Here is a 72,089-nt window from a genome sequence, read left to right as displayed (position 1 = left end):
AACAAAGAAAAAAAGAAGAAGAAACCATGTGGCATCCCATCCCCCTTTTCTCAAAACCATGTGGCATCCCATCCCCCTTTCTCAAAATCTGGTGTCCATAGAAACTTTTCCTGTTTTCTTCCCCCCCCCCCCCGGAATATTCTCCTTTCCAACAGGAACACCTCCCACTGTGCGTTCTGCTCATTCTATCCCTTCCTTTCCATCCCCCTATTGTGCTCTAGTAAAGTCCCCCTCTCAGGAATTCAACCCCCCTTATGGTGGGGGCTGGTAATTGGTAATGCATCTGCAGACTGTAAAGATACTAACATGTGTTATCTATAGATCTTCCAGACAGGGCTCCAGTATTGGATTAGATTCAATGATGTCTGCAAATACCCTTTCCTAATTGTATGTTTCACTAGATAAGAAAGTACCCCCAGTCATTGTCCTATGATGCTAAGCGGAAATATCTCTGACCAATCCAGTCAATCTAAGGTTGCACCCATTCTGAGTCCTTATTCAGATATGAGTGAAAATGTGAGATTTCTAGCACCCTTTTATGATGTATGAAATCTGCTGCACCCAGTAGTAACATCCCCAGTAGTAACATCAATTTTGCCATGATGAGTAGAATTCCTAATCCAAAGGATTTACTTATCTTCCTTTGTAGAAAATTAGTTAAAATATGGAGAGTTTTATCATGTTATTGGTGAGATATGGAAAATGTTGTCCAATGTAGAGCTGGGGATTTAATGCATAGTGAAGATAATTGAGTCTGGGAGGAAGAATTTAGGCGATTATCCTGTCACATTGTCTGAATATGCATCAGGACAAAACAGAGAGTGTGGAGAAAGTTTTCACTAGACTCCAGGAAAGTTGGGTGGATTTGGGTTTTTGAGCTTACCTTAGATATGCATGAGAAAATCCTAAATGCTGCCTTTGTGGATGGTCTTAAGGATCATCCGGAAAGGTCTAGTGTTGGCTAGGCCTGAGTGAAGTTATTTTTGTCCCTCCATGTTGTTAAAGTTGAATTGAACAAAGGCCTAAGGTGGGCGTGGCTGCCTATCAGTCCTCCCCACTAGAGGGGGGAAGGTAGACTTTGTATGTACTTGCCTACTTTCTCGCCGGTGGGAGGAGGTAAAAATGTTCAGCCCTTCAAGTGCAACGCCCATAGGGAATTAACAATCCAGAATCAAATGCTGGATCCCTATTATCTATACAATCCTCATAGCAAACATGTTCCATGATCTCTCATGGCTAAGGGTAGTATCACATGTCTAAGAGTAGCTAGTAATACAATTCCTACTCCTCTCACCAATTATTCACCATCTTAAGGGTGTACAGAATTAGATCTTACTACTCTGCTGCGTCTGGAGGGGGGAGGGAATAGTAGTAGTAGTCTACTTTCTGGGAGTAGTAGTGCTTTCCCACCTCTATAAATAAAAATAAAAATTCACATGACTCCAATTAATAACCACATTTTTGAGTTTCTGGTAGATAATTTCAGGTTCTTGGAAGATGGATCATCTCGGACAGAAGATGCTGTTCCTACTTAATCAGATGTTGTCAAGAAAGAACCACTTCCTCCAGCAATGTTAGTGCAGGAGACAGAGCTGAAGACACTCGCTGAGCTTTGTAAGATGGCTGAGGGTAAGACTGCGAACATCAATATTAATACAGGTATGCCTTCGGTATCACTCATTATTATGGTCTAATCTGGTAAAGCAGAGATTTTGTTTGATCCATGGGTAAGCCCATCAGTAATGAATGCTGAGTGTATGAAAGATGTTTGATGCCCTGATGCTGCCTAAGGAGATAAAGGCCAAACTATTACCTGGAATCTACACTAAGTGGAAGTCTGTGTCATATGGGATGGCTTAGGGCCAGTGGACTTCTAAAAAGTTTGTCTTTTTCAGATACAGGCTACAGAGACTGAATAGAAACATCAAAGGATAAAGGTAGAGGTGATGATTGAGAATGGACTCTGGAGAGTTGGTAAGAAATTTTTCCTTCAGAGGGCACTCTACCTAAAGAGGATGGATTTAGAACATGGGCAAATCAAGAGAGAGAATGTGTGATTGGGTTCTGTGGTGGATGGCACCTGGGTTCAACAAAGCTGCCACTAGGTTAGTTGAAGGTGAATTCTGTAATAATGATGGGAGAACTATGGGAGTTCCAGGAAGGCATATGCCATTATGCCAAGGTCATCTTACCCATTTCAGAGACTGTGGATTGACTACATTCAGAAAAAAGGTGGAACAGTGTGAATATGTCTGTGTCTGTATTGATCTCTTTCCAGGATATTCGGAGATTTGTCCTGTAGCAAAGTCTACAGCTAAAAGATACTGACTGAGGTGAGCGTACCTACCCCTGGGGCTTTTCTCCATCTGGTACACATCTAACCAGAAGATAGGCCTAAGTCCTTATGAAGTACTCTTTGGGAATGCCCCTAGATTAGGTCTCTATTTACCCAACAGCTCCAGATGCAGCATAGTAGTTTTCCAAAATATGTTGTCTTTTGCACAAATTGATTGTCTAATGTGTATTTCCAAGTTTTAGTTGTTTTCTAGAATCCAGACTGTATAGAAGCAATTCATTCTTTACAATCAGGAGATCGGGTAGTGGTGAAACGAGAGACATGCAGAAAGTCTTAGAGCTACAGTTTGAAGATCCACATCAAGTCCTGATAACCGCCGCCACTGCTGTCGAATTGGAAGAAGAGCCTGATTGGATCTACGTGTCATATTGCAATCAAGTGCCAGGACTATAAGAGCCATAATGGTTTTGATCTGATAAGTACATCTGTGTGATTGGAACTGACCGAGTCTATGGTAATTGTGTTTAGATATGACCATACCAACTGTGGAAATTGGAGAACACTAGTCTGAAGTGTTGGGAATATAAACCAGTAGAAACTACCTCTAGAGTCAGTAAAGGTGAAGGTTTGTAGCAAAGAATGACTGTCCTGAAGGGAACACCACCAAACAGTTGTAAACATAATGAGTGTAATCCTCTGTTCCTGTCCATTAGAAATCCTATCCAACAGGATTCGGGGATATATGTTTTAGAAGCATGTGTAAGTGACAAAGATCCCCTAGGCAAATTTAGAATGTTGGTGAGGGAAAAACCTCAGCATTCAGTTGCATCTGTGGCTCCTACATCCTTACCTATAATTGGCATTAAATATTTGGCCAATTGAAAAATATAAAGACAAACTGGCCTTAGAGACAGGATTTTATACAGGAAAGCCCTTTAGTATTTCCCCTCCAGGATATTGTTCTTACATAATTCAGCTGAATAAGACAAGTAGTGACTCTGATAGTTCCTGACAGTTGGTTTATCAACCAAAATTATCAAAACACAGATATCTGGTGATTGTTGGAGATTTGAAACTCTGACCCAGGATGCAGGTAGAATGAAGTGGCCAATGTACACTGATCAAGTCCTGATGCCATTTGTTCTATTCTCACCCCCTAAATGGGATCAAATCAGAAAACAATGTCCGGTCACGACTAAGGAGGTCACTCCCTACATCCTTTGATACATGTATACATGGATGCCATAGGAGTCTGTAGAAGAGTTTCTGACAAATTTAAAGCTAAAAGTTAGATAGTTACAGGATTTGAGTAATTAATTCCCACGATTAGTAGTAATAAAAAAAAAATATGTAGATTGGATTAACATCTCTATTGTCACCAACAGAGATTTGTGAATTACATCTGTGATGCTGCGAAGGGAATGGTGGAACAACTGAGATATTTTCCAGTGATGACTCTACAGAACCAACTGGTCCTTGACAGAAGAAAAAGGAGGGGTCTACAGGAACTGTTGCATTTACATTCCGGAGAACACTGCCCCTGATGGAAGGATCACCAAGGACCTGAAGAAACTGATGGACTTTATCAAATGATCTGAAATTAATTACATCATGGCCAGAATAATGTTTTGGGAACTGGTTCAGCGACTACAATGTTTTTAGCATTTGGTTTTAACAGGCTGTTATATAGTTCTTAGGTTTAGGAAAATTGTTTTTAAGAATGTTTAATACATCCATGCCCACACTATATATATGTGCTGTGCCCCTGTCAAAAACAAAGATTATTCCATCCTGAAGTAAATAAAACCTTGTTGATGGTTGTGGGGTAAATAGGACAAGGTGAAGGCAAACCCGAAAGGGAGTTGAGGGGACCTGGTGAAGCAATAAGGAAAGTCCAGCTCTTCGCTGTTTAGGGCGTTGGGAGAGTACCTCACTTTGACTGTTCACCTTTGCTCTATTTCCTGCAAAAGGAGGGATTTGTGAGAGATAGATTTTATTTTTCTCTCTATATAATGTGAACATTCTGTAGTACACATTTTTGTCCACTAGATGTATGAGCCATGTGTGCATTCCTTTGTCTTATGGTCAATAGGAGAGGGGGAAGGGGGGATTAGGTTGCAGTTTTCAAATCTACTTATGAACTCAGAGTTGAAGTTGCTGAAACCACTCCTATCAGGTTAAGGAGCCACTAGTCTCTTCTTAAGGAACACCCCTTTTGTGATGTCATGTCTGCTATTTAAGTCAATGTAACTTGAATAAAGCTCTCTCTTGTTCTGCCTCAGGGGGATGAGAAGATGCTTCAATGAAACCAACTGGTGTGTCTGGTCTCATTATGAAAGCAGTATGATATGTGCATACTTATACTTCTAACTTATTTGGCACCACATAAAGAAGATGAGAATCGCAAAAATTGCGATAACACGCTCGGCTTCGTGAATAACTTATTTCGGCTCATCTGCGCCCATACATTCTGATATTGTACGGAGACGGATCTCTGAACAGTATTATTCCGAAGTTTTGAAAGAAGCGACTTTGGATGAAGCATCCGAATTTCGCTTCGCTCAACACTATTTATAGTGAATTAAAGGGGCTTTCCCGGCTTTTAATATTGATAACCTATCCTCAGGATAGGTCATCAATATCAGATCGACAGGGGTCCGACACCCAGCACCCCTGCAGATTAGCTGTAAGAAGAAAAGGCACACTGTATGAAGGGAAGTCTCTCTTCCTGCATGCATGGAGCATGGCCTTCTCTTCATACAGCTGATTGGCGAGGGTGCCGGGTGTCAGACCCCCGCCGATCTGATATTGATGACCTATCCTGAGGTCATCAATATCAAATTGGTCATCAATATCAAAAGCCTGAAAAACCCCTTTAAGGCATAGCGAGGGGCGATAGAGGCAAAAACCGGAAGAGTCTTTAGGCATTAAAGTGGGTGTTCCAACATAACATGTCATTTTACTATCACTCAGCAAAAGAAATTAGTTTTGTAATTTACTTTAAGTTACAAAAATGCTCCAGTTGTGAGATATTCTCTTTACTTCATTATAATGGCACCTCCTGGTGTTCATTCTGTTCAGTAATGTGCATGACCATGTCCTTCTACTGAGCAGGATGAACAGGTCACACATGCTTCACCTACCACCATCCAGATCTTCTGTTACTAGCTGTGACAGCAAGAGGGAGAGAGCTGCAGTGGAAGGGACACACCCCCTTTGCTGTGATTGGGATAGAGCTGCAACAGAGATGAAACACCCCCTGAGCTGTGATAATGAGAGAGCTGCAGATCAAAGGACACACCCCTTGAGCTTTGGATGTAACATTGCTGCAGCACAAAGGAAACACTTTCTGAGAAATGACACAACATTCCTAGCTTTGATAGAAAAAAATAATGTCATGTACTATAACAGGGATAGCTGGATAGCCTACAGCTATTAGGGCATGCTGGGAGTTGTAGTTTTACAACAGATGGAGAGCTGCAGGTTTTGCATCTCTGCACTATATGATGTCTGATTTTCATTTTTTCCATGGAAGACACCAGTATCATAAAGGGCACATGGCGAAAGGCTTTATTACATAGTTTTGCTTCGGGGCCCAGAAGCTCCCATTTATGCCTATGCATCCTATATCTATATGATATTTATCTGCTCAAAACAGCCACTTGTAGTCTTAATAATTTCACATGAGAATATGACAGATTAATTGTTTAGCTGAAACATGAATTTCAGCAAATGCTTGTGAGTATACCCAGAGGAACTAACAAGGGGCTAAGAATTTGTGATCATTTTGTTGATTTTTTTTGCCTTTCTCCCAGGGGAGAATTGAGCTGACAGGATTTCAAAATGTAATTGTTTAATAATGAATAATACATTAACTTGACAAAGATCACAATTTCGGGGGAATACGGAATTTAGTATATACAGCTGACGACGAATTAAAATTATTTGCTGGTAAATAGACAATTCTGTTATTTTTGGAGCGTTCTTTGCACAGTTTGCCGAGATACCCATGCTTTGGCACAATTCTTTATGAGACTCAATGGGGGGAGATTTATCGAAACTGGTGTAAAGGAGCTCCTTTGGAAAATGAAAGGTGGAATCTGATTGGTTGCTATGGGCAACTAAGCCAGGTTTCCTTTACACCAGATTTGATAAATCTCCCCCTTTCTGTTTAGTCATAGATCACAGACTTTTACTTCAGGGGCCTCAGAAGCCAAACCAGGGGGTTGACATCCAAAGTACCGCAGGATGCGCGCTGCCTGCGCGGCCATCCTCTATTCATTTCTATGAAACCGTTCAAAAATAACTGAGCGGCAGGTTTGGCTATATTTGGAAGTCCAATTGAAATCAAAGGGAAGCACACCGCACAAGAGCGGCCACCTCTCAATTCACTTTTATGCGGATTACGGAAATAGCCAAGTCAGTGCTTGGCTATTTTCGTCAGTCCCATAGAAATTAATGGAGGGTGGCTGTATATGCATGGTGTGCCCCCTGGCACTTTATGGGCTCCGTTCTAAGTATAGGTGCGGGTTCCAGAGGTGGGACTCGCACAATATGCCACCAATGTCCAAGATGGGAATGCCCCTTCAAGTACCATATTTTTTACTTTATAAGCCTTTGACTTCTGGATCAAATTGCAGGATAACAGACTGAACTGGGTGGACACATGTATTTTTTTTGCCTTGCAAACTACTGTATGCTACTATGTTATAAGACGCACCCAATGATAAGACCTGATGATAGGTTTTAGAGGAGGAAAATAGGGAAACAAATATTTTTCATCAGACCTCAGAACAGACCTCCAATCTTCACCAAACCCCCCAATTCACACTCCCATATCAGACCTCCATCAGAGCTCTGATCAAACCCCCATATCAGATCAGATCGCCATGGTAGACCTCAGATCAGACCCCTATATCATATCAGACCTCAGATCAGACTGCCATATCTGTTCAGACCCCCATGTCAGAACTCAGATCAGACCCTCATGTCAGAGCCCCATCAGAGCTCAGAATAGACCCCCATCAGGGATAAATTAAATAAATGAACTCTGCAGATCTGGTGTTCTCTCTTGCACTCACCGCTCCCTGGTCTTCTCCGGGCCCTTGCTGCACTATAGCCTGATCATATCAGGTTGCTGCCCGGAGAAAGACCAGGGAGCAGTGAGTACAGTGCTACAGTTACCACTATCCGCTCCTCCTGCATACTAGTTACCGCTTTCATAATGGAAGCGCTCACTAGTTTTCACTACATAAGGAACACTGACATTTTGCCCCCACTTTTGGGGGAAAAAAGTGCGTCTTATAAAGCGGGAAATGCGGTAATGGCTCATGTGTCAATCTTCATAGCTGGCTCTGGATGTATTGAATATATGTGGTGATGGGCACCTCACCAGTGAGGACATATCATTGAAGGGGTTGTCCGAGTGTTCAATACTGACCTATCTTCAGGATAAGTGATCGGTATGTGATTGATGGTGGTCCGACTCCCAGCCCTCTTGCCGATCAGCTGTTTGAAGAGGCCACGACACTCCAGAGGACGGCACTCCAATAGACAGCGCTGTACTTGTTAAGCTGCAGGGAAGCAATGGTGGCTTCCCTGCAGCACTCATTGTGCACTCCTTGGCTGACTGGAGAGGGTGCTGGGAGTCAGACCTCCACCAATTAAATACTGATGACCTATCCTGAGAATAGGTCATCAGTATTAAACATTCAGAAAACCCCTTTTATTACAGGCTAATAGGTTATTTGTGTTGATAAATATACCCTAGTGTTTAGTGATAGGTGTCACGGATGATCCGCGAGAATATTGAACTGTCCTCCCAATATTATCAATATCCCTTATTGATCAATGGGTCTATTAAACAGTATTTATTTCCATAGGGCCCTGAAGCTACAGCCCCCAGAACCTACAATCTGATTACTCAGAGCGTCTCCTTCTGTGTACCCAGAGAACAAAAGGGTACTTTTGTTCAAGTCAGTCAATAGATGCCCAGCAGATAACGCAATTACAGCTGGTTTCCTTAGGTTGGCCCTACACAAAAGAACTTCCCTTTCTGCAGAGATATCACAGCTAGGTGTGAAGACTACACCTGGGGGGAGCCATTTGGTGTCGCTGCCATAAGGGGCTTGTAAGCTAGCTTGAGTCAGACAGGCCGGCACCAAGGTTCCCAGATTGAAACATGAATCTGAGATATGATTTTTACCCTTTTTAAGAGAGACCATGCATCTTACGGACGTAAAAATTACGTCATCGTGTCACTAAGAATTCACTGGACATTTACATATGACAAACATAACTCTAGGAGATGCCCCAGTAAAGTTATGGTGTTACCCCATCATAGAACCAGTTATAATAGTCATATTTGATATCCCTGGACTCCATATTTTGTGGGGAATGTGAATCTGTGCTCGTTACTTATGTACAGCGGAGACATCCCCAGATATGGCACATACCATATTTCAGAACTGGCATTCATCTCAGAAATACAGCCGGCCCCAGCAGGCGGACTCTCAATTCCCCGCCTTGATTCTGGGACCCTTATAACAAAGACCTAGAATCTGCTAAAGAAGTTCTCCACTTTTAACAACACCTGAAGAGGGCCTCAGCCAGAGAACCCGTGGGCTGTAGGCATATTCGGATTATTACACTGGACAAAGGTTTCTTGGACTTTATCCCTGCAACGGACTATTTCACCAACGGACATCTTTTCTGCGGAAAATAAGTATTTTCTTTCTTTTCTCCCTTTTTGTTTATTGGACTATACTTTCCTTGATTATTGTTTTAATAATTACTGTACATCTTGATAATTTGTATTGTATATATATATATATATATAATAAATGACCTCCCAGTCATTTCTCTAGCCATATGCCTGCTTTCAAACACTGCAAAAACGTACCCTAGCCTCTCCAAAGAGAAAGCTACTCGGTTCTGTTATCCCGATAGTGGGTTCCTTGCTCCCATAAATTGTAAGGTGTTGGCAGTTAAACTACCCTGTGTGTGGTTCCGGTCCGGTCGCTCACACACTTACTTGCGGTCAATCGGCGGTCCAATCCCTGCGCTTTCAGCCTATCGACTGTACGGACTCAAGTTCTGTCGGTGTGCTGAAGGTGGCTGGGAGGCCTGTTTGCAGATTGACCACTAGGGGCGCTGTGGCGGTTTCGTGACGTATTGTGGCCGCGGCGGTTGCAGTTCGTCACAATAGGCTCCACAGAACTCTATAAATGGCATCTCCTGGTGACTGTGTCTGTGGTCCAGTAGAGAATTGGAAGACCTTCTAATAGACTTGGTTCTGACATATTAATCGGCCCCAACAAAGTGTCATTTTCCTATTAAAGTGGTTGCAGATTACACTATGTCCACTTGTGTCTGCTTGTCATTACTGTACCTTCAATGGGGGCAGACCAGGCAACTGCTACGGGGCCCGATGGGAGGAGCGGACCTGCGCTGAACTTATTCTTCTGTTCCGTATGTGAAAACATTTACATTCTATATAAATGTGTGGTTACTGCTAACATAGATGGAAGATAGTAATGGAAGGACACACTTAATATGAACACATAGCTAAGAAGTTATAGAGCTGCTCTTGAATACAACCTTGTTTTCTCAACCTTCATCTGGGCTTTAATCATGGCCAGTGTAAGAATGGGAAATCAATAAGTCCTAATATTAGGAATCAAGGACAATTCACAGAACTTTACATTCAATTAAAAAGCCAGACACGAAGCGGAGAGAGGGCTAATATACACCAAGATTTAGCTATAGGGTAAGCCAATAAGATGCAGGGATCCAGAAATATAAAAAATAATAGTAACAAGAGCATTATAGGAGGGCAGACATTTTGAACAGTATAAATTGGAGTTAGACCTTATCAAGAAGGCTCCTGTTTAGAGATGAGCAAATTATTGAAAAGTTCGATTGGGCTGATTCTCAGAATTTTTCAAAACAATTCGATATGTGACGAATTACTTTGTCAAGAATCCATTTTTTTTGTAAGTAAAGGGTGCAATGACAGGGAGCTGCAATAACACCGCCCCCCAACATTGTACCCCTTAGATGCCGCGTTCATACATGTCACGGCATCTGAGTGTAAAAACTGTGTAAAATTAACCTAAATTTTTATTTTTATCAAACTTACCACCTCCATTTGCTCGCGACGGGCCGGCCGCCGCCATCTTGCTTGAAGATCTGGCGAGAAATATCTAATGTCATACATCACCATGCACGGGATTTCGCCCGAGATCTTTAATCAAGATGGTGGCCCGTTGCGAACAAATGGAGGAGATATGTATAAATTGTTTTGTTTTTTACACTATTTCGAGTCGCTAACACGAAGCACGAGCAAATTCGAGGAATCAAATTTTTCCTGAAATTCGGATCGAGTTCCACTTTGTGGGATTCAATTCGCTCATCTCTAGTCCTGTTCTTTTTGGAAATGTCCACCATTTTGTTTTATTTTTAAAATCTAAATACATTCTGTGTTTAATAATTTCATGCTATTTCTTTACAGCTGTCAGAGCTCTATTTTCCTGATACAGAGATCAAAATCTTCTACATAGTCACCAAATTAAAAAGGACTTTTCACCACCCAAAAACATGGCAAACCCAATATTACTTTTCTCCTCTTGTTCCCGCTTCTTTAACCTCTCTTTTTTTCAGGAGTGTGAACCCACTGTGCCAACTAACCAGTTTGGCATAGGGCTAACCCTATTCTGGTGTTTCCTCGGTATTTACCATTTACAGGGATCTGGCCTTCACTGCAGGTTAGTAACCAGACTGCTACCTCCTGGGATAGTCCTGGTGTAGTTGGCAGCTGATCCTCTGGGGTCTGGGACTCCGATGCAAGCACTGGGAGCTTTGGATATAGAAAACACACCATAAACAAATCAAAACAACTGGTTTAGTCTGATCAGGCACCAAGGCTTGAATGCTAATTTTAGAGATCCAGGCAGAGCACAGTTAATGTAGACACAGGAAAGAGTGCAGGCAGGGTAGTGGTGAGACACACACAAAAGGCAGACAGGCTGGGAACTTGAGTGAAACACAGACAGAGAAGACAGACTGGGTGAACTTCAACATAAACTGAACTGAACTAAGACTCAACTCCATAGAAAAAAGCAGGAACTCCTTACACAGTGTTGGAAAGGGGGCTGGGCTGGTTGGCCATGTCAGGCCCATTATATTCTGTGTGGTCTGCCTCCATTGTCTATATGCCACTGGTGATGTTCTATTTGTCACTTTTTTTTTTTTAATTATAAAATCATCACTGAAGCCACCACTAGGAGGAACTTACGTCTACAGTTTGTACAGTAATTTGATAATTATAAAAAAAAATGTATGCAGAATTTTAGAATATATTGCTTTTCAGGGAATTTAAAGGGCATCTGTCAGCAGTTTTGTACCTATGAAAACGGCTGACCTGTTACATGTGCACTTGTCAGCTGAAGGCATCTGTGCTGGTCCCATATTCATATGTGTCCGCATTACTGCAACAAGGGCGTTACTCCTACAGGTTTTGCTCTCTCTGCAACTGCCACACCTTCTGCACTATGATTTACAGGGCCAGGCAGTGTAAATGTGGTCACGCCTGCCTGGACCTGTCAATCAAAGTGCAAAGGGCATGGCAGTTGCGGAGACAGCAAAGCCTCTAAGGAGTAACACAAACGCCCCTGTTGCAGCAAGGCGGGCACATATGAACATAGGACCAACACAGATGGCTTCAGCTGCCAAGCGCACATGTAACAGGTCAGCCAGTGTCATAGGTACAAAACTGCTGACAGATGCCCTTTAAGGTTTTGTATCAGAAAAACAGAGCTCTAACCACAATGTAGATATACAGGGAGTGCAGAATTATTAGGCAAATGAGTATTTTGACCACATCATCCTCTTTATGCATGTTGTCTTACTCCAAGCTGTATAGGCTCGAAAGCCTACTACCAATTAAGCATATTAGGTGATGTGCATCTCTGTAATGAGAAGGGGTGTGGTCTAATGACATCAACACCCTATATCAGGTGTGCATAATTATTAGGCAACTTCCTTTCCTTTGGCAAAATGGGTCAAAAGAAGGACTTGACAGGCTCAGAAAAGTCAAAAATAGTGAGATATCTTGCAGAGGGATGCAGCACTCTTAAAATTGCAAAGCTTCTGAAGCGTGATCATCGAACAATCAAGCGTTTCATTCAAAATAGTCAACAGGGTCGCAAGAAGCGTGTGGAAAAACCAAGGCGCAAAATAACTGCCCATGAACTGAGAAAAGTCAAGCGTGCAGCTGCCAAGATGCCACTTGCCACCAGTTTGGCCATATTTCAGAGCTGCAACATCACTGGAGTGCCCAAAAGCACAAGGTGTGCAATACTCAGAGACATGGCCAAGGTAAGAAAGGCTGAAAGACGACCACCACTGAACAAGACACACAAGCTGAAGCGTCAAGACTGGGCCAAGAAATATCTCAAGACTGATTTTTCTAAGGTTTTATGGACTGATGAAATGAGAGTGAGTCTTGATGGGCCAGATGGATGGGCCCGTGGCTGGATTGGTAAAGGGCAGAGAGCTCCAGTCCGACTCAGACGCCAGCAAGGTGGAGGTGGAGTACTGGTTTGGGCTGGTATCATCAAAGATGAGCTTGTGGGGCCTTTTCGGGTTGAGGATGGAGTCAAGCTCAACTCCCAGTCCTACTGCCAGTTTCTGGAAGACACCTTCTTCAAGCAGTGGTACAGGAAGAAGTCTGCATCCTTCAAGAAAAACATGATTTTCATGCAGGACAATGCTCCATCACACGCGTCCAAGTACTCCACAGCGTGGCTGGCAAGAAAGGGTATAAAAGAAGAAAATCTAATGACATGGCCTCCTTGTTCACCTAAACCTGAACCATCTGAACCCCATTGAGAACCTGTGGTCCATCATCAAATGTGAGATTTACAAGGAGGGAAAACAGTACACCTCTCTGAACAGTGTCTGGGAGGCTGTGGTTGCTGCTGCACGCAATGTTGATGGTGAACAGATCAAAACACTGACAGAATCCATGGATGGCAGGCTTTTGAGTGTCCTTGCAAAGAAAGGTGGCTATATTGGTCACTGATTTGTTTTTGAATGTCAGAAATGTATATTTGTGAATGTTGAGATGTTATATTGGTTTCACTGGTAAAAATAAATAATTGAAATGGGTATATATTTGTTTTTTGTTAAGTTGCCTAATAATTATGCACAGTAATAGTCACCTGCACACACAGATATCCCCCTAAAATAGCTAAAACTAAAAACAAACTAAAAACTACTTCCAAAAATATTCAGCTTTGATATTAATGAGTTTTTTGGGTTCATTGAGAACATGGTTGTTGTTCAATAATAAAATTAATCCTCAAAAATACAACTTGCCTAATAATTCTGCACTCCCTGTAGTAAGAAAATACTCAGCTGAGAATTTTAAACCTAAAATGGTGTTAACAGGTGGACAGTCACGTTAAGTTTGTTGCTCCTACATCCTGTCCAGTCTCTGCCACTGAATTATTTAAAAAATATATATATGTATAGCGCCACCTGCTATTTGCTCATGCTCAGCTCCATCCTTTAATTGCCACAAGTTACGGCAGAAAGGACATACCCCTTGAGCTGCCCGCTTGAAATAAATCTAGCAGACCAATTGGAGCAATGAATAAGGAGATCTCTGGATCCATGTCAGGTACTATATGTCTCATGTACTATTTGATGTCTGTGTTTTATTTTTTACATTATTTATGAAATAACCCATTTAATAAAAGCTCAATCAGATACTTTATCAGAAAAAAAGAAAATTCTGTCTCTGGGCAGAAATCAAGCAAGTAGTACTTGTATGATTATATGATTCTACTGTGGAAATCAATGACTCCCTGGGAGTAAGCAATGTGCTCCACAGAATGCTCCCCCATAGGAGAACTGCTTTGTATGTAGTGCCCTACACATAAAGCTCATAAAGAATAATCAATTAATGGGGCTGGTGACGGGTCCGTGTTATTAGGAGATTCCCTCTCACTCATCTTTATGAACCAGTAAGGTCTTTTGTGAAAGTGCATTATAACATTACTGGCACCAGTCGTACGCTTTGGCTATTTTTTATTTTTTTTACTGGACCTTAGAAAATCACAGTTCTGGGATTATCCATTGAGGTGAAATCAATAAATCTCACCAGCATTCTCTAATACTGTTCTCTAAACACAATCCCTACAGATTCATACCGATAAATACAAAGCCTGCTGAACCGAGGCAATGGCCTTCTCGCTTTCTTAGGAAACATAGACTATATGAATGAATTAAGGATTGGCGACAGTTACAGTTTCACTGCATTGACTATATTGCTATAGTTCAGTGATTTCCAACCATCTTACCTTTAGAGAACCCCTGGAGAACATGTCCTAAGCCAAAGAACCCCAATTAAAATTTATCGTTAACTCCATTCACGTTGAAAACACGCACAAAAGACCTCATGGGACAGACAATGCATACACTTCTCGTAGTCTCATACAGCATTTAACAGGGTTAAATTTAGGGCAATTTGAGGGTATTACTTAGGCCTTACCTTAGGAAGGTCATCAATATCTGATTTGAGGGATTCTGAGCCCGAGATCCTCAGCAGCCAGGGGGTATACCAAGAAGTATAAGGCTCCAGTTAGCAATGTTAATCCAAGTATAATGGCTTAAAGGGGCTATCCCATGACTAATGTTAAAAAAAATTAAAATCATCATATAGTACATGAGTTAATGATTTAAACTGAGCTTGTGTGACCACCTCAGTGAGGTGGACAGAATAATAAGGAACAGACAGCAGATGGCATTATATGGATACATTTTATTGGATAACTCAGTGGCTATACAAATTTTTTAATTACATGCAATTACAAAAGTATTCAGATCTGCTCTGCTAGATTTATTTCAAGCTGGCAGCTCAGGAAGCATGTCCTTTCTCAGGAGAAATGTCCATTTGCTGCAGTTCTCTTCCTATCACAGCTCAGGAGTCATGTTCTTTCTGCTGCAGTCCTCTCCCTGTAACTATCACGGCTTCTAACAGTAGCTAGAGCTAGTGGCAGTTGAAGGATAGAATTGAGCATGTGCGTCCACCTCAGTGATGGTAGTGAGGTGGACAGAGATATAAGAAAAGATGAATCAGCAGGTGGCGCTATACAGATACATTTTATTGAATCACTCAGCGGCTATTGTAAATATTTAATCGTATCCAATTACAAGGCCAATCCTAAAAATTAGGCTGGTATTCAAGAGAGAGGTTTTCCAGTTACAAGTTATCCCTTATCCATTGGCCAGCAGAGGGACACAGAACCCCCTTCTCATGATTGGTGGGGTCCCAGCGGTCAAATCCCTGCTAGTCTAACAGTTATCCCCTATCCAGCAGACAGGGGATAATTTCTTCTTATTGGAATACCCTTGCATTTTTTTTAGACCTAGGCCCAAGAGAGAAAGGTAAAGCTCCTGTTGTACAAAGGAGTTTAAAAACTTTGTCGGAAATTACTCAAATATATTTACTTTCTTCCAGAAAAGTGCTGATCATGCCCGTGGCTTGTATATGGTATTACTGTTTTTTCCTAAAAAAAATAAAAATAAATTCATAGTGTCTTAAAGTCTTAGAATAAAATGTTCAGTCTCAGTCATTGCTAGAGGACAAGCATGTAGATAATGTAGGGAATTTTAAAAACTGCAGTGTTAATGGAATTTTCCTTGTCTTTTTCAATGCCAAGGGTAGAAAATGAAAGATCCAAGGAAGGGAATCCAGAAAAATACGATGCCAAGGAATTAACAGTGTAGATCAAAGGCTATGTAAATTTTCTTCTCTTTGAGGAGGACACCAGGGCTAAACAGTATGAAAAAATGGAAGTGTAACGGAAGACAAGTAATGACACATTAAATGCATTATGATTTGTCTAGACGACCATTACCACATTATAGTACTTTGTAGCTTGTTTCAACTTTATGGGAAGAGTGCAGATCATTGTGTGATAATAGTGCATGTCAGTCATCTTGGTCTCTGGAGTTAGAATGAAATACTATATAGCAACAGAGTAATTAAAAGGGTTTTCCGGTTTCAATTCCTCGCCAGTATCTGTGCTGGATGAAAGCATTCAGATCCTGAAAACTCATCCTCATTTTTTATTGATACAGGAAAATGGTTCCCTGCAAGAGAGAGCTCCGATATACCTAACAAGTCCTGAACCTGTGTCAGCTGGACATGATCAGGACCATTTTTTATTCTCAGGGCGTCCTCATAAATGGTGCCTATCTCAAAATTTACCCAGGAGCACCTTCCATGTTTTGGGTATACCATCACATTCCTTTCATTTGGGATCAAGAATGCCTAAGGCTTGGTTATGCACTCTACTGAGTGATAGAAGCCTTCCCTGGGCTTTAGTCATGATACAAATCATTTATGAGCAACTGGTGACCCAAGAGTTGCATGCAGCTCTTGGCTGTTCACCCTGAAGTACCTAGCCTACTTTCTCAATTTAGGTATTGTGGGGTACACAGCTTCAAGCATATTCACTGAGTTCCTGCCCTACCTCTAGGTCAGTGCCCTACATACATGAATGGTCAAAATTCTTCTGCACATAGTGAATGAAGGACATATAGAAGATAGAAACGTGCTTCCTAGTGTTGATCGAGCATGCTCGGCTGAGCATTTCGATGCTCGGCACATGGCAGTAATCAGCCGAGTACCGCATGTGCTCGAGCGCCATGTTCAAGTCCCCTCCCCGCACATTTCTTGGCTGCTATGCAGCCAATAAACGTGCAGTTAAGTATTGCCCTCACTGTAATGCCAGTAGCCATGTTGGCTACTGGCATTACAGTGATTGGCTGGCCGGAATGCGTCATTGGGTGCTATATAGCACCCGATGACGCATGTTCGGCTTATTCGTAGTCAGGGACAGCTGAGCATAGGAAGGGATAGAGAGTGTACGGAGTGTAATTGAATATTATTTTTGTACAAAAAGTTTCAGAGACCCAAAAGTCCTTGTGAGGACTATTGTGTGTGACAATTATCCACCATATAACAAGAGAATTTTTTACACGTGTGGGAACAAATCAAAACGCCAATAATGTATACACAACCACACATTGAAGTATCAACATTACATCTTTATTGTTAGAATACATTAATAAATAGACATAATAAATAAAATTATGCAGGAGATGTCAAATATGGAACAAGAAGGTCCCCCACACTCAAAAATAATAAAGAAAAAAGAGTGTATATATGCCAACCTGCTGAGTAGGTACCATAGAGGCCTGTGGACAGGGCCGGCGCCACCTGTAAGGCGACCTAGGCAGCCGCCTAGGGCGCAATTTAGGAGGGGGCGCCGGCGGTTTAAAGAAAAAGCGTTGCCACAAGTTTTTTTTTTTTTAAAGTACGGCGGGCGGCAGCGGGCCCTCCCCCTCACTGGGCGGCCGCTGCACTGCCCAGAGAGAGGGACTGACAGGAGGGAAGCGCCTCTAATGTAGCGTGGCCGAGCTCTGTTCAGTCCGCGGTACAGGAGCATTTGTTTTCTGTACCTGGCCGGACTGACAGGAAGTGCTCACTTAGTGTGCACTTCCTTTCAGTCCGGCCGGGTACAGGAAACAAATGCTCCTTTACCGCGGACCGAACAGAGCTCGGCCACGCTACACTAGAGGTGGTTTTGGGGGGGGGGAAATGGAATGAGAGTGACAAGGGAGGGGGGAATGAGAGTGACAAGGGAGGGGGGAATGAGAGTGACAAGGGAGTGGGGGGGGGGAAGGAGAGTGACAAGGGAGGGGGGGAATGAGAGTGACAAGGGAGGGGGGGGAATAATGAGAGTGACAAGGGAGCGGGGGGGGAATAATGAGAGTGACAAGGGAGGGGGGGAATGAGAGTGACAAGGGAGGGGGGGAAATGATGAGAGTGACAAGGGATTGGGGGGAAGAATGAGAGTGACAAGGGAGTGGGGGAAATGAGAGTGACAAGGGAGGGGGGAATGAGAGTGACAAGGGAGGGGGGAATGAGAGTGACAAGGGAGGGGGGAATGAGAGTGACAAGGGAGTCCCCAGAGCCAGACTGCAGCCAGAGACCAGATCATCTTATTGTCCTGGTGGTAAGTAGACAATGCAATATGTTTATTATGTAATTGTTTAGTTATTAATACTACATTGGAAACTAATTTACCTCACATTAAGGGTCCATTCACACGTCCGCAATGTGTTTTGCGGATACACGGAGCCGCGGATCCGCAAAACACGGAAAGCGGCAATGCGCGTTTCGCATTTTGCGGACCGCACATTGCCGGCACTAATAGAATATGCCTGTTCTTGTCCGCAATTGCGGACAAGAATAAGACATGTTCTTTTTTTTTGCGGAACGGAAGTGCGGACCCGGAAGTGCACAGTTTTATTTACCTATATATCAGGGGGTGCACTTGTTGTGCTTAAGTGCACCCTCCTGTTTGATTACAATTGATATGTGTTATTGCTGCGATCTTCTATGGCATGTTATTGCACTATTAGGCTGCTTTGTGGTGGGATCCTGTAGCATATGCGAGTATCCACAGGCCTCTATGGTACCTACTTAGCAGGTTGGCATATATACGGTCTTTTTTATTTATTATTTTTTATTTGAACCCTGGGCACTTCTTGAGTGTGGGGGACCTTCTTGTTCCATATTTTACATCTCCTGCATAATTGTATGTATTATGTCTATTTATTAATGTATTCTAACAATAAAGATTTAATGTTGGTACTTCAATGTGTGGCTATTGTGTGTGACAGCAGCAATATATGTTTGTAGCGCAACCTGCGCTAAATTGCTCAGTGTTAGGGAGATTTGTACATAGGAAGGGACAGACAGTGTAAGGAGTGTAATAGGAAGATTTTTATACAAAAAACGTTTTTCAGAGACCCAAAAGTCCTTTTAAGGACTATTGTGTGTGACAGCAGCAATATATATTTTTAGAGCATCCTGCGCAAAATACCGTGTAATAGGCCGCTGCGGACAGTTAAATTATTATCGCCACATCTCCTGTGTAAAGTGTGCGCATCCCTAAAATATCAGTGACATCCAGTGTACTTTTTCCGTAGACGGTGTCCGCTGCAGACATTTAAATTATCTGCGCCACATCTCCTGTTTAAAGTGTGCGCATCCCTAAAATGATGGTGCACGCAGAGGCCGTGGCCCTGGGCACGGAGAAACTGTGCCTGCTGCCAGAGCACAAGAAAAACAATCATCCACGATACCTAGCTTCATATCCCAGTTTGCAGGGCGGCGCAGGTCAACGCTTGCGAAGTCAGCCCAGTGCGGTTGGTCGGTTGGATTGCAGCAGATAATGCTTCCAGTCGGTTAAGCAATAAGCATCAACCAAGTCCAGTCTTAGTAGCCAGGAGTCTGGTCAACCCAATCCTCACCGTGATCCTCCTTCCTCTCACCATGTACAGTCTGGCCAAACAAGTGATCCCACACTCGGATATTCCGAAGACCTCTTTTCATCGCCATTACTTGATTTGGCCCTCTCACCAAGCACGCTTGAAGAGGGACATGAGATCTTGTGTCCTGATTCCCAACCTCTTGAGCATCCACAGTTACAAGAACATGACGTGGGGAATGGCAATTAGTGTTTAATGAGGTGGATGATGATGAGACACAGTTACCAATGATTCAACCGCAATTACTGTCTCAAGAGGTTGATGAAGAGGATGAGACATAGTTGTCAATTACTGAGGTTGCGGTTAGGTCAACAAATCAGGAGGATGATCAGAGTGAGGAAGTGGAAGAGGAGGTGGTGGACGATGAGGTCACTGACCCAACCTGGGAAGGTGTAAAACTGAGCGAGGACAGGGATCTGCAGCACTGCAACAGGCTGGAAGAGGCAATGGGGTGCCAAAAGGGAGAAGGTGGGCCACACCAAACAGGCCTGCAACTGTTCCACTGAGCACCCCCTTGAGGAAATCTCCCTTGCCAAGGGGTAGATGTTCCACAGTATGGCGCTTTTTTGAGGAAAGTGCGGACCACAAAAGAGAAGTTTTTTGCACCTTGTGCCATATAAAAATGAGCTGGGCGTGAACACTTGCAACCTCACCACTACCAGCATGATCCGCCACATGGCATCCAAGCACCGTAATAAGTGGGACGAATGCCTGGGTCCACAATCTGTGCCTGCGGGTCACACCACTGCCTCCTCTTCCCCTATGTTACGTGCTGGCCAATTCCCTGTCGAAGGTGCAGGCCCGGATACCTCCCGCCCTGCACCTGGACCTTCGCAAGCACCATCAGCGACCACATCCACTTCCGTGTCCCAACACAGCATCCAAATGTCCTTACCCCAGGTCTTTGAACGCAAGCGAAAATACCCAGCCACCCACCCACAGGCCATAGCACTAAATGCACAGTTTTCAATATTACTGGCTCTGGAAATGTTGCCATTTAGGCTTGTGGACACTGAGGCCTTCCACAGCCTGATGTCTGCGGCCATCCAGCGTTACCCAGTCGCCACTATTTTTCAAGGTGTGCCGTGCCCGCCTTACACCAACATATGTTCTGTAACATCACACGTGCCCTGACCAACGCAGTTACTGGGAACGTCCACTTAACCGCGGACACATGGACAAGTGCATTCGGCCAAGGATGCTACATTTACCTGACGGCACACTGGGTGAATGTTGTGAAGGCTGGGAGCGAGTCGTACCCTGGGATGGCACAGGTGCTACAGACGCCAAGGATTGTGGGCCCTACGTCGATCAGGGTTTCCCGCCAGCACCTACGTTAGTGGCTCTAAACCCCCCTTCTCCTCCTCCACTTCCACCTCCGAAGTATCCGCGTGCAGCACCAGTTAGTCATCAGTCGGTAGCTGGAAGCAGTGTAGCACTGCAGTGGGGAAGCGGCAACAGGCTGTTCTGAAGCTGATATGCTTAGTTGACAAACAGCACACCACCACAGAGTTGTGGCAGAGGATAGGAGACCAGACTGAGCTGTGGCTATCGCCACACAGCCTACAACCAGGCATGGTTGTGTCTGATAATGGCTGTAACTTGGTGGTGGCTTTGGAGCTTGGCAACCCTGTGGTTTAGCGGTTTATCAAAACCTACCCTAATTTGCCTGAGCTACTGGTGAAGGTGTGCCGCGTGTGTGCACATTTCCGCAAGTCATCGACAGCTTCAGCGACGTGAGCACGCGCTGGAACTCCACATTCCACATGTTGGCCAGGCTTTGTGAGCAGTAGTGATGAGCGGGAGGTTCCATATTCGATTTCGCAATATTTCACAAATATTCGATTGAATATTTGTCTTATATTCGTCAAAATCGAATATTCGTAATTATTCTGCTTTTTGCGAATAATATGCGATTTAATAATTTGGGTATTGCGTTTTTTTTTTACTGTTTAAGGCAACTTTCCTACTGGTTGGCTATGGCTATTGTCTAATATGTGTATTTTACGACTATTCGCTATATTGCTATATATTCTTGTTTTAGAATATGACAAATATTCTAAAAAACAAAGTTATAGCAATATAGCGAATATTCGTAAAATACACATGTAGACTGCAATTTAGCTAATATAGTGCTATAATATTTTTTTTATAGTCTAATTTTTTTTGTCTCTTCTGAACTTCAGATTTGGAAAAAATTGACACTATTAAAAAAAAATACTATAGCACTATATTAGCTAAATTGCAGTCTATATGTGTATTTTACGAATATTCGCTATATTGCTATAACTTCGTTTTTTAGAATATGACGAATATTCTAAAAAACGAAGTTATAGCAATATAGCGAATATATTTGTTTTTTAGAATATTCGTCTGTTTTTTTCCAATCTGTACTGTTATTCCACTTTGGCATACTCCTCCCCAACAAGCGTCCCCGTCACCCTGGGAACGCCTGTGGGTTAGAATATACCATCGGATCTGAGTTTTCAGGATCTCAGGGAAAACTCAGATCATATGGTATTTTCTAACCCACAGGCGTTCCCATGGTGACGGAGACGCTTGTCGGGGAGGAGTATGCGAACAACTGTACAGATTGGAAAAAAAAGGCGAATATTCTAAATAACGAATAATTCACTATATTGCCAAATATTCGTTTTTTAGAATATTCGTCATTTATTTTCCATATGAAAACATGATTCCTTCCTGCTTACCGTATTTTTCGCCCCATAAGACGCACTCCCCCCCCCCCAAAGGTGGGGGGAAAATACCCCTGCGTCTTATGGGGCGAATGCTTTCATTTTACATCGCAGTCTGCGATGCTGCAGCATCGCAGCCTGCGATGTATGAGAGGGGAGAGAGGAGGGGCTGGAGTCCAGAACTAGGGGCGGGGCCCGGTGCAGTCACTGTACTCTTACACCGGGCCCCGCCGCAAGTCCGTAGTTCCTTGACTAACCGAGGAGGGGGAACAAGAGGAACACACAGCAGTTAAAAAAGAGGCAGGGCAAAACTCTTCAAAGCCTGGGACAGTTTTATGACACCTTGCCAGCACCCTGACCCTGATGCGTGGCCTAGTGTCACAAGGAGGGAAACATTTTGGAAGATGGTGAAGGAGTACATAGCAGACCATGTCAGTGTCCTCAATGATCTCTCAGTGCCTTACAACTACTGGGTATCCAAGCTGGACACGTGGCATGAACTGGCACTCTATGCCTTGGAGGTGCTGGTCTGCTCTGCCACCAGTGTTTTGTCTGAGCGGTATTTAGTGCTGCTGGTGGCATTATAACAGATAAGCGTATCTGCCTGTCAACTGAAAATGCTGACAGGTTGACTCTTAAAAAAATGAGCAAGGCCTGGATTGACCATGACTTCTCGACTCCATCAGAGGAAAGCTAATGAACATAAAGGCACTTTAAATGTGTTGTTTATAATGTACTGAATACACTGTATTCCCATGCACCCCTTCCACCATAATCAAGGGTATATGGTTGAATCTTACTTTTCTCATCCTCCTTCTCCTCTTCCATCATATCAACACATGCTTATTCTTAGCATATAATGCCCTCGCATATATGCCCTTCGCATATAATGTTTTACAGGGTCAGCTCACCAGCAGGCTCTCACCTACAATGTTTTACAGGGTCAGCTCACCAGCAGGCCCTCGCATATAATTTTTTAGATGGTCTGCTCACCAGCAGGCCCTCGTATATAACTTTTTAAAGGGTCAGCTCACCAGCAGGCCCTCGCATATAATGTTTTACAGGGTCACCTCACCAGCAGGACCTCACCTACAATGTTTTATAGGGTTAGCTCACCAGCAGGCCCTCGCATATAATTTTTTAGACGGTCTGCTCACCAGCAGGCCCTCGCATATAATGTTTTATAGGGTCAGCTCACCAGCAGGCCCTCGCATATAATTTTTTAGAGGGTCAGCTCACCAGCAAGCCTTCACCTGCAATCTATTACAGGGTCAGCTCACCTGAAGGCCCTCGCATATAATGTTTTAGAGGGACAGCTCACCTGCAGGCCCTCACCTTCAACCTTTTAGAGGGTAAGCTCACCAGCAGGCCCGCACCTAATTATACCTAATAGGTAATTTGCGCGCATGCTGCCTTGCTTGGATGTGGTAGCCGTAGCTAGTGTTTCTCAGGCTCCCTCCCCGGAATCGAACCATGATTCCCCCGTTACCCATGGGCTACATGGTTTGGGCTGAAAATAACATGGAAAGTTGATAGGGCAGACATCCGAATGGATCGTCGCCGTCATGGGGACGTGCGATTGGCCCCAGGTTATCTAAAGTCACTAAAGCGGCAGCAGGCCCTCGCCCATAATGTTTTAGATGGTAAGATCAGCAGGCCCTGTATGATTCCCTCCTTTATGTGTAACAAAGGGTGTATTGGAGTGCCGCTTCCTTGTAATTTTTGGCAGCCCTTTCACTTAGTGCATAGGCTTTATGAGTGTAGGAGTCCCACTACATGAACAATTGTACCACAAAGTGAATGAGGCCCTTCTTTATGTGATATACAGGTTGTGTCGGAGTGCCTCTTCCTTGTAATTTTTGGCAGCACTTGCACTTTATATACAAGTAAATATACAGGAAAGAATGTTTCCTAACAATTTATCCTCTAAAATCGATTTTATCTTCAGTTTGGTGCGTATTATTGTCAGTCTGTAAAAGTGGTGTACTACTCGGACAACATCGTTCCCAGCAGCAACCTGGGAGTCCAAGATGCATCCAGACATCCTCCCCATGCTGTTCCCGAACCATTTAGGTGGTGTTTCCATAATTTTCTGACATTTACCTATGAACCAGGCACCCTCCGGCTCTTCATAGCAGGGGGTGCCTGGTTTAATGCTCGGGTTCTCCTTTTGATTTCCATTATACTCGGGTGCTCGGTAGAGCACCCGAGCATCCTGATGCGTTCGGCCAGAGCACCAGAGCACCCGAGCACTTTGGTGCTCGATCAACACTAGTGCTTCCCTCACATGAGTCATCTAAAAAAAACACCACAATATGGTTGGTTGACCTCCAATGATGGTGCTTAGGAAATTAGAAGTAGTTGACTCATTAGACACTCTATAGATGAAGAAATGATATGATTTAGGCTATCCTAATATCTATTAGGTCTTTTTTAGCCCAAAGTTATCAAGCTTTAGATGATCTATACAATGATACATAATTTGTGATTCATTTAGCTGAGATTATGCCATTGGCATTAATGGGTTCTACTTGAAATCTTGAGAAAATTGCTCTTCAGCTCTATACTATTATCAGCTCATAATCTCCCTATAGGCCATCACTGCGTGATGCTCAATGTTTTACCTTAAGCATACACAGTTTTAATGTTTTATATTCATCCTTCATTTTTCTGAAGTTACACCATTGACACTAATAGGTTCTTACAGAAGCCGAGTCTTGTACAACTTGCTTTTGATTTCTTTAGTATTGTCAGAATTCATCAGATCCTAAAAGGCCCTCTCTACCTGGCGCTCGCTCGTTAGGACATCACTCTTTAAGTGAAACAGTGGAGACGTCATTGAACACACAGCTTTATTTCAATTTCAAACATCTAAAGGAAGTTAAAAAGATCCTTTAGTTACTTAGAATGGCTCCCAGTTAGGGACAAATGGGCACTGGTGAGTGGAGATACATGACCTTTCTGCGGGAAATATCAGTAAGTTAATGATAGAATACAATGGTTATCTTTACCTAAAATGATATCTTATTCATGAAACATGTTATTCCATAACTTTAGAATGAAGCATTATTGTCACAACCGTGTGTGGGAGGGGGGACACCACACCGGACAAAGAAGGAGAGGGATAGTAATGGACGAACATCGGCGTTCGCGGCAGGGCCCCATTGACTTTAATGGCAGGCGAACCTTAAAAACCTTCAGGTCATATTTGCAGCCACCACATACTTACTAGAAGTACACAAATAGTCCCACAACATGGACAGTGATATACCAGAGGGGGATCATTGGCAAAAATTCCCACAAAAAATATATATTTTAATCAGGGGCCATTTTTATGCATCTGAAAAGGGAAACTCTCAATAATGTGCCCTCCTGGAGCTTAGAAACATTTTATTTTAGGCCACGGGAGTACAGGCCCCAAAAATTAGGCATTCACTTGACAGAAAAGAACTTGTAATTATGTGGCTGGAGGTACATTAGGCGGTCACTGGCTAAAAATGTATGTGACTGTAGGCCAGTACAGGCCCCAAAAATTAGGCATTAACCTGACAGAAAAAAACTTGTGTTTCACGATGTGGTTCACCGTGACGTGGTTTGTGCCCCCTCTCAGGCGGTATCGTCTCCCTGTGGGTATTCAGGTCTGTTGTGCCCTTGCGTTCTGGCTGCGGCGTTCCGTGCTTGCTGGTTGCTAGGGGCAACGTCCTGTATCACAGATTCTTTGCTGCAGTTTCTCGTTTACCCCTGACCTGATTAGGTACCTCCCTGCTTGGTTCTAATGGGGTTATTCTCCCTCTTCGGCTCCTGGGTGTGTCTTTTCAGGTGTACTCGTTAGGCTGCGACTTCTGTCTTTGGGCGTGGAGGTTCAGGGCTCAGTCTGCATAGCTTGTGTTCAGTTTTGTTAATTCAGTCTGTTCCTGTTCTTGTGTGCATTCTGGGGGCCGGTACTGTTAATTCAGGGCTGTCCAGTGCCCTACTATGTTTCTGCTCTTCCTGTTCATGCCACGCCATGCCATTCCTTGAGGGTGTCTGTACCCTGCTATGTCTTTGTTCATGTCTGTCCTTGTCCATGCCCGGTGGGTGTCATGCCCTTTTGTCTCTGTCATGTCTGTCTATGTTTTGCTTTGTCAGGTTTTGCCTTTGCCTTTGTCCTGCCATCTACGTCTCGGTATGGGCCGCCTGGTTCTGCATTGTTGTCTTTTGTTCCGTTCCATGTCTTGTACCTCGCTTTGCCTGTCCATGTTTCTAAGCTATGTTCATGTCATGATGGCTGCGCTACCTAGTCGGCTCCAGTTGGCGTTGGCTCCAGGTTCACCTTCGGAAGAGGGTTCCATGTGTTTTCTGGAGGGGGAATGCCCTTTCTTTGCGATACCTTGTCCCCGCCTTGCTCGCAATGCATCCTGGAGGTACCCCTGGGACCTCCGGCACGTGACATTGTGATTATTTGCCTGGAGGTACATTAGTCGGTTACTGGATAAAATTTTTACTGTAGGCCACTGGAGTACAGGCACCAAAAATTAGGCATTCACCGGAGAGAAAAGAACTTGTGATTATTTGGCTGCAGGTACATTAGGCGGTCACTGGATGAAAATTGTACTGTAGGCCAGTACAAATACATGTCAAGTACATATGTTTCAAAGAACTGAAAATATTAAATTGTATTAAAAACATGGCTAACGAAATCCCCCCCTCTTGAATAAACCCCAAATGATAATAGGGGAAATTCGATTAAACGTGGTCGTCATATCTTATCTTTAAAAAATATAAATGGATCGCAGAACGACCAAAAATGAATTTTTTAATAGAAACAGACTCCTAAGCCTTATGGCAATAATCCAGCAGTCTTCTTTGATCCATCCAACACGTTTGGCACATCTTGGTTGAACCCTAATAATTTTGAAAGCTAAATACCATTAGAAAAAGATAGTTGAGGAAGATATGGCACTCATATATCCTGAAGACTGCTCAAACATTTGGTTTTATTATATTCAAATATTGTAATGTTCCACAGGTCACAAATATAAAAAAAATCGTAAATCTAAATAATCATACAAGGTACGTAAATTGTACAGGAAATAAAATCACAATAATTAAACCATTAATATTAAAACATCACTAAAATGACAATTGGATATATAAATTACTGAGGTATAAGATGATTGGTTGTACCTATATGTCTAGCAGCAAATGTAATCTAGTCATCGAATATTATGATCGTTCAGGCAGAATTTCGATCAAATCACCACCATATATTCGATAGCCACAATAAATTCGATAACCGCAATTTGTGTGTCCACCACAGTATACTCTGGTTAGCAAAATAATTAACGTTCAGGCCGATTTTTAAATCAGGTGATCACCAGATATTCGACATCAGCGATCGCCGTTAACATGTTGAAATAGATTTGTGTAATTTTCACAGAAAACAAAACGTGGTTTCAGTTCGATTATTGGCTGTGAGTTACAGGTGTTGTATCGACCCAACACCATATATTCAATCGGCTCACAAAGTCAATATTTCGTAATAGAAACTCTGTGTAATAATTCACAAGTTATCGCAGCTTGAATAATTCGGGATTCCAGCTCTCTGGTGGCATCCCACCTCTTTATGAGCTGTACTACTCCCTTACCTCCAAAGCGAATTATAGCTGTTTCCTCTGGTCTCCGCTGTTTCAACGTCTCTCGTGCTCAGATCCTGGGTTGCTCCAATCAAGTTGGGATTGAACAATATGGTTCCAGGGAGTTCTTTAGCAGGCACGGGACGAATCTGTTCTAAACCAGCAGATAAAAAAGAGGTACAAGTCCTGGTAGTCTGTAGCGTACGCAGAAATGGTGGTATTAGAGGGTCCAGATTACTACTGGTTGAGAACAGATTCGTCCAGTGATGGTAACTGAGTACCAGTGATTCTGCCAGCCATTCTGATGATGCGCTTGAGGGTCTTCTTGTCCTCAGAAGAGCAGCCAGAGTACCACACTGTAATGCAGTATGTGATAACAGATTTTATGGTGCACCTGTTTTGGAAGTTGTGCTTTCTTCAGACTCCTCAGAAAATAAAGCCTCTGAAGCCCCTTTTGGGTAATTTTTTGAACTATCTCCACGTTTCCACCATTAATGCTAACGGGATGTGTCCATTTCGTTTCTTCTTTCTAAAATCCAGAATTAGCTCCTTTGTTTTCTTGGTATTGAGTGTGAGGTTGTTGCTCTTACTCCATCTCTCTAGGTTCTCAACCTCTTTCCTATAGGCTGTTTCATCATTGTTGGAGATTAGGCCTATCACGGTCGTGTCATCTGCAAATTTTATAATGGTATTGGTATTGTGAATAGGCTTACAGTCATTTGTGAAGAGGGAGTAAAGGAGAGGGCTCAACACACAGCCTTGGGGTACCCCAGTGTTTAGTGTTAAGGATCAAAACTATCTTTTTGTAATAACTTTTTAGTGTGTGGAGTTCACACTGAGATATTGAGCACCATTCCATCCCCACTTATCAGTAGAGCCACCCCATTTCAGCCTAAATACCATTAGGTTCATAGTATGGAGGGATCCCATGGATTAAAATTTCATTTTTATTCTAGGCCACGGGAGTACAGGACCCAAAAATTAGGCATTCACATGCCAGAAAAAAAATTGTGGTTATGTGGCTGGAGGTACATTAGGCGGTCACTGGATAAAAATTTTACTGTAGGCCAGTACAGGCCCCAAAAATTAGGCATTCACCAGACAGAAAAGAACTTGTGGTTATGTGGCTTGAGGTACATTAGGCGGTCACTGGATAAAAAAATTACTGTAGGCCAGTACAAATACATGTCAAATACATATGTTTAAAAGAACTAAAAATATAAAATTTGATTAAAAACATGGCTAACGAAATCCCTCCTCTTGAATAAACCCCAAATGGTAATAGGTGAAATTAGATTACACTTGGTCGTCAAAGTGACCCTGTGCCAAAGTCCCTAGAGAAGAGCAGTATTTGTTGAAGCCGGTGTGTCGCAGGCCTCAATCAATATTTGGTGTAAGCAGATATATTGCACCCCTAAATCTGTACTTTGTGGAAGCAGGTATATAGAACCCCTTAATCAGTATTTTGTAGAAGCAGGTATATCGCACCCCTCAATAAGCATTTAGTGGAATCAGGTATAAAGAACCCCTGAATCAATATTTAGTGGAAGCAGGTATATCGCACCCCTAAATCAGTATTTTGTGGAAGCAGGTATATAGAACCCCTTAATCAGTATTTTGTAATAGCAGGTATATTGCACCACTCAATAAGTATTTAGTGGAATCGGGTATATAGAACCCCTGAATCAATATTTGGTGGAAGCAGGTATATCGCACACCTAAATCAGTATTCCTCCAGAAAGGAAGGATGACCAAGAGTCTCCCTCAGGCCTACAACAAAGGGCAGAGGAAAAACAACACACTGAAAAACCAAAACAAAATGCAAAAGGCAAAGGAAACACTTAACTTTCCAGTAGCTATGGCAGCAACAGGAACTCAGCCAAAAACCAAACACCAGCAGACTACAGATACCACAGAAGCTATAAACTGCACAGCATTGTGGGAGAAGCAACTATAAATAAGGAAAGTTAAATGACCACAATAGCAACACCTGGAGGTTAAAGGTGTGGCCAGATCTTCTGTCACCCACTGTCGCGGGGAAATCCGTACGTCCGAGACAATTATTAAGACAAGTAAACAAACTTGGGGTTATTCAGTTTGGAAAAAAGGCTAATGATCTTTTCATACCTAGGTCTGTAAGAAGGCCTCTTTTATGGCTAGAGGAAAGGTTTCATCATCATCATAGACAGGGATTCTTTCATGTATGAGCAGTGAGGCAGTAGTCCAGGATTTAAACATGGTGCCTACTCAGCTTCTGATTTTTTGACTTCCAAAACTGCACAGGAAACCTGACCATGTGACCATACCCTTATGAAATGGATGACTGGTTATGTTCTGGTAAAGCAAGGGCAGTTTGGATACCCATGTTTTGCCCTAAACTCTGCATTTAATGGTTTAAAGTAATCCTTGGCTTTGTCAAGCAATGTTAGTAGTATGACATAAAATACAGTACTTAGAAAAAAAAAAAATATATTTTATTAATTTTCCCAGCTAAAATGATTTTAAATGGCAGGATGAGCATAGAAGACCCAAATATGACAATTTGCAAGCTTCTTGTTAATGTGACTTGGAGAAAGCAGTGATAATTTTGCATTGGTTTCTTTTTCCTTTTTTATTTTCTTTTCTGTTTCTCTGCCGCCTACTCTTTTAGGGTTGAGTTGTATTTTTGTTTATCTTGTAAAGGAGAGGGGGTTGTGCTTGTAATGGTAGGAAAACATAAAAAATGGAGCAAAAAATGTACTTTATTACATTCTTTTTTGTAACGTAAACATCTTATTTACAAAAAAAAAAAGAAATGAGGGCCCACTGGATTCTCTCTTTTTATAACTACGGCATGCTATCGCATGCTGCTGGTTGTAAACTCAGGGCTCCTGATGTGAGCCTAACAGCTGGGACAGCCAGCCGCATTAGGTGCAGATCCACAGGGAGAATTGGTTTTAACCCCAAAACACACATTTTTGTTTCTTCTTCACCATATTGGAGCTCAAAGTAAAACTTAAAGCACGTACAATGCGCCGCCCTCACTTGTGCCAGGTTGATGTGATGCTCTTACTGATTCCACTGTGTACATTTTCTGGAGCATCTGCTAATTCTCAACCTACTGCTGATTGATTTTACAGGGGTGTATCTAAAGACCGTAAAGCTGGCATGCACCTTGGAATGCTCTTGGCAGGCAAATAGGTAAATTTGCAAACATAAATATGCATTGCACATTTTCAGTACAGAGATGATTCTGCGAAGGACAGGCTTTTTAACCCATAAAGGACACTGATTTTGGATTGCATTTTACATAGAGGGCTGTGATCTTTATCATTTGCTCCAACTTGTGCATGTTCCTTTCATTATTCCCTGCAGTGGTATAGAACGATTTAAGAGAAAACGTATTTCCCTCTGTACAAAAATGTATACGATCATTTATATATATATATATATTTTTTTTAAAGATTTAATTTTTCAGCAACCTTAATTGACAGTCAGGAAAAGGCCTTGTGTAGCACTAAGATGTTGTAGAAACAGTACATTTCACTTTCAACTAGTAATCCTAGTGATCCTGAATATAATTGGTCGCCATCAAGACTGTCAGACATTCACGCACCACATTCACTCGGGCAGCGACCTGAAGACACCAGAGTTATGTCTACGAGTTATTCCGATACCGAGTTGGCACTCAGCCAGAGGCCCCAAATCTTTTCAAACCTATCTGGTGTACCCCTGGCTTCAAAGGTCAATTTGTACATAGGTAAAGTTGCATTGATGAGTTGAGTCCAGTGGGATAAGGAGGGACTCTTTGGAGGTTTCCAATTTAGCAGGATGGACTTCCTAGCATAGAATAGTAGTAACCTGTAAAGGATTTTAGTGTATTTGGTAGGAATAATGTAGTTGACAAGGTCAAGTAAACTAACTTCTGGGGATATAACTGCCAGGAGACCCAGTCTAGAATTGAGATATCTGTGCACGTTTTCCCAAAAGTCTGCAATAACTGGACATTCCCAAATCATGTGCATTAACGTTCCCTTGCCAATGCCACATCTAATACAGATATCTGATGGGAGTTTATTTATGCGAGCTAGACGCACAGGAGTCAAATATACTCTGTGTATCCACTTAGCTTGAATCAGCTGATCCAGCACACAAATCACCGAAGATCTCCATGTAGAGGCCATATACGATTATTGATTTGCAGACTGATCCATTCCCGGTCATTGCTGGCTTATACATGCAGTGATCATCACCTCTCTATGGGAATGAATAATCCAAGTAGCCATTATTCTCAGAGTTCAGGCCTAGCTCTAAGGAAAATGCACAAGTAGGACCTCACTGTAGCACAGCTAGAGTCTAATTGACTAACCAGGGGCGGACTCGGGTCCATCTACTGGCAACTTAAGGGGATTAGATTTATTGACGGCTGGCAGCACATTCCTGTTTACACATGACGATGTGCTGCTCACAAATGGTGGCACTGTTACACAGGTCAATTATCAGCAGAGAGTGTTCCCACAAATGTTCATCCTAGATATTTTCCCTGATCCTTGGCCCAGACGTACCTGGAAAAAAGTGCAAAACCCAAAACTTGTCTTGCATACAAGGGCATGCATACCACTGGTTGCCAGTGGGTCCTTGGAGAAAAGGGGCCAATTTACTATGCTAATAAATGGAAATTACCTGCTTAGAACAACCCCGTAGAGAAGAAATATATTTCTAGGAAATAGGAATATGGGAAATTGGCCAAAGAGTCATGGAATGTGAGTGGAGGAGAAAGCAAACACCAGGCCCTTCTGTCCTGGTAGCAATACCCGACTATATAATGTGGGGCCCAGTTTATTGCTTGCAGTGGGTACCCTCTATTCTATCCATGTCACTAGTCATGAATTTTAATTCTTCAATTTCATCATAAAATTCTTTTTATTCCCATGTGAATTATATAATAACTCCACAAACCAACCAGATTATCATACTATTTTATTATGCACCTTTGTCATATAAACCATTTTGTTGTTAAAGCTTTGTTAAAACTTCCCACTTAAAATGAGTCTGAAAAAATGTGGTTCTACAGAAAATGTATTCCAGTGATTCAGCTTCTTTTGTAAAATGAAAGAGTTTCTGTGGCCAAGTACTAAGCCAAGAATGCGCCCTGTACGTGCTTTCCTCAGATCCTCATTCCGCAATATAATGCATTCCATCAAAACAGGACACAATGATTTAGGCCTCTTGCACACGACCGTATGTTGAAGTGGTTCTAAACCTTCTACACAAATTTCATTCTCTCTCTCAGGGCTATCGATTTAGTTTCTTTTCTCTGGCAGCTCTTCTAGTCTCAGGAATGGTGTTTTCCTGGATCAGGCTTCTCTCTAGGTCTACGTCTAAGGAGCTCACACATGCACATGTTGCGTCTAGGTCTGCTGACACTCCAACTACTCTATTTGCCAGGAGGAGCCAGCCAGCTTGTCTCCCAACAACCTAAGGCCTCTTGCCCACGACCGTATGTCCTCCAAGATATACTGTCCATGAGCGGGCCATATGTCCCGGAGCGGCATTGATCGTGCGCACGGGAGCACACAGCATCACAGATTACAATAATGTCTGATCACGGACCGTATGTCTTGGAGGGCATACAGTCGTGTGCAAGAGGCCTTACAGATAAAGTGTTATAATGAGTATTATAACAGCAGTATTCTGAGAAGTTGTAGAGTCCTTGTGTCGTATTTGGTCTATGATGTCACTTGCAATACCAAGCCTAACCACATTTGGTGCTGTTAAAAAAAAAAGAACATCAAAATTTGTTCATTCTCCACATGGATAAATAGTGCCCCTGATCCTGACAAAGGAGTCTCGCCAAGTTAACCCCTTAGTGACCTGCCTGTTTTGGGCCTTAGTGACCAAGCGCTTTTCTTCTTTTTCATCGTCACGTTCCAACTTCCAAGATTTTATTTTTCCGCCTGTATAGCTTTATGAGGGCTTGTTTTTTGCGGGACAAGTAGTGGTTTTTAATGGAGCCATTTTGGGATACACATAACTTTCTGATTAACTTTTATTAACTCTTTCTGGGAGGGAGATGGGAAAAACAGCAATACTGCCACATTTACGTTATAAATTTTATGGCGTTTATTTTTCGGTATAAATAACATAATATATTTATTCTCTGGGTCACTACAATTACAGTGATACCAATTACATATATAAATTTTTTTCCATTTTACTGCTTTTTTGCAATAAAAGAAAAAAATGTTTTTGCATTGCCGCTTCCCAAGACCCATACTTTTTTTCTTTTTCTTTCTATGGAGCTGTATCAGGGCTTTATGTTGTGGGACAATAATTTTGGAGTAAATGGCGCTTTTTGATCGCTTGTTATTAAGTTTTTTCGGTGGCAACTAAGAATAAATGAGCAATTCTGTCTTTTTTTTTGTTTTATGGCGTTCACTGTAGGGGATAATTTACCTAATATTTATGTAGTCCAGGTCGTTACAGATACGGCTATACAAAACATATGAGGGAGTTTTTTTTGCAATTATTCTTATTGAAAAGCGTATTTGCAAAGGAAAAAAAAGCATACATTTTTTTAAGGAGATTTATTTATTGAATAAATGTGTTTTTTTTAAACTTTTTTTTACCACTTAATAGTCTCACAATGTGACTATAACAGCCAACATTCTGATTGATTTTAAAATGCAATACATTATCCCTATAGTGCATTGCATTTTAATATCAGTGCTATTCTGTCATTGACCAGCGGGCTGCGGCAGAGAGGCGCAGCCTGCTGGAAATTACTAAAGGCTGGTCTGGGGCCTACACGAGACCCCAGCCAGCCTTCACACACATTGGCACCTTGCGATCGCTTTTGCGGGGTGCCGATAGGAGACAGAGGAAGTCCGCTCCCTCTGTCAGCAGTTTACATGCGGCAGGCACCATTGCCGGTCCGGGCTTTTAGAGCAGGGCCGCGGCTCTCATGTGAGAGCTGGGCCCCCGCTCTCCGCTTCAGGGGGGACCCGTGCAGCGTTTAGACTGGGCCGCCGTTAACAAGCGGCAGCCTTGCCTAAGGCCCCTTAGCAACCGCTGTAAAAAGGCATATGAGTGGTCACTAAGGGGTTATGCCAGGTCTCTCTGCTCTGCACTGATGAGGGGCAATCACCCCAAAACAGCCATTTTCTGACGAGATAATGGCTTGACTATAATTTTAATTTATGTCTCAAGGCCTGTTTAAAAAATTGAACTTTGGGGGATATTTACCATAATCTGGTAGTGTACACTGAGCTATGATACCCGGGTGCTCTGCCAGATGCTGCATCTACAGTCGTGGCCAAAAGTTTTGAGAATGACACAAATATTAGTTCTTTGTTTCAGTTGTTTCTGTGATGTAGTGAAATATAATTACACGCACTTCATACGTTTCAAAGGCTTTTATCGACAATTACATGACATTTATGCAAAGAGTCAGTATTTGCAGTGTTGGCCCTTCTTTTTCAGGACCTCTGCAATTCGACTGGGCATGCTCTCAATCAACTTCTAGGCCAATTCCTGACTGATAGCAACCCATTCTTTCATAATCACTTCTTGGAGTTTGTCAGAATTAGCGGGTTTTTGTTTGTCCACCCGCCTCTTGAGGATTGACCACAAGTTCTCAATGGGATTAAGATCTGGGGAGTTTCCAGGCCATGGACCCAAAATGTCAATGTTTTGATCCCCGAGCCACTTAGTTATCACTTTTGCCTTATGGCACGGTGCTCCATCGTGCTGGAAAATGCATTGTTCTTCACCAAACTGTTGTTGGATTGTTGGAAGAAGTTGCTGTTGGAGGGTGTTTTGGTACCATTCTTTATTCATGGCTGTGTTTTTGGGCAAAATTGTGAGTGAGCCCACTCCCTTGGATGAGAAGCAACCCCACACATGAATGGTCTCAGGTCTTACTGTTGGCATGACACAGGACTGATGGTAGCGCTCACCTTTTCTTCTCCAGACAAGCCTTTTTCCAGATGCCCCAAACAATCGGAAAGAGGCTTCATCGGAGAATATGACTTTGCCCCAGTCCTCAGCAGTCCATTCACCATACTTTCTGCAGAAGATCAATCTGTCCCTGATGTTTTTTTTTGGAGAGAAGTGGCTTCTTTGCTGCCCTTCTTGACACCACGCTATCTTCCAAAAGTCTTCGCCTCACTGTGCGTGCAGATGCGCTCACACCTGCCTGCTGCCATTCCTGAGCAAGCTCTGCACTGGTGGCACTCCGATCCCGCAGCTGAATCCTCTTTAGGAGACGATCCTCGCGCTTGCTGGACTTTCTTGGACACCCTGAAGCCTTCTTAACAAGAATTGAACCTCTTTCCTTGAAGTTCTTGATGATCCTATAAATTGTTGATTGAGGTGCAATCTTAGTAGCCACAATATCCTTGCCTGTGAAGCCATTTTTATGCAACGCAATGATGGCTGCACGCGTTTCTTTGCAGGTCACCATGGTTAACAATGGAAGAACAATGATATCAAGCATCACCCTCCTTTTGACATGTCAAGTCTGCCATTTTAACCCAATCAGCCTGACATAATGATCTCCAGCCTTGTGCTCGTCAACATTCTCAACTGAGTTAACAAGACGATTACTGAAATGATCTCAGCAGGTCCTTTAATGACAGCAATGAAATGCAGTGGAAAGGTTTTTTTGGGATTAAGTTAATTTTCATGGCAAAGAAGGACTATGCAATTCATCTGATCACTCTTCATAACATTCTGGAGTATATGCAAATTGCTATTATAAAAACTTAAGCAGCAACTTTTCCAATTTCCAATATTTATGTAATTCTCAAAACCTTTGGCCATGACTGTAATTTATTATGAGGCGTATGCCTAGTCAAAAATTAGGTGCAGCATCTGGCAATCCATGCACCTGAACTGGAACCTACTGTCTGTCAATCCCTGGCTGGTGTACAATTTAGTATTCCTCTATGCCAGAAAATGGGCTTACGAGATAATAAATGTGACTTGTTTAAGTGACCACTTCCTTGGGTTGTTCCTAACTTCCAATACTTAGGCACAGGCGTTAAACAGAAGGTGGACACAGGACCCCCTGTATCTTTACATGCATCAGACACTTCCACTTGCTGTTCAGAGACTGCACCAAAGTGTTGGAAGCCAGGAACAACCATAAACATCTTGCATCCTATCCTAGCTCAGAGAACCTTCATCTCTGAGATATCTACAGCCTAAGAAGCTCCTTTGCCAAAACGCCTTTCAAGAGAAAGGAAATCAGAAGGTCTAGAGTATGCAAGGCCGTGCATTCAGTCAGACAGCAAGGTGAGAGGGAACATTGCTGTGAGAGGGAACATTGCTAACGCATCCTTCCACAAGTTGAGACTGTTTGGCCAACCATATCTTTAATCTGAACCCCTCAGCCCAGGAATTACAGAAACATTTATAAACATCCTTATCGCGTCCCTAAGCTTCTGCAGAGAGACTGAAGAGAGAGACATAGAGGAGTACTACAACCTGCATCATTGCTGCTGTTAATATGTTGCTATTGGAACAAATTGCACTGTGATCTACCTGGAACTGTGCCTTGTTTCTGTCCGATGCACTACTACTCCAATTCTGCACTTTCCTCTCCTGGGCTCACTACACGCATTTAGATTGATGATTCCTGGGCAGCCAGGGACCTTCACTCTCAGCTGGAGGACAGTGCAAAATTGTGTATGCTTACACTGAGTAAACATGACTATTTATGGTATTTTAGAAAGTTAAAGGGGCATTCCAATCTGAGACAATAGGGGAATATTGATAGGATATGGCCCCATTGTCCGATAGGTGCGGGTCCCACCTATACCGAGAACGGAACGGGGAAGGTGGTGGCCGGAAGATTCCAGCCACCAGCAAGCGCTCCCCCCACAGAATTGAATAGAAGCGCACAGCGCTTGCGCAGCCACCACTCACATTCATTTCTATGGGGCCGACAGAAATAGCTGAGCCAGTGCTCGGCTATTTTCGGCAGCCCCATAGAAATGAATGGAGGGTGGCGGCACATGCACAGTGTGCCCTCCATCACTTTCAGACTTTCAGGGCTCCGTTCTCGATGTCGGTGCAGGTCCAAGAGTTGGGACCCGCACCTATCAGACAATGGGGGCATATCCCAGCAATATGCCACGATTGTCTGAGATGCGAAAACCCCTTAAAGTCTAAATTGGCTAACTCCTATAAGAGAGAAGGAAATTAGCTCCATTTCATATGAATGTGTAACCAGACCATACAGTTTGGCCTATTAGTCTATTAGAGGAAGTGTGTATTATTTAGAGTAGAGAACCCATTTAGAAAGAGTCCATGTATGACATGGTTAGTCATTGGTTTAAATGGCCAGTATGTAATGCTATATATCCCATCTAGCAGAACGGTTTCTCCCTATAAAACAATTTTTTGCTGATAGCACACTGACCTATTCATTTCTACACATCCTTTTGTTTGTGGATACGTGTGGCCGTTCTGCAAATTATGTATATAATGTCCTATTCCTGTCTGTATTGCAGATGAGTGTAGTTCTTTTCTATGGATGGGACTGAGAAAAATGTGAAATGCACAGAGAAGTTACCCGTATTTAGTGGATCCATGGTTTGTGGACCGAAATGCAGACACGGCTGTGTGCATGAAGCCTAATTGGGGGCTTCTGATGCCAGGCCCATGGTGATCACCTGACCACTGGACCAGTTTACATTTAAAACTGGATTGTCTTTGCAGTGACTCAGTATATCACTGCAAAGGGTTAATTTGATATTAAAGGATAACTGTCGTATATTTTTTTGGGGGAGTATTGTATTGTGGTGAATTAATATCACCTTGGTGGCCCTATTTCAACTTTTCACTGTGTATTCAATTACCCCTTAATTCCACATTTTTGTTCCCTGTACTGCCTATTTTTACCTGTGCTTAAAATAGGGTTGCTAGGCATGGTCCGTCTATCTGTTGAAGGACGGAGCAGCAGCGTGCAGGGTCACATTACCGACAGCCAGGGACTGTAAGTAAATGATTAAAGCCAGGTCCTCCCTAGCAGCTGATAACAGTGCCTGGGCTGTGTGCACTTCTCCCTGTCCCTGCGCTTGGCAGACGCTCCCTCACTCAGCAGAGCTGGAGAATGCAGAGTTGGAGCAGCGCAGACCAGGGAAGGGAGATCTGCCATCTGCTCAGTGTATAAATGAAAGCAACATGTGTTAAGAGGACCCCTTTGAGCTGTAGGAGATTAACCCTTTAGGGGGGAGGGCTCTGGTTTCTGACACCTTTGGGGGGCTATTGTTACTGGCTAGTGAGGGCAGGCGGGATTAGCCTCAGGGTGAGGGCAGTGGCGGCCATCTTAACTGAATAGTGAAATTGCAGTTTTATGCAGACTGGTTGCTAAGGGCTGAATCTTATTAAATATGGGGGAAGTCAGTCTAATAGTAACTGATTCTGGAATATCATGTTATTAGTAACTACATATATGAAAACTGAAATTAGGGTCTAAATGTTATCCTTTAACCTTATGCTAAATAGTTAAATGTTGTGATTCAATGTCAAAGTATTCTTTTCTGTGCACTGTATATCTGTATATCCCTAATGGATATGTATGGGCAACGAATAGTTAACACGGATTAGTCCTAGTTAGGTTGTTGGGAGACAAGCTGGCTGGCTCCTCCTGGCAAGTAGAGTAATGGGAGTGTCAGCAGAGCTAGACGCAAAAATGTGCATGTGTGAGCTCCTTAGACGTAGACCTAGAGAGACGCCTGATCCAGGAAAACACCATTCCTGAGACTATAAGAGCTGCCAGAGAAAAGAAACTAAATTGATAGACTACCCCTAAGAGAGAGAAAGAGACTAAATATTGTGTAGAAGGTTTAGAACCACTTCAGCGGCCATGCCTGGAAAGACAGTAAGGTATTGCACGTTTGTGGCATTAAGACTTTACTGCTGTGACTGGGGTATATTGCTATGACGTTCACCACACTTTGAGGCGGACTAGCCATCTAATCTAAGATCTGAACAATGCAGCCTGGGAATTGCAGAAAGGGTTAATGAGAAAGGAATCACATGCCTGTGGTTATTTGGGAAGATCGCAAAGTGTACTTAGAGTGAGACTAAGGGAGGATTACTTTGATCATTGCTGCTGCCGATACAAAACTGTGGGGGGAAAAAAACGAATCTGTAATATCCAGTACCTCAGAACCATGCCTCCTGGTGCAATATGTACTACTACTCCCAATATCTATTTAGCAAATAGAGTCTATGTTTATTGTAACCAAACGGGCCTAGTCATTGACTCGACCATCCATAAACTGGCGCCACCATCTGCCCTTCTACCTTTCACCCATCTATCATTAATAGCACCCTACCTAACACCAGGCAGGAGCCCCAAAGAGTCAAGGGTGTTTCCTAAGGGAGGAAACAGAGGGCCCTCCACTCACCGCACAGCCCCAAGGAGTGTTGGAGTGAGAACAGCCAACATGAACCACCACCACTCCTATTAGTGGGACAACTACCACTCCCAGCACTCCCCCGGTGGCTCTCTTTCTACTTATGAGACATCAGTTTCATGAGGTAGAGTAGACCCTGAAAGATCTGCATGCATGCCGCAGAGGGACCAAGAGAATCTGCCACCTTTATTTAAATAATAATGTAATGAACTGTATGGTAGATTTCCTGCAGTAAGTATATGGTTGTCCAGAATTTTGTTATTGATGGCCTCGACTCAGGATCGGCCACTAATATATCTGAACAATGGGGATCCAAACCCCCCCCCCCAAACCTCACTGATCAGCTGTTTTAGTGTAGCTTCGGTGGCAGAACTACACAGCTCCATCTACTTAGCAATGGATGGAGCAACGCTGATTGTGAGGTGTGTGGAGTGTCGGACTACTAACAATCAATAATAAAATCCTGGAATAGCCCTTTAAATTTGTCACAATCATGGAATCTCTTTATTCCCTATCTAACATCACTTTTTATGGACATAGATTTGCCGCTGACGCCGAAATAAGAAATGATAGCACATGAGACTCATTCTCTTTTTTTTCTATGCAGCACACTAGTTCTCACATCCCTAATCCCGGAGCAATGCTGCTTTGTGAAATTCATTTAAAGGGCTATTGTTCCCCCCAAGCTCTGCCATAAATTATCCAGGACACCGAAGTTTCCTCTAAGTATTTCAAATTCAGTGCCATCAATTTTGAATGATTTTGTCATTAGAAAAAGATCTCGCCGCTGTTAAGATTTTTAATATTTCATGAAAACTTTCCCTCGATTTAAAGCAGCGGAAGAACAACGTAACCCAGTCTCCTGAGAAGATTTAAATGAGGAATGTTCCTCTTAGGTGCCCCCGAGGGTATAACTTTCTCTTGTATCTCCAGCATGGCAAACTTGGGTTATCTGAAGATGTTACAGTGTAAAACAGGCTTCTCCTACAAAACACTGGCAACTAGTGACTGCATTAACCTGAGGATGGAGAGCTCAGCGCACCATGAACGGGTTCACGAAAGGACAAGCTATGCCCCTTCTATACTAAAACACAGGTTGTCTATTATGTCAGAAAAAATGTGCACCTTAAACTCATATCCCGCAGAGGGGTTTAATGGGACTGTCACTGCTGTAATTCTGCTACACTCATCATCCCATGTACGCTCCCTCGTTACTCCTTTGCATACAATGTGTTGCATGAATTCATTAATGGACAGTATTTACATATTTTTTATGATTTACATACTTTAAAATGCATTATTTAAAAGGGTTCTATAAACTAGGATTATTTAAGCCCTTTGAAGAACAAATCGGTGTAATTGCCTGTGGAGTATAATGATTGTCCCGTTACTAGCAGTAACAAAATGTGGAGTAAAGCGATTGTCCTGTTACCAGTGCAGCGAACCCCTGAGGAGCCAGAGCAGAGGATGGGAGTGGTAGTGGTCCTGATGAGGTGTTGTGTCACAGTGTACTCCTCCAGGCCATTGATCCCTGGGGATCGGTGCAGTGGAAAGGTGGTTTGAAGAATTAGGCGAGAAGTAAACGTATACCACTCTCTCTTTACTTGTGCAAAATCTAACTTACTCCACATCTAACTGTATAAAGTACAACATGCAGTTTCTGGCACCAGAAGGGGAGGTATGGTGGCTTGTTGTGTGGCAATTAAATGGCACTTGTGTATATAGGTGTCCACTGTGTGACACAAGTTTGAAGTTAGTATGGTCTGCTAGGTGATGGGTGTCTGACCTGTTTTCCCTCATCGGCAGCAGGGTCTGTGAAGCTGTAGTCTTGTTGATCGCTCTGCACATGGAAGTTCTTTATAGCCAGTGCTGGAGTGATAGTCTCACAAGAGAATCAGATACTGTCCCTTGGAGTGGGAGCACTGACATGTGCTTCCTATCTCCTCACTGTCTGGACTCGAAATTCCTCCTATTCCTGGCAGTGGGACAAGCCCACTCCTATCAAGAGGGGAGGAACAAGATGGTTAGCCCTGTTCCTGACAACCATTGCCTTCTGTTGAGATGAATGGCCAAAACAAGGAAATACACAACATAACAATACATAATAAACATTGGCAGATCCCCCAGGTTTGGGGTACTGCACTAGCGGTAAGGCTACTTTCACGTATGCATTTATGCTGTCTAGTTTTGAGATCTGGCAGGGGATCTCAAAACCACAGTAAAACGCATCCGTTCGAATAATACAGCCGGCTGCATCCGTTCAGAACTGATCCGGTTATATTATATTGAAAATGAAGAAACCGGATCTGACACTAAAACCATTGCAAATCATTGGGCACCAGATCTGTTTTTTTTGTGTCCGAAAAACCAGGATCCGTTTTTTTTTTTTTTCATGTCAGAAAAAAACCGGATCTGGCACCATTGACTTACATGGTTTTTAGTGTTGGCTCCAGCTTGTTCAGTTTTCCACATCAGAAACAAAACCGCAACAAACCGGAACAGAATGCATTCGGTGCACTTTGTTATGTTCAGTTCAGTTTTGTCCCCATTGATAATGAATGGGGACAAAACGGAAGCGTTTCCTTTCGATTTTGAGAGCCTGTGCCGGATCTAAAATCCTGAAAGGAAAACGCAGATCTGAAAGTAGCATGTGGAATAAAATGACTGGATTGCATCCATTTTACATAGGTTTTTCTTACTTGTGGGAAATAACACACAGCATCTCCTAGAAACCATCAGTGAAAAACGGACTGCATCTAGGTGCCATGCGCGTGCTGTCCAACCCAAAACGATTGAACGATGCTGCAATGGGTGTCATGACAACTCAGTACAATAATGGAGCTATTATAAAACCTTGTACGCGAGGCCATGATAAATCACGTATTAATGAAATATGCAATTTCCACCTCTGTGCTAGTGATTAAGGCTTATGTCAATGTGAAAATTTGCGAAGGATACAGTATGTAGAACAGAATACTGCGGTGGTGGTGTTGTCACCAGCGACATGTGAGGCCTTATCACACATTTAATGAATATGATACAATTATAGCTCATGGCCCCCTATCTGCATCTTACAAAGCCCGATGCTGCAGGATTAATGGAGTATTCCCATCATCAGTTTTCATACTTACATTCGTCCAGCGGGACGTTCACTTCCTGGATTCGGCTGGGTTTGATTGACGTCTTCTCCCAGCCAGGCCGCGCAATGTCCTGAACGCGCATGCTGCCGCGGATGCGCCATGGTGACTTATTCCTGGCCTGTATAGTACAGAGCCGGCGTGCGCGTTCGCAGCTCTGTACTATACTGGCCAGGAAGAAGTCATCATGGCGCGTGCGCGTTCAGGACATCGCGAAGGCCAGGTCGGGAGAAAATCATCAGTCTTCTGCGCAAGCGCGGCCCGGCCGATTCGACAGGCGATAGGTGGACGTAACCAGGGGAGATGAAAGAGAACAATCAGGTAAGAGGGGACTTATTTTCTCAAAAAGGGTGGGAATTGGGTAATAAAATGTATTTACAAAAATGATCACTGTCAAATCATTAACAGATTTAACAGCGATCATTGTGACGGGAATACCCCTTTAAGCTTTATATCCTACAATCTCTTCCTTTTCAACCCATTCTCAGATACTAACAAGAACCCTGTTGTGGCAAAACCCCCTTCTTCTAAAATTGTCGGGGTCCCAATTGAAGTGTCCTTTTGAGCGGTCAGAGAGCTGATACAGACACACTGCTGAAATAGATTCTCTTCTTTATTCCACACACCTATACATCTTTATAACACTACAGATAATCACAGACAAATCTGGCCCACCACCAAGGGGGTGAAAATCGAAACTAATGAATTGAGTCGTTATTCATAAAAGGCAATACTTACGCCCTATACTAACAGAATTCTAATAATTAAAAAGTTTCTGCAGCATCTTATCTCAAAGTTTACATTCTTCAGCAGTACATCCAGAAACTGAGAAAACAAAACATAACTTTCTTGGACATCAAACTCTGATAAGGGGAGCGAGAGAGCTGCTTACCTTGGCCTTGTAGCTAGAACATTTGGTTTATTCACAGAACCCCCCCCCCCCCATCCTTCACAGCTGGCTCAGTAATTTTCCACCTACTACAAATATGCAGAAGATGGAGGACATGCTTATACAAAATGGATTCTCATCCCTCACAACCCTGACACTTATCAATACTATCTGGCAGACACATAGTTAAATTCTATCTACACTTCCATTTTTTTATATGAGTGTATTTTACTCATTTTGGGCTAAATTTTTTTATTTTTTTATGTGTCTTTATTAAAAAATTTCCGCTGTTTCCAAGATACAAGGGTTAAAAATCGATCTGTCACAGTCTGTTTTCTTTGAATCCCATCATCTGACGCTCATGTGTAGCTCTTGTGTAGGTCTCTAATCTCCCGACCTCATAAACACATAGGGGGTAATTTATTATTCAGAAATACACCTATATTAGGCATATTTCTGGTGCAGATTGGGGCACAAAGATTATTTGCGCCGCAATCTGTGACTTTTTCCCGCTCACGTCAGGTCAAAAAAATTGGTTATGGCGAGGACGGGGAAGGGGGCGGGGCGGCAGGCCTTCTGATTCATCATTTTCTACACCTGTTTTAGGAGTAGAAAATGGTCTAAATGTAAGACAGCTAGGAAGCAGTCTTACATTTAGGCCGGAGCCTCTTCATAACTTCAGCGGATCCACCGGCAGCCATAGGGGTTATTAAGACTGGTGTCTAAAATGCTAGTCTTAATAAATGACCCCCATATTATCATCCAGTTGATAAGAATTCAGCTATAATGAGTGTTTTTGAGGTCCGAAGATCAAAGATAAGAGCTACACATGAGCCGTCAGATGACGGTTTAAAGAAGAAAACAGACTGCGACAGATTGCAAAAAGACCGATTTTTAACCCTTGTATCTCAGAAATGACTATAAATTTTTATTAAAGACCAATTGAAAAAAATATTTCTTAGGCCCAAAATAAAATGAAATACAATCATAAAAAAAAATTGCCCCGAAGGTGTCCATAGCACTTAAGTTGTTTATTGAGTTATATTAATTAGTCAGACTCCTTGGCTCATAAGGATAGGTTTCAGGGTTTTTGATGCAATTTTTGAAGTCACAGCTAGAAATGCAAATGTAACAACCTGGAGTGGTGTTACCATTCCTACACCTTGCTACTGTCTCTAATGGGCTTACCAGAATGTCATCTTTGTATTTATGTTCAGGTCCTCTACATTATGCAATACTATAATTATTATGAAACTGTTATGTTTCTGTAATATGCCTGGTTCACCAGCAGGTGGCAGCATGTATGGCAGAGCTATAGTTAGAGAGAATGGAACTCACCATTCCATTCTCCCCCCTTTGGACAGAGGTGGGCCAGTCCTGCTTCCTGCTGGAAGGGTGGGGTAGAAGTTTCCAGTTAGTTAAAGTTGTAGTTCAAAGCTAGATAGGAGAAGGCGTGCCTACGCCAGCCAGAGCACCCTAAGCTCTGCTGGCCATGAAGATGTCTGGAAGCCATAGGGGCCAGAGAAGTAGTTCTTCGGCCACCATAAGAGACATCAGCAAGAGTAATAGTTATTTGGCTAAAGATAAGTGATTTACTGAGTGTCAGGAGGGAAATAACAGTCAACGGCACCCCATCCAATGATACCAGAGCAGATCAGGAGTAAAGAAACCAGACGTATGCAGAATTTAGTGCAAGCCTGTCAGTACAGCAGAGAAAGAGAGCAAGCAGATTTATTGAATTTGCCTGCCAGTTTATGCTAAAGCCTGCTGGAACCATGACAAAGCTTGTCATTCATTTGGACGAACGTTTATTTAAGTAAAGCTGCCGTTGAATTTTATCACAAGGTCTGGACTCAAGTTATTTTTCCTTCAATTATTGCCCCTTTATTTTGCTTCAGAGCAAAAGCCTGGGGTTCAGCATTATCCAGGTAGGAGCACCGTGACACATAAAGAGACGGCCTCACTACACCACTCTGCAATGGAATGGTAAGTTCCATTCTATCTAAAGATCTCTCTGCCATACACGCTGCCACCTGCTGGTGAACCAGGTATATTACATTTACAAAACAGTTTCATAGCAACATTAGGAATGCACAATGTAGGAGGACCTGGAACAAATAAATAGATGACATTATTGTTAGCAATCAAAGACGACAGTAGCAGGGTGAAGAAATGGTAATACCACTCTGGTATCAGACAATGTCCAAGCAGCTTCTATGAAACTTCTTCTAAAAAGCTGTAGAGCCATGGAGAACCTGCATTAGGTCCACTATAAAAACATGGTTAACAAAAATTGTGTATTTTTATTTTTCAGTGGGCACTAATGTCTATTTTTTATGAAAGCTGGGCTGTTTCGTAAAATGATGGCCTGGATCTTGTCTGCAGTAGACGCTGGTACAAATCAGCAGACTCCTCGCACCATCCTCTGAACAGGCCAGTGCCAAGCTGTGCAGAGCATTTATAACTGCGGCCAGATAATAAGAGCATTATGGAAAATCCACAGACTCATTTGAAAGCAGATTGTATGTTCTGCGTATAATTTTCTGGCATTAGCTGACTTGATTAAACTGTAAATTGGAAGCAGGGAATTATGCTTTGTTCTGTGATCAATAAGGCTGATTAGGCCATAAATTGGGAGCTTAAAATGAGCTGATGTGATGAGAATATTTGTCAGTCCTAACGCTTCTTCCTCCTCTAATAAACCATAATCTGCCTGCTACGGTACAATGATGTCAGAAAGGAAAACACCTTTTATGAAATTGCCTCCAAATATTACAGGGATGATTATCTCCTAACAGGTTGTCTGTATAAAGTTGTAGTGATGACCTTTGGTTGAACATGAAAAAACAGATGTAGGCCTGACCACTTACAGAATAGTGCTGTCATGAAGAGATATCCAATGTCCTCTCTTCCAGAAATTTAAATGAAAGCTCCAGCAACAGCTACTTAGGTAGCTCCTGAATTTACTAGGGTAGTTGTCTAGCAACTGGTAGAGGTGACCACTTTGATCTTCACAAGAGGAAGCAGATGCAGAGTGGTCACCTCAGGCTGTAGCCATCTTCTAAGTAGTATTTTTAACAGTACACTGGTAAAAGGGAGCAAACCAGCCAAGCTGAGAAACTGAGGGTAGGAAACAGCTAGTCCAAAATTGATTTTTATAATAAATTGCGTTTTACACTAATTATGTTTAGTGACATTTCAATATGACATTGACATGAGGCTTTTACGTATAGTCCATTCAATTTTATAGTGAGAAGAGGCACAGTAACTTGGGAGCCCTCGATATTGGTATCATGGGTTAGGACTGGACCTCAGGTATTCTCAGTTTTATGGAAAATGCCTTTTATGGATCCTTTACACACTCAGTTTTGTCTCTGGCCTCAAAAAAAGCCTGACTTCAACAGTGTTTTTTTTTAGGCATTCCCGAGGCATTTTGCCCATATAGTGTGTTTTAGCACCTGGAGTCTTTTTTTCATGGCGTTTTTGCATGCCTGATGTTTTTTAGAGGAAAGTATGTATCCCCTGTAGAGCTCTGTAGAGCTGTGTGCGAAAAAAACATTAGTAAAGACGTATCAATAAAAAAACATCAGCACCAATTCAATGTGTTTTTTGAAGGTGCTACAAAAACTATGAAGGTCAATGGGAGAAAATTGCCAGATAGTGAAGGAAAAACATCAGATCCAGAGCATGCTGCAATAGAAAAATAAATGAAAACTAGCGCAATAATAAAGAAAAAGAAAAAATGACATTGACACAAGACACGAACCTCAAGAGTAGAAAAAAAATGCTACCACAAAAAAAAATACTATTTGTCTGCGTTTCAACTTTTTAGAGCTTTTCTACAGACTCTACAGCGCGGCGGAGCCGCGGTGATAATCACACTTACCAGATCCCCATCTCAGGGTTCCGGCTCCTTCTCTGCCCCCTGACTCTGAAGATCCCAGGTCTCCCTGCATCAACAGAAGTAGTAGAAGTAGTTCTCCCTGAGTCTCACTCTAAGTTCAAGTTGCAATCTTCCCTAATAACCTAAGGTGTACAATAGTGTTCTATTAACTCTTTTAGTTAATCGGCTAAAGGGTGAAGATTTTAGATCCAGATGGCCATTCCGTTTCAAAGTGTGGTGGGTGCAGGAGACAATGAACCCTTTCCACAAGCAGTGAGGTCTTAATGCCATAAATGAGCAGTACCTTACTGTCTGAATCCAGTGCACGGCCTTGATGGTTCTATTCTCGTTCCCTGAGGGGTAGTCTCTCAGTTAAGTTGTTCTTTGGCAGGTTTTCTGTCTCAGGACTAGTGTTTCCTGGATGAGGCTTCTCTATAGGCCTACTTGACAGGCTCTAACACATAAGGGTATTGTCTCTAGCTCTGCTCAGCTAAGACTCTGTAACTAACTAGGGGAGGCCGGAGCAGCCGGCAACCTAACCAAGACCACCAGTGTTAAGCGTTTTATGTTCATATGAAACTATTTGGATCATATAGTGTATAGAGAGATATACATGCTTTTAGCATTAATTCACAATATTTAACTCTTTGCAAATAATTACGTTTTAGGTGTGATCATTTAGGTCATTGCATTAACACCTCAAGGCGAGCCCAGTCCACAAGCAACTCACTGTCTCTGACATTGCTAATTTCTGGCACTAAGTAATATGGTCACAATATGTCAGTAAATGGGGGCAGACTCAAAGTTATGGCAATAGGATAATGCCCTGGTGTTCAGTAGTTGAGAGGGTACACAGCTAGGCAAGTGGGTAAGTGCTGCAAGGTTCTAGAAACATGGTAGACTCAGTCTGCACAGACCAGCACAGGCGTACTGCAACTCAGCTCCCATTTTCTTGGTGTTTCTGGTATGGCCACTACACAGTGTATGAAGCCTTCTGCTTCCACATCTCTACATTGTATGGTTTCTGGTACCGGAAGCTGCCCCATACAGCTGATCAGTGGAGGTGCTGGTTGCCTGAGGACCAATCATCAATATCTATAGCCCTACAAAGAAGCTGTCTTACCATGACAAACCTCATTTTTGAAGCTGATCGCTGTAGGTATGGCTTATAAACCTTTCAGTGATCAAATGCTGAGGGAATTCAGGTTATACAGAGACAAGCCAGCTCCACCAGAATAGAAAAATCTGATAGTTTATAGAGGGACTCCCACTATGAATTGAGTATGCTAACAAGGGTGCTCCCCATCGGGCAACCCATTTAGCGAAGAGTAAGGTAGAAGATGAGCAGACTAATATCCTCATAGAGTACAAGCATCACCTTCAAACAGCTGTTTAGTAGGGATGCTGAGAGTCGGATCCCCTCCAATCTAATATTGTAGGCCTATACGAGGGGTTGGCGCCATCCTGGAGGGAGCACAGCATGGGTAATCGTTCGTCATCCCTTTGATTATTATGAAATATGTTTTCTGCACTTGCACTTTATTGTTATTCATGTTTGTATAGATGGACAGATCTATGAACGTAGTATCCGCTGTGTTCATCCTCCAGATGATGTCGCCTTTTCCCTGCACCTATGTTCTTTTAATCATGTTTGTGAGATAGCTTTTTGTAATTATGTAATAAAATGACATAAATTCATAAGCAGTCTGGTAGTTGTTTGTAGGTTTTAGGCCTATACGAAGGCTAGATAACCGCTTTAAGATACATGATCACCTGGAGCATCATTAAGCACACATATCTAGACACATCCTAATTCACATACTGCCAGGAGCTCCCATTATCATGGACCCGTGAGCATTATTGTGCTCAGTACTAGAAAGGTTTGTTTCCCCGCTCTTTGTCTCTGTGTGTACACAGTAATATTGCCAGGTAATTGGGGGAATTAATTGCTCTCCGGCTGATAAATGTCTTCGGGTGGGGGTCTATATTACCACAGACGCCGGGATCATGAGACGCATCATTAATTTGTGGAATAAATGTTCAATGAAGTTTGTCCAAGGATTAATTACAGGTATGACCATGGAGCAAGGAACAGCATGCATGATTAACTCTTTATTATGCACACAGAATACACTAATTGTGTTTTAATACAATATACACAGAAAATGACTCATTTTACCATGATATTATTATTAGGATTATACCCTTGTAATGTCTTTCAAATGTGGGAAAACAACTAAAAATGGGAACACCAGTGAAAACCCTAATCTCTTATGTGAATTTTCACTTATAATCAGTGGCGACTCTAGGAACAATATATGGGGGGGGGGGCGGGGCACATAAGAAACCACAGTCAAAAATGGTGGGGGCACTAATAATTCTCACCACTTAATCATACTACTGAAAAAAACTATATAAGTATATATAAATAAGATTACAAAATACGAGAGTATTGCGGTATGCAGGGATACCTTTCTTTTGCACTAACCTAATACTTAAAAGACAAGCTTTCAAGAGTTTTCCTTTCTTCCTCGGTATTGCTTCAGACCTGAGAAAGAGAGAAACACTCTCGAAAACTTTTTTTATACAGGTAAAACTCGAAAAATTTGAATATCGTGCAAAGTTAATTTATTTTAGTAATGCAACTTAAAAGGTGAAACTAATATATGAGATAGACTCGTTACATGAAAAGCGAGATATTTTAAGCTTTTATTTGTTATAGTTTGGATGATTATGGCTTACAGCTTATGAAAACCCCAAAGTCAAAATTTTGAGGTACCCTTTGCTCAGGGGGTATGGATTAATTAGCTGACTAACGTAATTACCCTCTGTCCCTAGTTTAAACACTCCTCTAACCTTCTAGCCATATTCTCCCCCAACACAGCTGCCCCTTCCCCATTGAGGTGCAGCCCATCCCTACGATAGAGCCTGTAGCTGACAGAGAAGTCGGCCCAGTTCTCCAGGAACCCAAACCCTTCCTTCCTACACCAGTTCTTGAGCCACTTGTTAACCTCCCTAATCTAACGCTGCCTTTCTTGTGTGGCTCGTGGTACAGACAGTATTTCGGAAAACACTACCTTTGAGGTCCTTGCCCTAAGATTGTGACCTAAATCCCAAAAATCTTTTTTAAGGACATTCCACCTACCTCTAACTTTGTCATTGGTTCCGATATGGACCATGACTGCTGGATCTTCTCCAGCCCCTCCCAGCAATCTGTCAACCCGATCCGTGATGTGTCGAACTCGTTCGCCAGGAGGACAGCACACCATTCAATGATCCCAGTCTTTGTGACAGATCGCCTCTAATAATTGAGTTTCCCACTACCAGCACCTGTCTGGCCTGCCCTGCTCTCCTGGTCCCCTGCTTACTGGAGCCGACATTCCCCTGACTGGCAGAGGAAGTGTCTGGCTGCAGCAGTGCTCTCCCTGAACTGACATTCCCCTCATCTGCCAAAATTGCAAACTTGTTGGGGTGTGTCAGATCAGGGCTAGCCTCCCTGGCACTCTTCCCTCTACCCTGCTTCCTGACTGTTATCCAGCTAGCTACCTCACTTTCCTGAGCCTCCTCACTACCACCCTCCCCCACATCTACCCCATAGAGTGCTTGCTCAGTGAGCAGAAAACTCTTTTCCAAATTGTCAACGCTTCTCAGTGTTGAAACTCGCCCGGTTAGATACTCGATGTGCGATTCCAAACGGGCAATTTGCTCACATTTTGAACAAAGATATGCACCCTCAAACGGCTGTTCCAGGACTGCATACATCAGACAAGATGTGCACTGGACTGCGCTGTCAATAATGGAACACATACAGTGCAGTGATTAGAATCTAACTTACTGTAGTCTCCTCCTAAAGTCCCTGAATCTGAAGTCACGTAATCTGAAGTCACACACTTAATACAAACAAACACTTGAAATCAAACACGCGAACGCTCACAAACTTGCGTTGTTTGACCTCTTGTATAAGTGCAGCTCTCAAACCAGACTGCTTTTTTCCCCTCTGGATTTAAAGTACTGAGCTGCCCCCTAGACTGGCTATTTAACTTCTCCTAATTAGATAGCCACACCCTAATTACTCACCTGTGCAACACCCAGTGGTGTGCCTGGGATAGGGGGGGGGGGGGGGGGGCCGCCCGGGTGCCGGCTCTCAGGGGGGTGCCAGAAGCAATGAGGGGTTCCATCAATACAGATGGAAGCGCTCATTGCTGTAGCGCTTACGCCCACATACTGACGCCCACATACAAGTCTCTCAATAAACCCGTACTTGTCAAACCCGGTTGTGATTTGCGCCTCACGTCCACCAGCTCGCCAGACCACAAAAGTTGTGACGGGCACTGTCAGTATTTCTAGTAATTAACGAAGTGAAATCCTGGCGCATTGCGCGCACCTTATGTTGGGACGCAGCAGTACAATGAAGTGTGCACGCCTTCCTCTCCTCTGCAAGCGCAGGTGAGTATTTAGCTTTTTTTTTATAGTTTTTTTTTTACTTTATGTGCCAACTTTGGGGTAAGACATGGGGGACATGGGGGGGGGCACACAGGAAGACATTTGGGGGGAAAATATTATGGTGGGATACTGTGTGGGGGCAAATAATTATGGGAGGGATTACTATTTAGGGGCAAATAATTATGGGAGGGATTACTATGTGGGGGCAAATATTTATGGGACGGATTACTATGTGGGGGGCAAATTACTATATGGGGCAATGTGGTGGAAACTACTGTGTGGGGCAAATTACTATATGGGGCAGTGTGGGGGAAATTACTGTGTGGGGGCAGTGTTGGGGAAATTACTGTATGGGGGAAATTACTATATGGGGGAATTACTGTGTGGGGGCAAATTACTAGGGAGGATTACTATACAGGGAGTGCAGAATTATTAGGCAAGTTGTATTTTTGAGGATTAATTTTATTATTGAACAACAACCATGTTCTCAATGAACCCAAAAAACTCATTAATATCAAAGCTGAATATTTTTGGAAGTAGTTTTTAGTTTGTTTTTAGTTTTAGCTATTTTAGGGGGATATCTGTGTGTGCAGGTAACTATTACTGTGCATAATTATTAGGCAACTTAACAAAAAACAAATATCTACCCATTTCAATTACTTATTTTTACCAGTGAAACCAATATAACATCTCAACATTCACAAATATACATTTCTGACATTCAAAAACAAAACAAAAATCAGTGACCAATATAGCCACCTTTCTTTGCAAGGACACTCAAAAGCCTGCCATCCATGGATTCTGTCAGTGTTTTGATCTGTTCACCATCAACATTGCGTGCAGCAGCAACCACAGCCTCCCAGACACTGTTCAGAGAGGTGTACTGTTTTCCCTCCTTGTAAATCTCACATTTGATGATGGACCACAGGTTCTCAATGGGGTTCAGATCAGGTGAACAAGGAGGCCATGTCATTAGATTTTCTTCTTTTATACCCTTTCTTGCCAGCCACGCTGTGGAGTACTTGGACGCGTGTGATGGAGCATTGTCCTGCATGAAAATCATGTTTTTCTTGAAGGATGCAGACTTCTTCCTGTACCACTGCTTGAAGAAGGTGTCTTCCAGAAACTGGCAGTAGGACTGGGAGTTGAGCTTGACTCCATCCTCAACCAGAAAAGGCCCCACAAGCTCATCTTTGATGATACCAGCCCAAACCAGTACTCCACCTCCACCTTGCTGGCGTCTGAGTCGGACTGGAGCTCTCTGCCCTTTACCAATCCAGCCACGAGCCCATCCATCTGGCCCATCAAGACTCACTCTCATTTCATCAGTCCATAAAACCTTAGAAAAATCAGTCTTGAGATATTTCTTGGCCCAGTCTTGACGCTTCAGCTTGTGTGTCTTGTTCAGTGGTGGTCGTCTTTCAGCCTTTCTTACCTTGGCCATGCCTCTGAGTATTGCACACCTTGTGCTTTTGGGCACTCCAGTGATGTTGCAGCTCTGAAATATGGCCAAACTGGTGGCAAGTGGCATCTTGGCAGCTGCACGCTTGACTTTTCTCAGTTCATGGGCAGTTATTTTGCGCCTTGGTTTTTCCACACGCTTCTTGCGACCCTGTTGACTATTTTGAATGAAACGCTTGATTGTTCGATGATCACGCTTCAGAAGCTTTGCAATTTTAAGAGTGCTGCATCCCTCTGCAAGATATCTCACTATTTTTGACTTTTCTGAGCCTGTCAAGTCCTTCTTTTGACCCATTTTGCCAAAGGAAAGGAAGTTGCCTAATAATTATGCACACCTGATATAGGGTGTTGATGTCATTAGACCACACCCCTTCTCATTACAGAGATGCACATCACCAAATATGCTTAATTGGTAGTAGGCTTTCGAGCCTATACAGCTTGGAGTAAGACAACATGCATAAAGAGGATGATGTGGTCAAAATACTAATTTGCCTAATAATTCTGCACACAGTGTATGGGGCAGTGTGGGGGCGTTGTTATTGGGGAGGCACTGTAGGGGCAATTCTATTATTTCTGGGGACACTATACAGGGATTATTACCTGGAGCACAATATAGGGTGTTATTATCACTGGGGGCACTCTAGGGGACATTATAGCTGCTGTAGACACTATAGGGACATTTGGGGTCATTTATCAAACTGGTGTAAAGTAGAACTGGCTTAGTTGCCCATAGCAGCCAATCAGATTACACCTTTCATTTTTGACAGCTTTTTTGGAAATCCAGTTCTACATTACAACAGTTAGATAATTGACCCCAATTATGTCTACTGGGGTCACTATTTTTTCAGCAGTATAGTACCTGGGGCATTGGGGAGCACAACGGGCACAGTATTGGGGGGGGGGGGGGGCAGCAGGATGACACTGTGGGACACCAGGATGGGGAGGTTGATGGAAAAACTGAGAAATCTAACGCTTCTGTTTTACCAACTCTGTAGAAACGAGATGTGGCTGAAATTATTTGTCATTGCTGTCAAACAGAGTAGAAGAGGAAAGAGAAGGTCTACACGATAGGAGATGTCCCTGGATGTAAGAGGCATGTGGTTATGTATTGGGGGTAGGGTGCCAGAAAAAGGCAAACACCCTAGGCACACCACTGGCAACACCCTTGAGAAGGAAGAGAAAAAAAATGTAATCACAGTATCAGGGGCTTAACTATAGGTGAAGCAGGGGAAGCGGCTGCTTTGGGGCCCTGACCCAGAAGGGGGCCCATCCAGGAAGAGGAGGACTAAAAGATTTTGTCAGGGCCCCCTCAACAGTATTACACAATTAAATTATATGCAGTGACAGTATAGACAGTGTAGAAAACGGATGGAACAGCTGCCGGGCCTGGTCTGAGAGAGCGATCTTTACTAGCTACATGAATGGCGACGGCATCAAAGGAAGTGGTTGCGAAAAAATTACTGGGGGAGTGGACCCTATTAAAAAATTTGCTGTGGGGCCCAGTCATTTCTAGCTATGCCACTGCACAGTATACTCTAAGCTGCTATGAAATAAACCTGGTAGCAAAAGCAAGTCACAGTGTATAAACTAGACTACACTGCTCTGACTTTGTATACAGTACAATAAAGTCAGGCACAGCCACTCAGCGATGCACACAATTAATTTAGCTCTCACAGATACTCGCTCACGTAATCTAAACTCACACACTTAATACAAACACACACATGAAATCAAACGCGCGAACTCTCACAAACTCGCGTTGTTTGACTGCTTCTATAAGTGCAGCTCTCAAACCAGACTGCTTTTTTCCCCCTCTGGATTCAAATAGGACTTATAGTACACACAATGCAATTCTTCCCAGATAATGATGTTTGGATTTAGACAAGGATGGGAGTTACGGCCCTCATCCCTCTTTATCTGCATCAAGTCTCTTCCTGCAGAATCTATGGCAGACAATAAAACTCTTGCTGTAATGTCCACTCAGGGGTACAGGTTTTTAGAGATATGTAGTGTACGGGGACTGTAATGCCCGTCACTACAGAAGGGTCACTTGTGTGCTGTCGTCCCCCTTATTTATGGGGAAGTTGGTATAAGTCATCTTTATAAAATGTAATGTAATGTAATGCTATGTATTTCCATGTTACTGTGAAACTTGCATGTACAGGCCTGCTAGGGGTGTCATTCCAGCTCTTAGTCACTAGAGGGAGCTAGGGAGCCCTAGTTTATATAAGGCCCAGTCAGGGAAGCGAAGGTCAGTCTAAAGTGGGAGTCTAAGGAGTCTCTAGTCTAAAGTCAGTCTACCGCAGTTGGAGTTTAGACTATGTCAGAGTCAAGTCCAGGCCGGAAGCCTGCAGACCAGGAGAGGGTATTGCAGTCCCTGTAACCGGGTTCCAGATTCACAGAGAAGGTTCCCCTCCTGAGTTCACATATGCAGAAGCAGGAACACCTCAGTTAAAGAGCCTGAGGAAGCTGAGAGAGAGACAGAGGCAAATCCGGGAAAGCAAGAGGTACTCAAGACAACAGAGGAGGTACTTTATAAAGATAAAACCAAGGATATACGCCAGAGCTAGGGTATTGGGCCTTGGAGAAGATTTTCTATGTTCCAGGATCAGTCAGGAATAGAGTGCAAGCCGCCTGTACTGCAAGTCCTGTGTTTAACACTCTGAAGTCACCTTGCTATACATATATTGCCTGCATCAACTGTATTGAAAATCAACTGTCTGCAAAGAACTGCGTTTCCGTTAATGTCCTATATGATGACTACTAAAGTTTGAGTTCTGCTTTAACATCACGTGGTTCCTCAGTTATTCCTGCTATCAGCAAACGGCGTGCCACCATTTAATTGGCACTGGCGTCACGAACATTTCCTATCATCCCCTGCCCTTGCAGAGAGTCAGCCGTCTCAGGTTAGTGTCTATTGCACTACAACACCCAGGAACATTTCTAAACACAACTTGAGTACGCTGCAGATACAACTGGCCAGGTCGTGTGCAGGTGTGGTATCTTAACAGTGTCCCTTACTTAACAGCTTTGGTAGCAGAATCCAGAGAAAAAAAAGCTGTCTGGTTTAAGAGCTCCATTTATACAAGCAGACAAATAACGCAAGTTTGTGAGCGTTCACGTGTTTGATTTCAAGTGTGTTTGTATTAAGTGTGTGACTTTAGATTACGTGACTTCAGATTCAGGGACTTTAGGAGGGGACTACAGTAAGTTATATACTTATCACTGCAATATATTTTCATTTTTTCTTTCTTGCGTATTCCCCATTAAGTACAGTATGTGTTCCATTATTGACAGTCCAGTGCACATCGTGTCTAATGTATGCAGTCCTGGAACAGCCGTTTGAGGGTGCATATATTTGTTCAAAACGTGAGCAAATTGACAGTTTGGAAACGCATATCGAGTATCTAACCGGGCGAGTTTCAACACTGAGAAGCGTTGACAATTTGGAAAAGAGTTTTCTGCTCACTGAGCAAGCACTCTATGGGGTAGATGGGGGGAGGGTAGTAGCGAGGAGGCTGAGGAAAGTGGAGTAGCTAGCTGGGTAATACTGTAGTTAGAAAGCGGGGTAGAGGGAAGAGTGCCAGGGAGGCTAGCCCTGATCTGACACACCCCAACAAGTTTGCACGTTTGGCAGATGAGGGGGATGTCAGTTCAGGGAGAGCACTGCTGCAGCCGGACACTTCATCTGCCAGTCAGGGGAATGTCGGCTCCAGTAAGCAAGGGACCAGGAGAGAAGGGCAGGCCAGACAGGTGCTGGTAGTGGGAGACTCCATTATTAGGGGTACAGAAAGTGCAATCCTGCGAGAGTGCGCGAAGATGTAGAATATAGTGCTATATATTCGTAATTGCGAATATTCTAGATTTTTTTTTCATCAGTAACCTCCCTTCTTGCTTGTGGGCCAATGAAAAGGCTGCAATATCTTTGTCAGAGCTTAGCAACATCCCTAGCAACCAATAAAAAAGTTGCCTACCCATTTACTATATAAAAACTCCCCAGCAGCCATTTTCAGCAGTATTTTTTGGCAGTTCTAAGAGAGAGAGAGCAGTGACATTGCTGTGCTCTGTGCTTTCATCTGGATCCTATTCCTTATCCAATTACATTAGATAGTTAGTTAGCTCATATATATAATACAGATAGTTAGTGGGAGATAGTCAGTGTAGGTTAGATAGTGATATAGTGTAGCTGATTTTCAGTGCAGGGTGTTAGGTAGTGTGATAGGAATTACTGTTTCTCTGCTGTCCATACATACATGCTACAGACAAAGTGCTGTGATGTCACAACGATACTTAGTGCACCAATAAGTAATTTTTACTCAGACCTGATAAAATGTGAAGTTGCACAATTGGGCAAAAAATATGAGCATCATTAGTACCGATTTGCGCAATCGCAAAAATAATGACTGGAGATCACGAATTTTAGTTATATTATGCGAAATATCACGAAAACTAGTATTGCCTATGCCGCTTATCATTAGTGAGGAACTGAGTACTCAGAGTTGCTTCTTCACACTTCTTCAACTAGCTAACTCCAGGCTAGAACTCTCCAGACTCAGAAAGGGGCGTATTCAGGATGCACGCTCAAGCTTCCTGTAGGATCTGTGCAAGAGTTGATTAACCCAATCATTTCCATGCATATGCCTACTGGGCATACAGAGCATAAAATTACATTAAATAACATGACAAACATTAAACAGTGAAAAATTTGCAAGTACCCCTAGCTCTAGGGTACTGTAAAAGCATCATGGAGCATGAGGTTAATAGAGTTCCTGCCCACTGTAATATTCCATTAAGTAAGTGATTGTATGGTGGGTATTAAAAAACACTGTTATACTGGTACCCTCGGAACCGAAGCCGAATTCGGTTTTCAAGTTTTCTACTTTAAAAATAAATTACCAAAGTTATTCAACAAAGTCATGTGCCACTTCGCAAATAACTAACTTCGGGCTCATCGGAGCCCATACATTCTAATACTGTACGGAGACGAATCTCTGCACATTATTAATCTGAAGTTATGAACGAAGCAACTTCTCATGTAACATCACTCATCACTAGAGATGGCATTGCGGTTCGCCTGGCGGTCGTTTCTCTGCGAACTTTGTGCGTTCGCGATCCGCCGAACATGCAAACATATGGCGTTGTCCGCCGGCGCCATATTGTTTTGCATTGCTCTGAAATTTGATCCATGACACATCCATCAGGTGGGACAGGACAGCCAATTGAGACATTTCAACACATGGACACACCCCCACCCTATAAAAGAGCCAGATCTGGCAGCCATTTTACATTCTGTTTTTTTGCCAAGGTAGGGAGAGGTTGCTTTGTGGAGCAGGGACAGGCTGTTAGGAACACCAAACGCTAGCTAATAGGGCCACAAAAGTCCTTTTAAGGACTGGTATAGGTGTGCTATCAATAGGTGTGATATACTGAGGGGTGTGATATACTTATAATATACTTTCTAACATAGAAAGTATATTATAGTGCATTTGTATTGTGCAGCAGTTGTGTGCGGTTCTGCTGTGATACCGCAGCTATATAGAGGGACAAGCGCTATTGGAACAACTATTTGCAACGGGTGTGATATACCTGTTGCCCCCCAAACTGATTGAAGGGTGTGATATTCCTTCTTCCACAAAATACTGATTGAGGGCTGCGATATACCTGTTGCACCAAATAAACAGGGTGGTGTGATATAACGTTTGTGGCAAAAAAAAAAAATTGAGGGGTTCGATATACCTGCTTCCACCAAATATTAATTTAGGGGTACGATATACCTGCATCCACAAAATACTGATTAAGGGCTGCAATATACCTGCTTCCGCAGAATACTGATTGAGGACTGTGGTATACCTGCTTCCACAAAATACTGATTAAAGGGCTTCTGTCACCCCCCTAAAGTCATATATATTTTTTTGGGCTCCTTAAAATCCTTATGCTGCAATTTATCAATATATAGGGCTCTTACTCATTTTCGTTCAGTAGTTTCTTCAAAAAAAGAGGAAGAGGAGGGGAGTTCAGAGGGAGCGACGGAGCAGCAGAGAGGGAGGAGAAGGAGTAGAAGCAGGCAGAGCTCGCAGGGCACAGGAGGCAAAAAGCAGACTGCAAATGTATCTGGAGCGAACCATCCACCATGCACTGTCACTTCTGGCGCTCCCAGGATGCCGGCAGTGTGGGCTTTTTTTAGGGTGTCAGCTGCTGACAATAGTGTTGCCATCTGCAGCCTGTGCTGTCAATGCATAAGTCAAGGTGAGCCCAACACTTACCTAGGGACGACCGCCTTAAGATGGCACGCCGCAATGAAAGGTCCCCGGAAGGAAATATTTCTCCCAGAAGGGCATAACAGAGCTATATGGCCACGTTCAGTGGCAAATTAATATATCTCTGGCGCACTGCGTCGGTGCCAGGATACATCTGACCACAGACATGTGGTCTAGCAAATGTAGTGTCCCACTAGGTAGGCGTGGGCACTACACAAGGGTCAATTGGGTGACGTGTTACTCCTGCTCACAAGGGACAGTAATATTACATTTAACTGTGTACTTTAATGTATTTTTCTATGTATTTTTTACATGCAATGTTTCCCCTGTGTCATGCATAGCAGGCCTAATAGGGTGTAGTTAGGCATCCTAGACACTAGAGGGAGATAGGGAGCCCCTAGTATAAATGTTCAGGCCCAGACAGGGAGGAGTTAGATCATAGTCAGGAGTCTATGGAGACAGAAGTGAGAAGGCACCAGCCCGAGATATGCTGAGAGCCTCCTCCTGACATGCAGCTAGATAGTCCTGGTTTCTAGTTGCACTAGGAGGCTAGGAAGAGTACAGCCCGCCTGGAGACCAGTCATCCAGCCAACACAGATGAGATACCCCAGTAGTAGGACAGCACCTCCTGGGAGAAACCTGCAGCCACCTTTTCAAATCCAGCAGTGAAGACAGCTAGGAAAAGAAGGTATTGTAACCTTAAGCAAGTGGCCAATACTGGAGGAAGGATTTTTTATACCAAGGATTTAAGCCAGCACTTAGGCATCCGGGCTTTGGGATCCAGCCAGCTAGAATAGCTGTGGGGATAGAGCAGCATTGCACTGCAAAGCATTAACTGTTTGCCCTCCAAGTATCTTGCAAGATTGAAACCTGCTGTGAAGTAAACCTGCTGTGCATTTAGTATTGTAAAGGACTGCATTATCATCTACTGCAACTGTATGTATAAAGTTGGACTGTTTCCTGAAGTAAAGCAACGTTTGGTTTACCAACTGCGTACTCTATTAATCCTCCTACAAATCGGTGTGCCACCGTTACAGGCACTGGCGTCACGATCCTTAAAGGGACCTTACCTAAGGCACTCAAAAGACCTACAACATCCAGGGGCACCTCACCCAACATCAGGCCAGGTCTCTATCTACAGAGTGTGCCCAGAGGAACTAGTGTCTGCCTCTCCTTTTTACTGTTGCATGCCTGCCCAGGGTTCTCCTCAGAAAAGTGAGTAACCCTCGATTGCCCATACCGTGACCTCACTGTCGCTGTACCCTGCAGGTCTGGCGTGCTGCATAAATTGGCGTCACGAACAGGATACAATCATTCTGCGCCATTGCGGATACAAAAACTGTGTGGCCGTTATTTGCCTAAAAGTGACTAAGCCCTATTGCTTTATTGGAAAATTGCTGGGCCAAAGAGAACTGTAATAATTTGCGGTGTGAAGATTATATTGTATGGGACTGTTGCTGCTTGTTTTAAGCCACCGCTTGCTGTCAGTGAATCGACAGCGATTTTGCTCAAAGATAGCCGCTTAGCTTGCTTGGATTTACTGCTGCGTCATCTTCATACTTTGTTTGGCGGGAAAAGTTGGCGCCTTCTGCTGAAATGTGCGGGAAAGGCTATATGTCCGCGCCACCGCCCTGTCTGGACATTTGCATGTCTGCAATGATGGACTCCGCCTCCCCCATATTGGAGTACCTGGGGGGCGGCCTCCCAGAGCAATGGGAGGATCTGTCTTCAATTATTTATTGCCGCCCTGTCGCTCTCCAGAGAAGGATCGAGCATGTTGAAGAGTGAGGACTGCTCTGATAGTATGTCGGCACCCACTGGATTACAAATGGATTGTACTGGTGTAGAGCAAGAGGACGCTCCACCGGCCTACTCTCCGGGACCGGAGAGACCCACCTGCCCGCCACCGAGGACGCAACCGGAGACCTATTATGGCTCCTGGAGAGACTTTTTCCAGCCCTCGTTTAAATGCTCGGCGCTGATGGCAGAGATACAGGAGGCCGCCATAAAGAAAACTACCAAGACGAAAATCTACTATGAGGAACTGGCAAAGACCGTTCATGAGCGCCACACTGACACCCAACCCCGCCTGGAAAGGAGAATGGGGTTGGTATGTGGCATTTGACAAGGACCGTGGCTACGGGTTTTATCCAAGATTATACCACCGGCAGAGACTTGTACGTGAATCGGGAGGTCCATCAAGCGGAGCTACCTCTCAGAGTACATGCATAACCTCCGTGAGGGAGAGGAAGTGGAGTTCACCCCTGCCGAGGGCCTGCGAGGCCCAATGCCACTGCTGTGACCCGTCCAGAAAAGAACCGGAGGACTGGAAGCTGATGAGGACTACACTGGCTGCGAGCGTGAACCAGCGCGGCTCTCCAGAACCGGCCCATCATGCCTTTCAAGAGCGGGGCTCTTTCATTGGCCCGAACGTCTTTTGGCAACCAACAGTAGTGAGAAGTAGGTGAGAGCCCATATCCGTCCCCTGAGCTGGCCTCGCCGGGAGAAAACTATAAAAGAACTAGAAAACCTGGAGCGATTCCATGCGACCCTGGACAACATTCGTAAAGGGAAAAAGACCCGATGCGCCACCTGAACCTGCAGCGGCTGCGCAGGATTGCGACTCCCCTACTTGTACCAGTGGAAGCTCAGGAAGACAGCGATCCTGAAACCGAGAGTCTGGATGACCAGATCGTCCGTTCTGGAGGAAAAGCTGCGTGAACTGCGCAGAATTGCTACTGCCAGAATCCGGACGCCACCTAGGAAAGAGAAAGTCGACTCCAATACTCGGACATCGCTGGGTCTGAGGGTAAGGGTACCTGTCCCTGCCGTTCGCCACTTTTAGTGTCTGCAGCTGCATTGAGGCCCCGAGGAGGCCCCTCTTATACTGTGCACCGTCATGCAGAGCCAGTTGTCCAGGAACCCACTGAACCGCTTGCAGCAGCGTACCTAGGCCAATGCAGCCCACGATTATTATGCCTGGACCGATGCGGTCCCCAACTGTGATTACCCCTAGGCCTATGGGGGCCCATACCAATTAGGGTTCTCTTCAATGCTGCAGCTGCCCCCAAATACTGTTTTGTGGGCCCATCCAGCTGTGGAATCTCAACACAGGCCCAGTTTGAGAATGGAGCCAGCGAGCACCACTGTGATGCTAAGTGGATTTTATACGCCCCCTGTGAATTGGCTGCTAGGCCATTGATTTGTTTCTTTTGCAAGGGACCTTATTGCTGAGGATTTAACCCTTCCAAAACAGGGAGTCCTTTGTTTTTGGTCCTCTGTTGCTGCTGCCAGTTACCCACGGCTCAGTGGTAGTGGTCGTCCGCGCTGAAATACAAATTGCATCAAGGCCATATTGTTTACAGGACCTCCTGCCTGCTTCAAGTATTCTGCAAGCCAAGTTGGTGCCTATTTTTGTTTGCAACTTTATAACCCTTTTTAACCCCCTTTCAGGTTGATTAAAGGGATCTTGCAGCACTTATTTTTATATGCCATTTTAAATAATGTGGACTTACTTTTATGTGCTGTCATTGTTATTATGCAACTTAAATTCCAAGATATGCGCCCAGGGATAGACTCTAATGCACAGAGCCTCTGAGATTTTGCTATTTTAAAGAAATGTGCCCAGAGATGGACTCCACTGCATGTGAGCCTCTGAGATCTTGTACTTGCTGGATTGGGATACTTTCAATGAATAATTAAGAAAGGAACCTGGGTACGGACTCATGTTTGTTCTTTGAGCCTCCAAGAACTTTTAATTGTTTTGCATTTTTCTACTGTTCTAATTATGGACAATTTGCACTTAAAATATTATTATGGACTATCCTGGTATTACTTATATACGCTGCACCAGGTCAGCGCCCCTGTTCCCTTACATAATCCTGAGGAGAAGAGAACGACGCCCCCTTTTCAACCGTACTTGCTCCTAAGCCAGCAGAACTGCCTGATATATATACTGTATATGTATTTGCAAATGTAGATGTATTTTCCTGCTTTGCATTATTGTTGTCTTTCAGGTGCAGTATCCAGCTGGGCAGGGCCCCTTCATGTTGCGCCGAGGACGGGCAACGTCATAGCGTGGGGGGTATGTAGTGTCCCACTAGGTAGGCTGTGGGCACTACACAAGGGTCAATTGGGTGACGTGTTACTCCTGCTCACAAGGGGGGGACAGTAATATTACATTTAACTGTGTACTTTAATGTATTTTTCTATGTATTTTTTACATGCAATGTTTCCCCTGTGTCATGCATAGCAGGCCTAATAGGGTGTAGTTAGGCATCCTAGACACTTAGAGGGAGATAGGGATCCCCTAGTATAAATGTCATCAGGCCCAGACAGGGAGGAGTTAGATCATAGTCAGGAGTCTGTGGAGACAGAAGTGAGAAGGCACCAGCCGAGATATGCTGAGAGCCTCCTCCTGACATGCAGCTAGATAGTCCTGGTTTCTAGTTGGACTAGGAGGCTAGGAAGAGTACAGCCTGCCTGGAGACAGTCATCCAGCCAACATGGATGAGATACCCCAGTAGTAGGGACAGCACCTCTGGGAGAAACCTGCAGCCCCCTTTCAAATCCAGCAGTGTGAAGACAGCTAGGAAAAGGAAGGTATTGTAACCTTAAGCAAGTGCCAATACTGGAGGAAGGATTTTTATACCAAGGATTTAAGCCAGCACTTAGGCATCCGGGCTTTGGGATCCAGCCAGCTAGAATAGCTGTGGGGAAGAGCAGCAGCATTGCACTGCAAAGCATTAACTGTTTGCCCTCCAAGTATCTTGCAAGATTGAAACCTGCTGTGAAGTAAACTGCTGTGCATTTAGTATTGTAAAGGACTGCATTATCATCTACTGCAACTGTATGTATAAAGTTAGACTGTTTCCTGAAGTAAAGCAACATTTGGTTTACCAAACTGCGTACTCTATTAATCCTCCTACAAATCGGTGTGCCACCGTTACAGGCACTGGCGTCACGATCCTTAAAGGGACCTTACCTAGGCACTCAAAAGACCTACAACATCCAGGGCACCTCACCCAACATCAGGCCAGGTCCCTATCTACAGAGTGTGCCCCAGAGGAACTAGTGTCTGCCTCTCCTTTCACTGTTGCATGCCTGCCCAGGGTTCTCCTCAGAAAAGTGAGTAACCCTCGATTGCCCATACCCGTGACCTCACTGTCGCTGTACCCTGCAGGTCTGGCGTGCTGCACAAACACAGGCAGGGCAGGGAAGGTACATAACTTTTAACTGCCCACTGGGTGAACCTTCTGACGGCCGTTCAAGCATGTAACCTGTGACTCCTGTGTGGATTTGGTGTTACTGCCAAGGATTCCATGCAGGCCTGCCTCTTCTTCTCTCCTCCTACTCATCCTCCTTCTCCCTCTCGCTGACTCCTCCTTTTCCACTGCTACTGGCCTCTTCCGCTGCAACCCCCCAAGCTCCCCAGAACCTATTCGATGTCCCAGGTGAGACGTATGCCACATGCTGTGCTGCGGCTGTTGTCCCTGAAAGGCAAAGAGCCACACCGGACCTGCACAGCTTTCAGCATTTGCCGTTACAAGCCGATTAGTGGCTATCCCCCACTCAATTTGACAGTTGGTACAGTGGGTGTGTGACAACAGTGCCAATGTGCTGAGCTCGCTTGAAACAGGGCAAAATGACACACGTACCAAGTATGGCACACATCCTGAACTTAGTCGCGCAGCGATTCGTTGCCAAATACCCCGGGGTCAATGACGTCTTGTGGCAGGGCCTGGAAATCTTTGGGCCATTTGACTTCAGCGGCGACAACACTTGCCCGTCAGATGTCTGATTTGTGACAGCCCGACGCAATGGAATTCCTCCTTGTATATACTTGATAGGCTGCTCCAGCAGAAACGTGCCATTAATAACTACCTGAACGAACTGTGCAGCAGGACAGGGTTCTGGGGAGCTTGGTTTCTTTTCACCGCGCCAGTAGCTGCTCATGTGCGATGCATGCAGACTTCTGCGGCCATTTGATGAGATCACCAAACTGGTCAGTCGCAGCCAGGGCGCCATCAGGGACATCGTACCTTACACCTTCTTTCTGGAGTGTGCATTGCGTTGTGTCATTGATCAAGCCGGTCGAGGAGCAGGAAGATGAGTCGCAATGTTGAATGAATTCCCAGGGGGAACTTCTCCTTCTGAGACAAGTCAGCAGGAGTCTGAAGAGAGGAGTCAGAGGAGGATTGTGGCTGGGGGAGGAGGAGGAGCAAGAAGAGCAGGCTTTGAAGGGGACTTTAAACTTTTCGGGGATCCCTGGTGTTGTCCGTGGCTGGGGGAGGAGACAGAGGACGACATTCTCCTGGGCAATAAGCAGGAGCCAGGGCACTCCACCGCTTCCAATTTAGTGCAAATGGATGGCCTTCATGGTCCAGTGTTTGAAGAGGGACCCCCATATAAGAAGCTTAAAGGGCAAGGACCAGTAGTGGGGTGCAACGTACTTAGACCCCCTAGTACAAACACAAAATGGCGTTACCAGCATCACAGAGGTCTGGCAGAATGCAGCATTTCCAGGCCTTGCTGCGAGAGATGCTGCATTCTGCTGTTGCGGGTGCTGGCAGAGGAATTTCCACCCACAGCGAAACAGGTGCGGGTACCAATCCTACCGCGCCTGTAAGAACACCCCCCCCCCCCCCCCCCCCCCCCCCCCCCCCCCCCCCCCCCCCCCCCCCCCCCCCCCCCCCCCCCCCCCCCCCCCCCCCCCCCGGGCGGTTTGAAGATGTGTTGATCACTACAGATATAAGATCATTCTTGCAGCCAACCCATCGACAGCCGCCCTCCGGATCCAGCCTCAGGGACCACCTAGACCGACAGGTGTCCGACTACATCGGGTTAACGGCCGATGTGGACGCTCTATGAAGCGAGGAACTCCTGGACTAATGGGTGTGCAGGCTTGACCTGTGGCCAGAGCCATGGAACTCTTGGCTTGCCCCTCGTCGAGTGTCCTGTCCGAAAGGACGTTCAGCGCAGTAGGGGGGGATCGTGACCGATAAGCGCACATCGCCTAGCTCATGATAGTGTGGACTACCTCACATTTCTAAAAATGAATGAGGCATGGATCTCGGAGGAATTCAACACCTGTGACGACCACGTGTAATTGAATTTCCTCATGCCAGCCCACACATATCCGCCACCACCCAGAACAATGAATGGTCCTTGTCTTATGTATATACAGCAGCATAAAAGGCCTTTTCTGTCAGGTTAATGCCTAATTTTTGGGGCTGTACTGGCCTACAGTAAAATTTGTATGCAGTGACCGGCTAAATGTACCTACAGCCACTTCATCAGAAGTTTCTTTTCTGTCAGGTGAATGCCTAATTTTTGGGGCCTGTACTCCGTGGCCTAAAATCAAATTTTCTAGGCTCCAGCAGGGCACATTTTTTAGAGTTTCCCTTTAAGATGCATTAAAATGGCCCCTGGTTAAAATACAAATTTTTTGTGGAATTTTTGCCATGATCCCCCTCTGGTATGTCACTGTCCATGTTGTGGGAACTATTTGTGCACTTCTAGTATTTGGTGGCTGCAAATATGACATGAAGGTTTTTTCAGGTTCGCCTGCCATTAAAGTCAATGGGGCCCGCGCGAATGCGCAGTTCACGAACATTTGATTGCGATTGCGTGTTCGCGAACCGTACTGGCCAATGTTCGTGCTTCACTACTCTTGAACTGTTTTTCTTGGAAGCTCTTTGCAATAATTGACCCTTTTGTCATTTAACTGTACACACAATTAAAAATTGCTTCATCTGTTCTGAAATGGGGTCATGCAAGTCCTAAATAATCCAGCCCTTTTGGTGTATGTTCACGCTGGTCAGTGTAGGTTAATGCACTAGTCTTTTATTTATTTTGCTAGAGCGTAATTTAACTGAAAATATTCCCATTTGCTCAGAGCAAAAAAAATATATAATTTTGTTTCTGACAATCTTAATTGTTATTTTCTATACATTGTGCTAGAATTTTCTGCTGTGCCCTCAAGAAGCCATTAATTTCAGCGTGGGTCATATCCATTTTTAATAAAAAAGCTATTAAAAAATCTCTAATTTTTCAGTGCATTTATTTTATTTCCTCTCCCTCTATCCCTTCATTTTCTTAGACTTTGAGAACAATACTGTAGTTTGGGAAAAGTGTTGAGGCTTTGCTAAATGGGTGTCTGGATTGAAGGTTGAATCTCCAAGAAAACAAATGACATTGATTCAGTTGAAAGGATTGTCCACTTTCCATGATATTGGTGACCTACCGTATCTTCAGGCTAGGTCATCAATTACACCTCGCAACAATGATTTTGCTACTGAGAGAAAAACATGTGATTTATACTAAAATGAGCGCCGCTGATTCCAATTATGAACTTGGAATTTGCTTGACACATCTAGATTTTAAGTTATACATGCAAAGCCTATTCAGTTATAGTATTAATGCATTATATTGGAGATATTCAAGTGACATGTCCAGACCTGTTCGGACGCACTCAGGCTGATGTCAGCAGTAAGTATATAAGGCAAAACTGGACAGATTTTGATAAAGTGATCTGTTATAGTGCTATCAGTTTGAAACTTAAGATGGATAAACGTAAATGTGTTAACTGATCCAGACAATTTCTGCCTACATATGTGGCAAATACACTACTTATGATCAGCGCAAGAATCTGACAAAGCGAGAGCATCTATGCATTTGTGCTAGTCGTGCGGAACTTCCTTGGGAACAGACGAGCTGCAAACTATGCTGAAATAGTAGACAACATGCTTGGCTGCCGAATGTCATTGAAAGTGCATTTCTTACATTCCCATCTTGCCTTTTTTCCCACCCAATTTGGGACACGTAAGTGACGAACATGGAAAGCGGTTCCATAAAGATATTTTCTACAATGGAGAACAGGTATCAAGGCGCTGGAATCCCAACATGATGGGGACTACTGCTGGTTTTTGCAACGGGAAAATAAGACCGTTCACCAAACGCAAAAGCAGATGCCTGAAGCCCTTTTACCAGTACTGGGCCTTGCTCAAGTAAGACTTTTAAATGAAAAACGAGACTTTTTGAATTTTTTTTTATTCCATTACATTTTCATACACTGTTTACCTACGCAAACTTTGATGTAGATCAGGTAATTGTTGGAGTAAAACTCGTTCTGTTCAAAATATTCAATGCTTTCTAAGTCCTTAATTCATTTAGGCCATACTTATGTATGTAAAATTTGCTGCAGCTTTGTTTTTTCTCAGAGGAGCTCTGAACCCCTGTATAGCAGTAGAGTGATCAAATTGCATCTGTTTGTAGCTGCCACTAGGGGCAGCTTAGGAGCTCATAGCAATGGTGGAGCGGGGGGAGCAAACAACACGTAAGAGAAGCTACCTTGATTGAAGATCCTTTGCGAAATCTCTATGTAGCGTGATGTATGACGTCACCACGCCAGCCAGCATAATGCGCAAGATTTCGTGAGGTGGTCTTCAATCAAGATGGCCGCGGTGGCCTCTTCACCCTCAAATGGATAAGTGAGTATTATTATTTTTACTGGATTAACCCCTAAAAGCCTCATTATTATTCTAAGATGCCACATCTGAGGGGGCGGCACAATCACCATTCCCTGAGAATTGCGTCTGCTACTTACAAAGAAAGTAATTTGTCATGAAGGGAATTTCTTTGTGAAATCGGCAAAGCAGCGAAACAAATTTTTGTAAACTTTGCTCAATATTAAAAATATTCCATGTATTCAAGATCCGTGCATGCGTCCTAGCGCTTGTAGGTGGTGTTTTTGTACTTGCTTTTTGCATTGCAGGTCCAAGAACATATTTACTTTATATTTAGTTTTTGCTATACTGAATATATATAAGAAGGAGACTAGCAGAAGGGACTCGGCTTTGCATGGGTATATTTAATCTATTTCATTTTATGTTTCTGTGTGTCGTTAAAAGAGATATCGAGCTGTTTCCCCCATAGACAGTGACCTCTACAGTACCCGGCCCTTTAACAATGACCTCCACAGTGCCCGGCCCTTTAACATTGACCTTCACAGTGCCCGCCACTTTAACAATGACCTTCACAGTGCCCGCCCCTTTAACAGTGCCTGCCCCTTTAACAGTGACCTCCACAGTGCCCACCAATTTAACAGTGACCACTCCTTTAGCATTGACCACCACGTTTAACAGTGACCTTCATAGTGCCCCCGACGCCCTTAACAGTGACTTTCACAGTGACTGCCCCTTAAACAGTGACCTTTCACATGACCGCCCCTTGAACAGTGACTTTCACAGTGACCGCCCCTTGAACAGTGACTTTTACAGTGACTGCCCCTTTAACAGTGACTTTCACAGTGACCGCCCCTTGAACAGTGACTTTTTTTTTTATAGGCTTTATTTTTTCATTTTTCAAAAAGTTACAGACAAAGAATGAAACCAACAAAGTGGAGGAAAACAACTCCCACAAGGAGCTTCAAACAAGAAACACCCAACCACTGCTATCATGCCCGACAGTCATGGAAGAGAATTTGTATGTTATTATCATATTCCCCAAATGCAGACATTTCGTATTTGTTCCATAGCTTCAATAAATCCCCAGTGTCAACGATCTTCCTCACAGACTGACCGCCACTCACACTCACATTCACTCAGGCAGTGACCTACAGAAATCAAGGCCGTTCCTATGGATTAAATGGATAACGAGTTGGCACTCAACCAGACACCCCCAAATCTTGTTGAACCTCTCTGACACTCCCCTGGCTTCAAAGGTCAATTTGTACAAGGGTAGTGTTGCGTAAATGAGCTGAATCCAGTGAGGTAAAGAAGGCATCTTCGGAGGTTTCCAATTGAGTAGGAGAGACTTCCTAGCATAAAACAATAATAGCCTATACAAGATTCTCGTGTTTTTAGTTGGAATAACGTTATTAACAAGGTCTATGTCACGGATGTATGTGAGCAACAAGAGCATACACAGTTAATAGAGCTACTGACCGGGACCCAAACTAGGGAGGATGAAGGGTGACCCCTGTCAGACCCTCAAAGCTCTCCCTATGCTGCTAAAGCACATGCCCGGATCCAAATGGTGGAACGGGGCATGCCCACGTACCTAAGACTGATGACCACTGTAACCCCTACAATAGTGGAAGGGCACGGCCACCAGTGCCCTGCTCAGTATATGGAGGGAACCGTGGCCGCCTCAGATCCAGTCAGAAAATAAACAGGTACACAACAATGTCTGCACACTTAGCTGAAGGGGCTGCAGCCGCAGAGAAGACGGATCCAAAGACAGCTGGCAATATCCGGAGTGCTTGCTGCAGCAGAACACAGGTCCAGTGAAATGAAAGCTAACAAGTGAAGATACTCAAGCAAGAGCTACAACTCAAATGAGAATTATAATCCACAGCCTAGAAAGGAGGAGGGGTGATTTAAAGGCAGGGAAATCAAACGCAGGAGGAACAGCTGGGAGGACTCCTCCAAGCTCTAGTAGTGACATCATCACAGGGTGGAGAAACAGAGCTGTGAGAACGTCTCAAAACTCTGGTAGTGACAGTACCCCCCCCCCCCCCCTACGGGTGGACTCCGGACACCCAGGACCCCCCTTCTCAGGATGGGCCCTATGAAATGCCCTGATGAGG

General features: G+C 43.7%; 1 long non-coding RNA gene across 1 annotated transcript; it reads left to right on the top strand.

Moving 5' to 3' along the window:
* The first annotated feature begins 50,927 nt into the window (after positions 1–50,927).
* Positions 50,928–64,793, top strand: LOC120977911. The gene is made up of 3 exons (XR_005774003.1): positions 50,928–51,155; positions 57,237–57,241; positions 64,784–64,793. It is a non-coding gene; the product is annotated as an uncharacterized LOC120977911 (long non-coding RNA).
* The last annotated feature ends 7,296 nt before the right edge of the window (positions 64,794–72,089 follow it).

Source organism: Bufo bufo, chromosome 8, assembly GCF_905171765.1.
Source record: "Bufo bufo chromosome 8, aBufBuf1.1, whole genome shotgun sequence".
NCBI classification, from domain to species: domain Eukaryota; kingdom Metazoa; phylum Chordata; class Amphibia; order Anura; family Bufonidae; genus Bufo; species Bufo bufo.
This window is presented reverse-complemented; position numbering and strand designations above follow the sequence as displayed.